This window comes from Bos indicus x Bos taurus, chromosome 11, assembly GCF_003369695.1.
Source record: "Bos indicus x Bos taurus breed Angus x Brahman F1 hybrid chromosome 11, Bos_hybrid_MaternalHap_v2.0, whole genome shotgun sequence".
NCBI classification, from domain to species: Eukaryota; Metazoa; Chordata; class Mammalia; order Artiodactyla; family Bovidae; genus Bos; species Bos indicus x Bos taurus.
The window spans coordinates 98,607,515-98,668,462 of record NC_040086.1 but is presented as its reverse complement, the minus strand read 5'-3'; the positions used below and the strand labels follow the sequence as shown (position 1 = coordinate 98,668,462).

Sequence of the window (60,948 nt, the reverse complement as noted above, 5' to 3'; positions counted from 1 at the left end):
AAAAGCCAGGCTTAGTGAGAGCAGAGCCAGCCAGGACGACACAGGGAGGTAGACAGGGGTGCTGAAAAATTCGCGACGGCAGGGAGCTGACCTCAGATCCTGGTGTGAAGTGTCGCAGAGGCCATTGCAATCCTGGCTTTGGGGGCTGGAGGGGATTAGATGTCTCGGAGATCCCTAGGATTTTTTGGTCTTCGCCACACACCTTTGCCCTTCAGGGTCATGTCCCCACAGCTGTGTCCCAGCCCCCTCCCATCAGCTCAGTAAACGTGCTCAAGCTGCCAGAGTTCAAGATTTTATTTTAAAACAGTAAACAATTTCATTGATTTTTCTTAAGTCAAACCACCTCACACTTGGCTTGTCTCAGGCAAAAAAAGTAAAAAAAATAAGGGAAAGAAAGGAAAATGTGGGGACCGATCAACCTTCTCCAAAATTAGGCCCCTGGTCCTGGTGTCTGGAATGGCTTTGGACACTGTCTTGAACAAATGAGAAAAGAAAGCACCAAAATATTGTGCTTCAGCAGCAGGTTAATAACCTCCATAAAGAAAAGGTGGCGGGGATGGGGGGGAGGAGGGGGATCGGAACGCAGATCCTGAGCAGCCTGGTTCAGCTCTAGAAGCTTCCGAGTTTGGAAGCATCTCCTCTCCACAACTCCATTTCAAAGAGACATCAAGATTGGGAGGAGCTGGCCTCTGAGCTGGGCCCTGGGGATCTGCGAATCACACCCCTGACACAGGCCAGGGCGACCCAAGCAGGTTCCAAGCCTCTCCGAGAGGGTGGGAAGGACAAGGAATGCTCAGAGCACACAGAGGGCAGGCTGGGGGGATGGTGGGGGGACAAGACAGCAGGCCACCGCCTCACTCCCCTCGCCAGTTCCCACTCCCTCTGCAGTTTGTTGGAGATGAAAATGAACCGCTTCCGGACAGCGGGACAGGAAAGAGCTGTAAACAGCTTGGGTTTGCTCACCCACATGTGCAGGCTCTTTTTGTCAGAGAGGGACCACTGTCTTGGGGACAGGGGACCAGAGAAAGCCCTTGTGATGCAGGGTCGATGCGGGCAGGACACAAGGACAGCAGCGCCAGACGCGCGCTCTCTCTGGGCCCGGCCCCACGCAGGAAACACTGACCGAGGTTCTGGAATGGCATTGGCGGCAGGAAGGGCGTGGGGATGCTCCCTCCAGGGCCCCCAGGCAGGCCACCTCTCAGGCCCAGGAAAAAGGGCCTGGGGAGCTGACCCGGGCCCCTCAGTACGCAAGGAGGCCCCCACAGAGCAGGCTCTGCTAGCCTCCTCTCCAAAATCCCATCTGCCTTTGACAAAACCCAAAAATAAATAGTGTGCATTTTTCACGCCACCTGGATTTCCTGGCTCTGTGACCAGAGGTGCGAGCCCTCCTTCTCTACCCCACACCCCGGTGCCCATGCCAAGGGCACTCTCTGCCCGACCGGGGACTGGCAGCAGCACTGCGAGGGTCTCTGGCCATGAGCCCCCTCCCCCGCCAGCAGCAGGCCCTCCAAGGTCCTGGCTGAGGGGCTGGCTCAGCCCTTTGGTCCACTGTGTTCATCAAAACTAAAATAAGCAAAAAAAAGGCTCCACTCGGTGACTTGGATCTGTAGAGGTCTCTGCTTCGTCCCTGCCTGTCATTCCATCCATCCTGCAAGGCATCATGCAGGCCAGATCTGGAGGCTGGAGCCAGCCACGCTCACCCGTCACTGCAGCTTCGTCCCCAGCTTGCGCTGTCTGTTCCTACAAAATGGGGGTGGGGGCTCAAATGAGGTGGCTCCTGGCGTTCAGTGAGCCGCCCCCTCAGCTGTCCCCTTCCTACCCCCAATCCCATCAAAATGAGTGAATGCCCGCTCCCAGGGGCCCCCGGGGTCAGCATGAGCCGGGCCAATAGGAGCTCGTGCTCAGGGACCTGGGACTTGGGGCAAAGGGAGGGTCAGTGTCTCTGCTGGACCTGCACCCCAGGTACTCAGCTCTGGAGTCCAAATGCAGAGCCAGGAGCCAGGGGCAGGGCTGAGGCCAGGATGAGAGAACAGAGGCATGAGGGACCTGGCTGGATTCCACAAAGTCTGGGGAGCTCCCACTCACAAGTGGGATTCTGTTATTATCAACCGAAACAGACAAGAAGATAGTTGAGTTCTCCTTCTGGGATGTATAGAAGCACAAAGAGGGGAACTGCTGACCCAGTGGATCTCAGTACCTGATTTGGGGGTCTGGCTGTGCCTACAATGGGCTCAGGAACCTGAGGGAAGCAGGGATAGTCCTGTTCCTGGCCTGGCTGAGGTTCAGATAGGAGGATGGGGCTCGTCAAGAGTCCCACCTGAAATGCAGAAACCCAACTGCACCCACGGGTCCTGGATGATGCAGTCCCAGCCTCACCCTCTGGCCAGCCTCCTTCTTCCCCTGGGCTCTGGCCACATCTGCCTCTATCTGCTGACTCAGAAGCTTTACACAAGCTGTTTCCTATGCTGACAGCATTCTCCCTGCCAAACCCCAACTCCAATGGTCCCGCTTTCTCCCACCATGCCCAGCCAACATGGCCAACCACCCCACCCCCGAATCACGTTCCTGCCGTGGGCTCTCAGGACCAAGGCACTGGTCACACAGGTAGGCGCCTGATTCCTTGTGACCACCCCCTGCCTGCCCCCAGCACACAGCCTGGCACAGAGCAGGGGCACGTGGAAGTTTCGGTGAACACAGGGAGGGGCGGGGTGGCTCCAGGAGCCAGGTGGAGAGCCTGGGCCAGCTGCAGCCTCCCACCAGTAATGGGATTGCCTGTTCTAACCCCCTCAAATCCCCTTTCCTCGCGGAGACGGGGCTTTACCTCTAAGTTCATTAGGATAATATGGACCATGATGTCCTGGACACATGTCCCGACTGGGGGGCCCCACCCTATAGCTCCTCTCACCAGGAACCCAGGGCTCCTCAGGAAACCTCCCAGGCTTGCATGGGAGCCCAACCTTGCCTCAGCTCCCCTCTGAACCTGGGAAGGAGCCAAGCCTTCCCCACCCCAGCTGGCACCCCACCCAGGATTTCAAGTGCATGGAAAGGAGAGCTGAGTCAGAAAGTAGCAAAGTCAGCTCCATCCTGACTCGCTGTGCAACCTCTGGTGCCCCTAACTCGCTGTGCCTCAGTTTACCCTTCCACAGGAAAGGGTCTGGACAGAACAGCCCCGAAGGACCCCCTGAGAGTCTTGGCCGCCCAGCTCTCTGGTTCTGGGCCACAGAGGTTAAAAGCATGGCTCTGGGCTCAACAGCCTGGGTTCCCAGTCTGGCTCCCACACCTGCAGTCTACATATCCTCAGTCAAGTGACTCCTCTCTGAGCCTCAGTTTTCTCATCTGTAAAATGGGGTCCAGGGGAGGACTCAGTGAGGCAGTATAAGAAAAGTGCTTAGACAAAGGTCTGCTTCTTGGGGTGCCTTCCAGAAACAGGACCAGTGCTGCCTGAGGGCTGTGCCCCACTGAGCCAGGACCTGGTGACTGCAGTCCCCTTGACTTACCTGGCTTCTGCTCGGGTTACTGTGTATTCAAACCAGAGGACATTGGGAATAAGGCTCGTGTCTCGGATTAGGAAGAACTCAGAGATAGGCCTGGAGAGACAGACACCCAGAAAGCCAGGACCACATCAAGGTCTGTCACTGAGCTGGACGTCCCCCCCACCACTGGGCCAGCAACACACCCTCCCCCTGCTGATCAGAATCTTTGCCTGGCCCGTGCTCCCAGGGCCACTGAGAGACTCAGATGGGCCACAGCTGTGACACTCGGGCAGGGACATGGCCCCAAGGTACATACAGCCCAGAAGGACACACGCTGCTTTCCAAGTCCCCGAGAGGCCAGGCAAGGACAGAGGCTGGCACCTCGGCTTCTGGACTGAGAAAACCCCTGGGGGAGATAGAAGCCAGGTGAACGGGCCCTGCTCCCTACGCCCACCAGAGGCCTGGGCACTGGGGCCCTCCCCGGGAGACTGAGGCTGGGGTCAGCACGTCTGGGTCCCCCCACTGATGGCCCCTTGGGAGGAGGGGGCCCAGGACATAGTGTCTGGGACGGTGGTGGGACAGGGGACAGCAACACAGGCGGGAGGCAGTTACCAGGCTGCTATCCTAGGGAACAGCGGGGTGAGGACCTCCTGGGTGAAGACGAACCAGGCGACGGCCATCAGGCCCCCAGCGACGGCCCCGTAGAGCACTTGCCCCCAGGTATGGTACAGCAGGTAGACCCTGGGCCAAGGGCAGAGGCAAGTTCACAGAGCTGGCCGCACATAAGCCTGCACGGCCTGCGCCCCACGCCCGAGTGCCAGCTCCCCTGGGGACCCCTGCACGCACACGGGAGACACCCCCAGAGAGGACAGAGTCCTGGGGCCACACGGACTCAGAGCTGCTTCCAGAATTAGGCAAGGGGCCACACCCCAACAGGGGCTCCCGATGCTATAGAGGTGAAGGGACAGCGTGGCGGGGACACGTCCAGCCCTCGAACTTGGGAGTTTGTCTGTGAGGGACTGCTTCAGGACATGGGAACAGATGGCTGACGCTGGGACCACGGGTCCCACCAACAGCAGAGAGCAAGGATTGGGAGGCAAGGGACAGCTGGAGCCCTGGCCTTTTAAACTAGAGGCTGGGGGCCCCCTTCCTGGTCCTGCCCATAGGCTCCAGGGCTCGGGTCCACCGTGAGGTCCCAGAATCCAGCCAGACCTCAATGGGCAGAGTCAGGGCGGGGATGGGGGGCCTCTACCTCCCGCTGTACCTGCTGTAGGAGACTAGAAAGGCCACGGTGAGGAGACCCAGCGAGACCACGTGCCTCCACAGCAAGTCCAGGAATCTGGCGTTGTTCGTTTGGTGCATTCTGGGAAAACAACCCTGTCAGGCGGCCTCAGCCCACAGCCTGGGGCCCTGGCCCCTGGCCCCTGCACACACAGCCCCTGGCCCCACATCTGCAGGCTCCCTGGGCGCCTCCTGCCTTCGCTGGAGCTCCTCCCACCCCCAGGAGAGGCCAAGCCCCAGCCAGCGGGCATCCCAAGTGCTCGCAGCACTTTGGGTCCCCGGCAGAGCCCGGGCGGGAAAGAAGCTCACCTTAAATACAGAAAAAGGAAGGAATAGATGGAGAAGAACCACATAAACTGGGAGTGACTGGAGGGCATCCCGTACTTGGTGCCCACTGCCGTGTGGGGACCTGGGGAGGAGAGAGAACAGGGCATGGTGAGGGGACGCAGGCCTCCCCGGGACACGCTCACCTGGGGGACTCCCGAGGCCCGGGCCCTACCTCCACAGGGCCGTGGCTCCTGGATGACGTGTTTGATCAGCCAGTTGACCCCCTCGTTGAGCGCCAGGCCCCCCAGGAACGAGATCTGCCGGGAAGACGTGTAGTCAGTGGGGCCTCTGGGTAACCTGCCGGCTTCTGACTGAGCCTCCCAGCCCCGGGGACAACCTGGAACCAGCCAGGAGGCTCCACACATTTCAAGAGAGGTGGCGGCGTGGAAGGGAAAGCTAAGCACCTGGGATGGGATGGGGAGGCCCCTCCTCCCCGGGGTGGGGCCGTGGCGCAGCGGGACTCACCGTGTGCAGCTCCCGCTTGAATATAATGAGGGTCACGAAACCAACAATGACAAATACGGGGCTGAGGCTCAGGTAGGCGAGGACGTGGCCAGAGAGGTCACCTGGGAAGACAGGGAGGACAAGGTGAGGACAGGATCGAAGGCGGCCTGGCCCCAAGCAAGTCAAGTCGGGCCTGGGGCAGAGAGGCGGTCCCAGCAGGGCCCCAGAGGGCAGGGCCAGGTGCCTGACTGGGGGCGCCTCTGGGTACTGGCTGACCACACCACCTCGGGCACAGACAGTGTGCCAGGGTGTTTACTGAGCCCTCAAATTCACAGATTGTGAGTGTGAAGCAGGTACGTCACTGGGCCCATTCCACAGATGAAGCCACTGAGTCCCAAAGGAGTCACATGACTGGTCCAAAGTCACACATGCAGGAAGGAGGCGGGATCTGACTAAAACCCAGAGGAGGAGATGGTTGGATAGCATCACCGACTCAGTGGACATATGAGCTTGAGTAAACTCCAGGAGTTGGAGTTGGACAGGGAGGCCTGGCGAGCTGCAGTCCATGGGGTTGCAGAGTCGGAGACGACTGAGCGACTGAACTGAACTAAACTTACCCATTATCTCGCCAAAGCAGGAATGTGAACCTGGCTTTGTCAGGCCCCAGAGGCTGGACTCTGGACCAGGAGACAGCCCAGCAGGCACATGGATGCCTCTGGAACACAGCACTGTGCTGAGATGGCCCCAGCCAAGCCCTGGGCCTCCAGGGGAACCTGGCACTCTCTGGACAGCACATGGACTTGGGTCTACACTGCAGACTCGGACAGGGAGCAAGGCCGGTCTGCTTTGCCCACTACAGCCGCCTGTTGCAGTAACGGCTACCCACTGCCTCTCTACTGGCAAAAAAAATGGCCGCCTATTGGCTGCTGCCTTCTACCCTCAGAAAGGCCTGGGAGAGGAGGCAGTGTGAGGATCCTGAAGCCAGCCAACAAGAGCCAGTGCCCCCTTGCTCGAGGGCAGGGCTGACACCGAGTCCAAAGGCTGCCCTCGCCCCTGGCGGCAGGGTGGCTACGTGGCCACTCTGGGGTCAGAGTGTGTGGCTCAGTGCCCATGCCAGCACTGGTGGCTACACGGACTCTGGCAAGGACTGTACCTCCCTGACCCGCAGCTCTTTCACCTGTGAACCAGGGATATCAGTACCCACCTCCCCCACCCATGGGAGCTTTCATGTGACCAGGCCTGTGTGATACCCGGCTTGGTCGCTGGCACCCAGGGCACTTGTAGGTTTGGAGAACACAGCATCGAGAAATGGCCCCACCACCAGCCTGGCCTCGCACAGGCAGCTGGGAGGTACCCACACAGGGCCGAGCCCCGCTTCCAGGCTGAAGAGGTGGGCACACACCTGGCCTTGCCCACACTTACCCAGGGTAGGGCAGGCTTGGAACTGGCCTTGGAGAACTGGTCAGATAGTGCTGCCCCAGGCCCGCTGAGTGACACCGAGGTGAGGCTCTTCCGTCTTCCGGGGCTCTGTCCCCTCATCCACTCAGTGGCCCAGCCCTGAGACTCTGGGTCTCTCAGCTATCCCCCTGGTGCCCAGGAACCCTGGGTCGTGCAGACAGGAAGTGGGTGGCACCCCCAAACCTTTGGCCACCTCCATGGCCTGTCCCACAGCAAGCACTACCTTTGGAACCTGCTGCAGATGCTCTCAGTGACTCTGGCCTCACCATTCTCCGATCGAAGCCCCCAGTGGCTCTCTCTGCCCTTGGGATAAGTCCCACCTCAGCCGAGCTCATCATGCCCTGCAATCTTGGCCCTGCTTGCCTCCCACCCTCTGCTCCACTTCCAGGGTCTACATTCTAGTTCCCCAAATACACCGGGCTCTGCCCTACTTCCGGACTCTGGCACACAGTTTCCCACGCCTGGGAGGCTGTCTGAGTTAACACAACATAAATTAAGCACCCACCACAGTGGCAAAAAAAAAAAAAGACACTTTCCTGCCATTGCAGAGCTCTCAGAATCTGTAACCAGGGCGTCATTTATGACACCACTCATTAGTGGAGACATCTGTCCAGTATCTGTCTCTCTCTCTAGAGAGCAGGCACCATGAGTGCAGGAGTGGGATCCCTACACCCCACTCGACCCCCAAACCCAGCACAGCACTCGACACTTAACCAGGCTCTAAAATGATGTTAGGGCTTCTGTGGTGGTTCAACAGTAAAGATTCTGCCTGCCAATGCAGGAGACATGGGTTCAATCTCTGGGTTGGAAGATCCCCTGGAGGAGGAAATGACAACCCACTCCAGTATTCTTGTCTGGAGAATTCCAAGGACAGAGGAGCCTGGCGGGCTACAGTCCATGGGGTGGCCAAGAGTCAGACACGACTTAGCAACTAAACAAAAACAAAATCATCTTAAATGAACGGAGGAAGGAAACAAGCGTCAGTGTAATGAGGGCTGTGAAGGAGAAGTTCAGGGGGGTCACAAAAGAATTAGCAGGGGACTGGAAGACCCCCAGAGAAGAGGCCCTCAGGCTCAGCCAGGTCCCTCCTCTGGTCCCTGAAAAGGGTCCTTCATCATAGCCTGAGTCATGCTGCTCACATCTGCCAGGTTCCTTCCTTTCACTGTGAGCACCCAGAAAAGCTACTCCCTGCCCAGGGAGAGGAAATCATGAAGATGCTGAGACCTTAAGATAAGACTCTTCCCTTTTCCAGGCCACAGTTTCCCTCCTGTATAGTGGGTTTTATTGTCGCCTCCCCCCTCACCAGTCCAGGAGTTCAGGTACATATCCATCTGTTCACCATCCAAAACACAGAGCAAGCCCAGTGCCTGACATTCAGGAGGTGCTCAGTGGACACCAGCTGAATGAATGACGGGTGAACGGTGGGCAGGCAGGCAGATGGCAAGCTAGAGCAATAGTAGGGCCGCCCCACACCCCACTAGAACCCAGAACACCTAGGGTCAAAGTTCCCTGGCATCCAGCCCTGGAGCCCTCAGCAGGGCTAGGTTCTCACGTCTCTGCACGAGCAAGCCCTTCCTGGGGCCACCAGGGCTCACTGAGAGGACGCCCCCCCTCCCCCTGCCAGCCTCACCCTACACCCAACCATCCTACACAGAGATGGAGGCGTGGGCTTGAGAGGGTCCTGGGAAGGCGGGATCACGTTCATTGCAGTTATTTCTTGAATGTTTACTCTATGCCAGGCACTGCACTCAGCATTTCTCATACCTCCTGTTTCTGATTCTCGCACCACCACTAGAAGGGAGGCACTGTGATCAGTTCCACTTTGAAAAGGCACAGAGGGGTGAAGTCACTTGCACGAGACCACGGCTTGAACTCTGACCCCAAGGCCCAAGCTCTAAACCGCCTCCGGAACAGGTCACTCCAAGACCTGCCAGGTAGAAAGCCCTGAGCTTCTACAGCTGGGTCCAATGGGAAGCTCCAGAGGTTGTCTGCCCCCACCCCCACCAGGTCCCCTGAGTTGTGGAGCAGTGCCCTGCCCAGGGCGTGGCATCAGAAGTACTCCAACAACGAAGAGCTGCCTGGCCTCGATTTGCACGCTCCCAGCAATGGAGAGCTCTTTCTTACGGCTGCCCAATAGCACTGTTTGCAGAAAGCAGGCACTCCCTACGCGCCGGGGAGAAAGTCCAGTCTCTCCGGCTCCGAGAAGGGCAGAGAAGAAAGGCCCTGGTCCAGGCCAGTTATCCTTTCCTACCTCACCCAGACCACCGCCCCATGACAGCCCACCGGCGCCCCAGGACCCAGGGGAGCTCCCCGGACGCGCAGCCGTAGAGTGCGCGAGAGACGCTCACAATTTTGCCCAGCTCATCGCCACACCACTGCGCCTGCGCGGCGCGCGCGCCGGCCGAACCCCTCCAAGGCTCACTATTTGACAGTTCCCACCCGGGTGCCCCGGCGCCCCCTCCGCGGGCTTGCGCCTGACAGAGCACCAGGCACTGATAGGCCGGCCTCGGGAAGTCGTCCTCGGAGCCGGGGTTGCCTTTTACCTGCAGGATATTCGACGTGGGTGAGGGTCACCGGCCGCCATGAAGCGGGGAGCGAGCACTGTCCGTCCGCTGCCATCTTACCCGGAGACCGGGCTTCGCCCAGTAGCCAATGGGGAGCCAGGGGGGCGGTGGTCCTGACCTATCACGCCGGAGAGGCTCCGCTCACCCAATCGGAGACCGATACAGGTAGCGGCGCAGCCATTCAGAGTGCAGGCCGTGGGGCTGGCCCGTACGGCGAATCAGAAGGCAGGGCCCCTAGGAGCCTTTTAGCCGTCCCAGCCAGCGCCCAATCCGGGGCGAGCGCAGGTAAGTGCCTGACCAATCAGAGAAGAGAAGGGTTTCGACGAACAACAGGGGGCAGAACAGCCAATCAGAAGGTGAGACCGGCTCGCCGTGTGGGCAGGGCGGGCCAATCAGCCTCTAGCTTGGGGGGCGTGTTGAATTTTTGGTGGGAGCTTTGGTTTTGGGGGACCTTCGCGGAGTGAAGTCTGCCTCAGTACTCTGATCCCGCCCGGGGTCTGCATGTGCCTGGGCTCCCGTCAGAGCGCGTGCTCGAAAAGGGGAGGCAACCTCGTCACGTTGGGGTCTGAATTCATCTACTCTTAGTTATAAGAGTAAACTGAGGCCAGAGACTCAAGGGAAATTTATTTTCCTTTGCCCTTTTTAATGACCGGCAACAGGACAGATCACAAAAGACGGACGACCTTTCTATTAAAGGTGGGAGGCAGGGTGGGGGAGGGAAATCCCTGGGCGGGATGCACAAATCAGCTCCCCAAGGTGCTTTATGGGACAGAAGCTTAACTAATGCTGAATCGATGCGTAATTGAAATTAAGAGACTCCGTTCCTCATTGCATTCGGTTAACACTGATTCAGTCACATTTATGCTGCTTAATGAGGCATCTTGGAAGCAAACACCTATACCTCAGTTTTCCCAAAATATTCCTCTCAGCGTCCAACATGGCGTTGCGTGAATTAACCAGGGCTTACCGCCCACCTCTCCCTCTCCTACCCTCACTATCTCTCCGACTAGATTGCAGTGCTTACAGTCCAGGTAAGGTGCCCGGCTCCTCTTGTCTACTATCCTTTGAACATGCTGTTCTGTCTGCCTGGAATGCATCACTTCTTCTGCCCTCCTCTGCCTGGCCAAGTCTGGCTCAAGTGTCTAATCTCACTTAGAGGTTTCCATGGCCAGGAAAGGGGCTTTCACTGGGCTCCCACCGTTGCATCTCCTCTCCTACCCCAGCACTGACCACCACTGGACTGTAACTGACTCCTTGTCTGTCTTTCCCAGTAAACAATGGTTCTCTGAATTCATGCAGCTGCCAAGATCAGCTTGTAGAAAATAGGGCCTGCTTGAGCAACTTCAGCTGCATGCAACAAATTCTGATCAATTTTCTTTTCAAAACTTTTATTCTGCTACAAATATTTTCTAATGTTCCTTGTTATGGCTTCTTAGATACACCCATCATTTAAAAGTGGACATTTAATTTCCAGATACACGGGGTTTAAGGTATCTTTGGTATTAATTTCTCATTTTGGTATTCAGATCAGTCGCTCAGTCGTGTCCGACTCTGCGACCCCATGAATCGCAGCACGCCAGGCCTCCCTTCCATCACCATCTCCCAGAGTTCACTCAGACTCACGTCCATCGAGTCAGTGATGCCATCCAGCCATCTCATCCTCTGTCGTCCTCTCTTCCTCCTGCCCCTAATCCCTCCCAGCATCAGAGTCTTTTCCAATGAGTCAACTCTTCCCATGAGCTGGCCAAAGTACTGGAGTTTCAGCTTTAGTATCACTCCTTCCAAAGAACACCAAGGACTGATCTCCTTTAGAATGGACTGGTTGGATCTCCTTGCAGTCCAAGGGACTCTCAAGAGTCTTCTCCAACACCACAGTTCAAAACCATCAATTCTTCGGCACTCAGCTTTCTTCACAGTCCAACTCTCACATGCATACATGACCACAGGAAAAACCATAGCCTTGACTAGACGGACCTTTGTTGGCAAAGTAATGTCTCTGCTTTTCAATATGCTATCTAGGTTGGACGTAACTTTTCTTCCAAGGAGTAAGCGTCTTTTAATTTCATGGCTGCAGTCACCATCTGCAGTGATTTTGGAGCCCCAAAAAATAAAGTCTGACACTGTTTCCCCATCTATTTCCCATGAAGTGATGGGACCAGATGCCATGATCTTCATTTTCTGAATGTTGAGCTTTAAGCCAACTTTTTCACTCTCCTCTTTCACTTTCATCAAGAGGCTTTTTAGTTCCTCTTCACTTTCAGCCATAAGGGTGGTGTCATCTGCATATCTGAGGTTATTGATATTTCTCCCAGCAATCTTGATTCCAGCTTGTGTTTCTTCTAGCCCAACATTTCTCATGATGTACTCTGCATATAAGTTAAATAAGCAGGGTGACAATATACAGCCTTGACGTACTCCTTTTCCTATTTGGAACCAGTCTGTTGTTCCATGTCCAGTTCTAACTGTTGCTTCCTGACCTGCATATAGGTTTCTCAAGAGGCAGGTCAGGTGGTCTGGTATTCCCATCTCTTTCAGAATTTTCCACAGTTGATTGTGATCCACACAGTCAAAGGCTTTGGCATAGTCAATAAAGCAGAAATATATATTTTTCTGGAACTTTCTTGCTTTTTCCATGATCCAGCGGATGTTGGCAATTTGATCTCTGGTTCCTCTGCCTTTTCTAAAACCAGCTTGAACATCTGTTAGTTCATGGTTCACGTATTGCTGAAGCCTGGCTTGGAGAATTTTGAGCATTACTTTACTAGCGTGTGAGATGAGTGCAATTGTGCAGTAGTTTGAGCATTCTTTGGCATTGCCTTTCTTTGGGATTGGAATGCAAACTGACCTTTTCCAGTCCTGTGGCCACTGCTGAGTTTTCCAAATGTGCTGGCATATTGAGTGCAGCACTTTCACAGCATCATCTTCCAGGATTTGGAATAGCTCAACTGGAATTCCATCACCTCCACTAGCTTTGTTCATAGTGATGCTTTCTAAGGCCCACTTTACTTCACATTCCAGGATGTCTGGCTCTAGGTAAGTGATCATACCATCATGATTATATTGGTCGTGAAGATCTTTTTTGTACAATTCTTCTGTGTATTCCTGCCACCTCTTCTTAATATCTTCTGCTTCTGTTGGGTCCATACCATTTCTGTCCTTTATCGAGCCCATCTTTGCATGAAATATTCCCTTGGTATCTCTAATTTTCTTGAAGAGATCTCTGGTCTTTCCCATTCTGTTGTTTTCCTCTATTTCTTTGCATTGATCGCTGAGGAAGGCTTTCTTATCTCTTTTTGCTATTCTTGGAACTCTGCATTCAGATGCTTATATCTTTCCTTTTCCCCTTTGCTTTTCGCTTCTCTTCTTTTCACAGCTATTTGTAAGGCCTCCCCAGACAGCCATTTTACTGTTTTGCATTTCTTTTCCATGGGGATGGTCTTGATCCCTGTCTCCTATACAATGTCATGAACCTCAGTCCATAGTTCATCAGGCACTCTATCTATCAGATCTAGTCACTTAAATATAATTCTCACTTCCACTGTATAATAAGGGATTTGATTCAGGTCATACCTGAATGGTCTAGTGGTTTTCCCTACTTTCTTCAATTTAAGTCTGAATTTGGCAATAAGAAGCTCAAGATCTGAGCCACAGTCAGCTCCCAGTCTTATTTTTGCTGCCTGTATAGAGCTTCTCCATCTTTGGCTGAAAAGAATATAATCAATCTGATTTCAGTGTTGACCATCTGGTGATGTCCATGTGTAGAGTCTTCTCTTGTGTTGTTGGAAGAGGGTGTTTGCTATGACCAGTGTGTTCTCTTGGCAAAAACTCTATCAGTCTTTGCCCTGTTTCATTCCGTATTCCAAGGCCAAATTTGCCTGTTATTCCAGGTGTTTCTTGTCTTGCTACTTTTGCATTCCAGTCCCCTGTAATGAAAAGGACATCTTTTTTGGGTGTTAGTTCTAAAAGGTCTTGTAGGTCTTCATAGAATCGTTCAACTTCAGCTTCTTCAGCATTACTGGTTGGGGCATAGACTTGGATTACTGTGATATTGAATGGTTTGCCTTGGAAACGAACAGAGATCATTCTGTCGTTTTTGAGATTGCATCCAAGTACTGCATTTCGGACTCTTGTTGACCATGATGGCTACTCCATTTCTTCTGAGGGATTCCTGCCCGCAGTAGTAGATATAATGGTCATCAGAGTTAAATTCACCCATTCCAGTCCATTTTAGTTCGCTGATTCCTGGAATGTCAACATTCACTCTTGCCATCTCCTGTTTGACCACTTCCAATTTGCCTTGATTCATGGACCTAACATTCCAGGTTCCTATGCAATATTGCTTTTTAGAGCATCAGACCTTGCTTCTATCACCAGTCACATCCACAACTGGGTATTGTTTTTGCTTTGGCTCCATCCCTTCCTTCTTTCTGGAGTTATTTCTCCACTGATCTCCAGTAGCATATTGGGCCCCTACTGACCTGGGGAGTTCCTCTTTCAGTATCCTATCATTTTGCCTTTTCATACTGTTCATGGGGTTCTCAAGACAAGGATACTGAAGTGGTTTGCCATTCCCTTCTCCAGTGGACCACATTCTGTCAGACCTCTCCACCATGACCCACCCGTCTTGGGTGGCCCCACAGGGCATGGCTTAGTTTCATTGAATTAGACAAGGCTGTGGTCCTTGTGATCAGATTGACTAGTTTTCTGTGATTATGGTTTCAGTGTGTCTGCCCTCTGATGCCCTCTTGCAACACCTACCATCTTACTTGGGTTTCTCTTACCTTGGACGTGGGGTATCTCTTCACGGCTGCTCCAGCAAAGTGCAGCTGCTGCTCCTTACCTTGGACAAGGGGTATCTCCTCATGGCCACCCCTCCTGACCTTGAACGTAGAGCAGCTACTCTAGGCCCTCCTGCGCCCGCGCAGCCACCGCTTCTTGGACATGGGGTAGCTCCTCCTGGCCGCCACCCCTGACCTCAGACACGGGGTAGCTCCTCCCGGCTGCCGCCCCTGACCTCGGACGTGGGGTAGCTCCTCCTGGCCGACACCCCCTGACCTCGGACGTGGGGTAGCTCCTCTCGGCCACGCTTGTGCGCCATCGCAGCCGCCTGCACTATGGGCTCCTCAAGCCAGGAATACTGGAATGGGTGGTCATGCCCTCCTCTAGGGGATCTTTCCCACCCAGGGATCAAACCCATGTCTCCTGTGTCTCCTGTATTAAAGACAGATTCTTTACCCACTGAGCCACCTGGGAAGCCCATCATTTTGGTATTAATTTCTCATTTAAATGCTTTCTTCTCTGCAGTCACCCTCTATGTTTTTTCAGTCCTTTAACTTTATTGAGGCTTTAAGTGGGTAAGTCAAAGATCTCGGTAAATGTCCCATTGCACTTGAAAATATGAGTTATTTTCAAATATCTTTCGATATTGATTTCTAACATAATTCCACAGTAATGTTAGACTCTGTATGATTTCAATACCTTTACACCATGAAATTTTTGCACCTTGTTTTATGTCCCTGTGTCTCCTGATGTATAGTCATGGGAACTTGAATAGAACTTGTATCCTGCTGGTGTGTGAAAATAGTATAACTCTTAATTATGTTGATTTGGTTGATAGTGCTTTTCAGGCTTACTGTAGCCTTCTACTTTTCTGTCTATTCATTCTATTATTTTTTGACAGTGTGATACTGAAACTCCAACTAAAAATCTTAATCTACTTAAAAATAATTGTAATATATAGTGGAACTATATGTAACTTTGTTGTGTATTTCCCAAGTCTCCTGTAAATTTGTTATCATACTTTGATAATTTAAAAACAAGAAAGAAAAAATATATATATAAGATATATGAAGCAGGAAACTGTGACTACATAACTTAAAGAAAAACTGACCAATAAAACTGATCTGGGGGGAAAAAAAAGAAAATGGCGCCTGGATTGAGCCACTAGATCTGGGTTACAACCTAGGAGTCTACATTCTTGTTCCCCGGGATTCTGATGTAACTGGTTGCACCCGTAGTTGGCAAAGACCTGGGCAACGTGAAGTCAGGGCTTGTTATGTATTGGAGCCTGGCCCAGGCCGATGCTAGAAGACGTGCCTGATAGACAGCCTTATTGCTTGTCAGGAGAGGTGAGAATACAGCAGAGTGGCTCCCTGACCAGAGTGGCTTGCTCTGAGAACCAGCCAGACAGCTCGAGTCCACACCATGGACGGGGCTGGAAAGACTAGGGGGATGATGGTGACTCCGGAACCCACCAGCGAGCCAGGAGGTCCCCCGGGACTCCTCAGCTGGACTCAGCGCCCCATCTGGCCCAGCCTGGGCTTGTCTGGGTCAGCGGGCCCCACTTCCCTGCCACCTGCCCTCAGCTGCCTCAGGCACTGCCTCTGTTAGCTTCTGAGAGGCAGGAGGTGTGAGCTGTGAGTTTCCCAGAACAGTTCCCTGGGACTGGGCTGCCCCGTCTGGCTGCTTTGCCCCTCCCTGGTTAGAAGGCATTTCAGTGGGGAGAAGCCAAGTCCCTTAAAGCCAGGATCTTCTCACCTCAGAGAGAGTGTTGAGGAGGAAGTGGCCAGGGTGAGGAACTATATAATGAGAGGCAGTTAGCTGGGGTGAGGCTTTCCTGGTGGAGGGAACAGCACAATGAAATGGGCAAGGGAGAGGTGAGGGGCAGGCAGAGAGGGACCTGGCAGGGGCCTGGCCTCCCAAAATGTTGAGGACCACTCTTGGTGACCACAGAGGGGTCCTTGAAAGATGACTGTTGTTTGGTTTGGTTTTGCCTTAGGAGAAAAAAAAGCAAAAAGCATACCTTTCATACAGGAAAACCCAGAAATTGAATGTGTGTAGCTTGATGACGTTTCACAAACTATGTACACCTGTGTTACCAGAGCTCCAGGAGCTCTTGACACTCCATCTAGTCACCCCAGGGTGACCACCAACCCCACTGCCAGCCCCATACATTAGGTCGGTCTGCTTTGGGTACTTTCTGTAAGCTGACTCCTACAGTGTGTGTTTTGGGGGCGTGGCTCCTTTCACCAGCATTGTTTATGAGATCCGTGATGAAACCTCTGGCTGTAGTTCACTCACACTCGCTGTGTAGAGCTCCACGTTGTGAATGCACCATGGTTGACTTTCCATTCGAGTCTTGCTGGACTTTGGGGTGTTTCCAGATCTAGGAGGTTAGGAACGGTGTTTCTAGGAACAGCTTCCTGCAGATCTTTGGTGTACCAAGGGATGCTTTTCCAATGGAGATGTGCCTAGGAGCCAGGGCAGGGTCCCATGAGATGGCAGAGATGACAGGTCAGACCCGCTGTGTGGACGAGGAGCTGGATGGTACAGGCATGAATGCTGTGAGGGGAGCCCTGGGAGGCTGCAGGAGCCACCCGCCTCCTCCCTGAGCTGAGAGGTGGACCACTGATGCCCCTGGTATCTCTGAGAATCCTGGGAGGTTCTCCGTCCTTAGTCACTGGTGTTACCTCCACTGCAGCCTGCGAGGCAACTCTTCATTATGCTCAGTTTATAGCTGAGGACAGTAAGGCTCTGAGTGTCCCACCACTTGCCAGGTCACTTGGCTAATGTGTCACAGAGCCAGGATTTCAATCCTGTTCCGATGGATGGGCAGGCCCAGGTTTTGAACCACCTTGCATCCTGTCAACCGAACTGCAGACTGCCTCCTCCCACGGCCCACAGGAATCCTCAGACCAGCCCCAGCAATCCCGAGCAGAGCTGGGCTTTCACTTTGGCCTCTCCTCTAGAAGGGAGTTTACCGACAGGACAGCCCCCGGATTAGAGGCGCAAAGTCTAACCCTGTGCACCACACCCTAGCCACCCTGGCATGCGCTCAAAGTCCCTAAGAAAAAACTCTTACCCTCTCCAGGCCTGTTTCTCTGAAATGTGTCAGCTGCCATCCTCTAGATTAGAAGTTCATTCATGCATTTAAAGGACTGTTTGAGCTCCTAGGTGGTTGCCAGACCATGTCTCAGCATCAGGGGTGAAGAGAGAAGGATAAAGCATAAGAATGGCGATGCCTTGGAGAAACTGTTATTCCTGTGGAGGCTGTGAGACTCCTCAATCCTTAAGATGCAAAGAAGAAAGACAAATGGACTCAAAGTAGAAGTGACAGTTTTGGCTTCAAAACCTTTGAGAGGAGCCACTCATTGTGCATTAGAGGCTTCTACAAGTCAGAGCCTGGCATTCCAGACACCATGGAGGCAAGTCCTCAAGACACATTGTCTGGGACTTCCCCTGATGGTCCAGTGGCTAAGACGGTGCACTCCCAATGCAAGGATCCCTGGTTAGGGAACTAGATCGCACATGCAGCAACCAAGAGTCACTCATGCCACAACTAAAGATCCTGCATGCTGCAACTAAGACCTGGCACAGCTGTATAAATAAATAAATATTTTTAAAAAATAAGTAAAACTGTCAATTCAAACATGTTTTTCAAAAAAGTTAAAGTCGCTCAGTTGTGTCTGACTCTCTGTGACCCCATGGACTATACAGTCCAGGGATTCTCCAGGCCAGAATACTGGAGGGGGCAGCCATTCCCTTCTCCAGGGGATCTTCCCAACTCAGGGATTGAACTTGGGTCTCCTGTATTGCAGGCAGATTCTTTACTACTGAGCCACCAAGGAAACCCACAAGCTCCCCTGGTTTGCAGCATGTGCTGATTTCCATGTAAACACTCTCTCCTGTGGCCACTGCTGTGATGGCACCAGACCAGGAGTTGGGACAAGATGAGCAGTCAGCTCTCGCTAGCAGATGGGGTGCAAGCCGGCTCCAGTGCCTCCACCGCTGCCCAGGTGACACCTAGAGCTGTGCTTGGCACACAGTAGGCACCCAGTGAATACTTTTCGAACAAATACTGCTGCTGCTGCTGCTAAGTCGCGTCAGTCATATCCAACTCTGTGCAACCCCATGATGGGAGCCCACCAGGCTCCCCCGTCCCTGGGATTCTCCAGTCAAGAACAACTGGAGTGGGTTGCCATTTCCTTCTCCAATGAATGAAAGTGAAAAGTGAAAGTGAAGTCGCTCAGTCGTGTCCGACTCTTAGTGACCCCATGGACTGTACCCTACCGGGCTCCTCCATCCGTGGGATTTTCCAGGCAAGAGTACTGGAGTGGGGTGCCACTGCCTTCTCCGGCGAACAAGTGAGCCTTCTTCAACTGTCCTGTCCCATTTGTGTGCCTGCCCTGAGAGCCATTTATATTGTAATTGAACCCGCTTTTACCGAGCAGTCGATGTGAACCATAAGTTGGGCCCAGACAATGCTACAAGATTTTATCTTCCACATCCCGCTCACACTGCACGGGAATCAATCTCATGGGTGATGCAGCAGAAGCCTAACGGGTTCAGGAGACATGGGTGTCCGTCCTGGGCTGCTGCCATCTTGCCTGTATGCAGGGGGGCAGTCGTCCTCCCCTCTCAATTTCCCCTTTCATCAGTCGGGGGATGGGGACTTCCCTGCAGGTCCAGCAGCTAAGACTGTGCTCCCAATGCAGGTGGCCCAGATTCCATCCCTGGTCAGGGAACTGGATCCCACATGCCGCAACTAAGAGTTCACATGCCGCAACTAAAGATCTCGCCTGCCACAACTAAGACCCGGTGCAGCCAAATAAACAAATATTAAACAAACAAACAAACAGGGAGACAAACAGAGGGGCTGGAATCTGTTACCTACTGTTGTGTAACAAGCCAGCCTCAAACCCAGTGCCTTAGGACCAGCAGCATTTTGGTAATAGTTTGACACCTCTGTAAAGTTATTCAAGTTACTAAAAACAACCATTTAAAGCCAGTGCATTCTATGGTATACAAATCATACCTTAATAAAGCTGTTTAAACACTTATTTGCCAGCATTGAGGGTATTAATAATTACATCTGCTTGAGTATGGAATCAGTAGAGGGGAACAATCAAATACTTACCCTCTTTTTAGGTTGAACTGGGGTCTGTCTCCAGTTAATCAGGAAAAGCTTTTCAGAATCCTAACAGGTATTAGAGAGCTAGTGCTCATTTTTAAGGTGTGATGTTTGTATTGTGATTATGCCAGAGAACTACCTTATTTTAAGATAAATCTTTTCAAGTAGTTTAGGGAGGAAGCACAAGCCTAAAACTTACTCCAAAATATTTTCTAAAAGGACTGTATGCACGAAACAACTCTGGAAAGATGTTAATTACTGACTCGAAGTGTGGATTTATGGGTGTGCTTTATATGTTTTTTAATTTCTGTACACTTAAAATTTTCAAAAAATACAGAAAAGCTTTCAAGTACAGTGGTCCCAGCTTATCCAGTTTTGCTTTCCAAGACTGCACTTACCCTCAGTCAACCACAGTCTGAAAATATTACATGGAAAATTCCAGAAATAAATAATTCATAAGTTTTAAAATGCACACCGTTCCGTGCAGTGTGATAAAATCTCGTGCTATCTCGAGCCATCCTGCTCCGTTGCCATCTGGATGCGAATCATCCTTCCGTCTGGCGCACCCATGCTGTCTACCCTACCTGCCTTTTAGTCACTTAACAGCCCTCTGCATTATCAGAATGGCTGTCACAGCATCACAGTGCTTGTGTTTGAGCCACTCTGTTTTACTAAATAGTGGTCCCCAAGCACAAAAGTTGGAGGGGGAAATGGCCACCCACTCTAGTATTCTTGCCTGGAGAAGCCCATGGACAGAGGAGCCTCCCAGGCTACAGTCTATGGGTCGCAAAGGGTTGGACACGACTGAGTTAATGACATAACAGATAATATAGGTACGTACATAGGAAGAAACAGTATATATGGGATTCAGTTTTATCCATGGTTTCAGACATCCACCGCGGTCTTAGAATGTGTCCCCTGCCCAAAAGAGGGGACTACTGTACTTTTGAAATAATCAATGCGAATGTCCGGCTACCCGAGAACTTCAGATTTACAGTGACCGAGGGGCTGGGTCTGCAGTCCCTGCCAGGTCCAACGGCCGTAACTTAGAGACAGGGCCTCCGAGGCTGAGACCAGCGGTCTTACCTAGATGCTGCCAGAGCGGGACTCACACCCAGGCTGCCCACCCACATCTGTGGCATTGCACTGGCCCCTCCCTGCCAAGGGCCAAATGGCCTTGCCAGGCCTCCTCTGCCCTCCTGGAGCCTCCCCGGACCCGCATCCCAAAGAGCAGGCCCCCCAGGAAGCAATGGCCACACATGCACGGCGACGCTGGAAGGAAATCATTTAAATCATTTATTTGACTCGAGTCGATGTGCACAGGCCCTACCGTACAAAAGTGGGAAGCTGCAACAAATCAAGTGCCAGAGGCAGTGCATGGACATGTAAACACAGACAAGGTGAAAATGCCACTTCTGGGTGACCGGGGAGCAAATCAGAGCAGCCAGGGCCTAGGCCCAACACATTCACAGCGCGGGCGGGGGAAGTGCAAATGAGCGGAATGTTAGCATGGAGGGGCCTCCCCGTCCTTCCCACCCAGAGGGAGGCAGCTAAGACCTCAGACACGTGGGTTTGGAGCCAGAAGCATAGTTAGTGCACAGTGGTCCCTGCAGTCTCGGGGGCGGGAGTAGGCTCACAGAAGATGGGTCCTCTCCTGCCCTGCCTCCCATCCCACCCCGGGGACCCCTTTGCCATTCAAAGGAGGGCGCCCCCGGGACTAAGGAGCCAGTCCCAACTCCAGAGTGTGGAAAAACAGGAGTCTGTGTCTCTTGGAGGCATCCCCCTGCCCTCCAACCCTGCCTGGAAAGGAGCGGACCTCAAAATAAAGTGTTAAGGCAATAAATGAAACACCTGTTTCCTCAGGTGCAAACAGCACAAGGGGAACGAGTCTGCGGGCAGACAGAAACCCGGCGACGTGGGGACTGATGCCCACAGCCTTTGGCAGCGGGCTTTGCACTGCTCCTCGGTTTGTGCGTCAAGTTGAAGGCTGAGGGCCCGGTGAGTTTCCTGTCCTGATGCCGGTCCAGCCTCCTGCATCCTCTGACCATCCCCTGCCCCACGGCCCCTCAGCCCCTCACTCTCAGGGACCGAAATAACCCCGGTCAGAGCCTCCAGCCCAGCGCCTAGCACCAGCCAGAGTCCCGGGCTCACAGAGGGCAGGGCGGAGGGCGACCAGCCCCACCTCCTCCATCTTTGGTGGTGGCAGAGGTGGGAGGAGAAACAACAGTCTTCGGGAGGGCCAGGGAAGGGCAGAGGACAGCGTCCTGCTCCAGTGCTTGGGTTTCTCAAGGGCCTGATCCCCGTCCAGACGTGAGCCCAAGCGGGCCCACCTCGGGATGGCCCAGGCCTGATGCCCACCAAGGTGCCCCCAGCCGCAGCCTTCACCCCTGGAGCTGTTCTTTCGGGTGGCGGCAGGCCGTGAGCACTGGCCAGGTCCATGCCTGGACCTGACACTGGCCGGCCCGGGCTCCTTCACCACAGAGCCCTGCCACCCTCTCTTCCATCTCCACCCTCCGAGCCCCGCTGGGAGGCGGGAGGTGTTGGGGACCCACACCCTGGGCATCCCATGTCCGCCTGATTCTTCCTCTCTGGCCCCCTGGCCACCAGTCCAGCCTCTGCTTCCCCAGGCACAACTGAGGGCGGGTCAGGTGGACCCCTCGGGGCTCCCTCCATCTCCAAGGAAGTCTGCCCTCCACCTCCGGGCCCTGGGGATTCCCAGATGATGGAGGCAAGGTCAGGGGCAAGTAAGTGCCCTTGGCCACCACGGCCTGGGCTATGCCACTGCTGATGGCCAGACACCCGGGCCTCCCACGCCAACCCAAAGGCCTCTCTCTGGCGTCCCCCACGTGAAGGCAGCCCAGGCAGCCACCATCCTGGGCCCATAGCAGCCACTACTGCAGTGCCTCTGGGGGCCCGTTCTCCCGGGGCAGCACGCCGTTGAGGCCAATGCTGCTGGCCGCTGGCACCCCCAGGTAGCCGAGCAGGATCTCGCTGCGGCGCCGGGACAGCTGGAGGATGTCCTCAGCCAGCGCCGGCACGGATGTGTAGCGCACGTTGTCCAGGTCGAACATGTCGGTCAGGTACTGCACAATCTGGTGCTGGGGGACATGGCTGGCATCAGGCTGGGCCAGGGCCCCTGCCCCCCACCAAGCTGGGGTTCTCCAGACCACCCAAAGCCGCTCCCCTGACCCCCCGCCCCAGGGGGACCCCAACTCAGCCCCTTCTGTCCCCAGTTCCTGCCCTCCTGGGGCTTCCTGTGGACCCACCCAGAGCCAGGTCCCCAGTGGAAGGGGCAGGCACCCCGCCCAGACCCTTCTCCAGACACAGGGCCAGGCAGGCAGCTGCAGACGCCAAGTTCCCTGTTTACCTTAAAGAAAGCACAGACTTCAGAGAGCTGAGGCTTGGGTCCAAGGAAGCCAAAGGCTAGGACAGGGCTAACGTGCTCCGATACGGAGTAGAAATGGGAGATGAAGCCATCAGGCACCTGTTGGGGGGGCGGGCGTGGGGCAGCAAGGCTAAGGGCTGGGACCCGGGCAGGGAGAGGCAGCCAGGCCCTGGGGTCATATTAAGAGCTGGGGCTTCAGAGGCATGTCCGGCTCATTCATGTCCTTGCTGGGTGATGTTGGGTGAGTGACTGGGGCTTTCTTTTGTAATTAAAAAAAATTTTTTATTTTAAATTTAGCAGCACTACACAGCTTGCAGGATCTTAGTTCCCTGACCAAGGATGGAACCCAGACCCAGCAGTGAAAGCATCAAGTCCTAATCACTGGACTGCCAGGGAAGTGCCCCCAAAACCGGGGCTTTCAGAGCCCTGGTTTTTGCCTCCGCAGCATAGGGGCCACCTCAGGGTGGTGGGGAGGGCTGCCGGAGGAGGGGCCCGGGGTAGGCTCAGTGCAGGAAGTGCCCAGGGCACGTGGCAGTGGCAGCTGGTATCAGCTGGGCGGCAGAGCTGGGCTGGCGGGGGGGAACAGTGGGTGGCAGCCCAGATAGGCGGCTGGTCGCCACCTGGGAGCGCAGATAACGCGGCCCTTGGGGTGGGAGGGGGGCTCAGCCTGCTCCAGGGTGCCCTGCCCCGACCCTGACGCCAGCAGCACCTCGCGGGCCCTGCCTCCCTCCAAAGAGGCCCTCTCCTCGCTTCTGATTCCCCCTCATCACCTCCCGACCGCCTGCTCTGTGCTGGGCCCTGGGTGGGAAGACAAAGCAGATCTCTGTGGGCCTTTGAGGCCCTTCCGGTCAAGGGGGAGGTCACGGCAGGATGGGTGACCCGTGCTGTGACAAAGGCCAAAAGCTGCAGCCCACCCTACCCTGTCCCACCCCCAGACCCGGGTCTAGCACACACCAAAGGGAGGGTCACCTGAGCCATGCTCCACACCCAAGGCCCACCAGCCCCTGCGTAGCTGCTCTCAAGAGGCCCCTCACCATCAGCTCACTCACCATCAGCAGCCTCCTCTTGGCTTTCAGGACCGACCAGCAGGCAGTGGCCAGGGCCTAAATTAAAGTGGGCACCCCCCCGGGGGGTGGGGTCAGACCAACAGGCCAGGCCTGCAGCTGCTACTCACCCCCAGCTGGGACCAAGCCTTTGCCCTAGCTCACCCACCCTAAGCAGGGAGATGGGGACAGCTGTCTGAGGTCTGCCTTTTCCCTGCCCTCAATTAGGAGTCAGGCACACCTAAAGCTGAATCTTGACTCCAACCCTTACAGGGTGAGAAGCCAGCAATCTTCTGGGCCTCAGATTCCTCTGTAAGATGGCCCTAACCGAGTATCCCTGCCTCGCTCAGTCATTGTGGCGATCCACGGTTACTGCCTATCAATGCCCAGCCCCACCCCTCTCCAGATCACCCCATGCCACCAGCACATCTTGCCCGCCAGGGGCCCTGTGCTCAAGGCTTTCTTGCTGTTCCTCCTTTATTTTTTGGATATTTTAACTTGACTGAATGCATTCGAATGGAATAGAATTAATGGCAGCCGAGAATGAGTAGAATTGTTGGAGCGAAACTACAAGGCAGGAGGAAAACGCAGGCCCAGCCGCTCTACGAGGGTGAAACGAGAGCAAGGGGGGCTCCCCTGGAAAGTTCTCCAGGGCGGGCTCTGGGGTGCCCAGCGGCTAGCAGCCTGCCCCAGGGCGGGCTGCTCCGTGATGAGTAGGGAGCCAGCCCAGGGGCCCAACGCCAGGGATGGAGGGACGTGGGGTCCAGGCAACACACGTGGGGTCATGTGTGCGCGTGCCTGGGGGTGGGGGGCGGCCACCCACCGTCTCCTTGAAGCTGTCTGACAGCCAGCGGTTCCTCAGGACGGCGAGCACCGAGGACGGGGGGTTCTCCAGGTCCTCGAAGGCGTCCATGAGGATAAAATCCAGCACGATGTCAAAGAAGCTCATGCACACCACCTGCAGGGCCAGGCGGTGCTCTGAGGCTGGAGTGGGTGCGGTGTGCAGAGGCCACCCTCCTGGCAGCCCAGGCCTGGGGCAGGGCGGGAACGGGGGCTTCCAGCAGCAGTAGAGCCATCTCAGAGCCTCGGAATCAAGGCTGAGCTCCAGGGGGCACCTCCACCCCGCTCAAGGAGCTCAGGTGGGGAGACCCCCGAGACCCCAGGACACCAAGGCTCAGCACAACAGCGACTCACCCCTCGGCCCTCCAGCTCCAGCCGCGTGGTGGCCCAGGTCTCCGGCCGCAGGGCATAGCTCAGCATCTCCTCGTAGCTCTCCAGGAAGCCTTTGGGGCTCTACGGGGAGAAGCAGAGCCTGTTTTGGCCATGGCCCCAAGACCCTGTTGGACTTGATCCACAGGGGCGGGTTGGCCTGTGGATGGGGGACACTCCAAGGCCAGACCAAGGCCAATGCCTGAGCAGCCGTCACAGAGAGAGTGAGGCTCTGCAGGGCCCAGGGTGTGTCCGGGAGAGAGGCAACGCCAGGCCGCCCAGCAGCGTCTCACACCAGCTTGTTACCGGGAACCGACCACCTTTCAGAAGGTGCGCACCGGCTACGGAAGGAACTCACTTTAGAGAGGATGCGTGAGGATGTGAGGTCGGGCCCGCCGCCAAAGGGGCCAATCTCCATGACCATCGGCCTCCCTGTGAAACGGAGAAGCTGCAGCTTTTCTCGGGGAGTCGGTGAGCTGGTTCATGTGATGCCACCAGGCAGTAAATAGTGTATAGGACTCCGGCTGCTGCCAGGCGCACAGACGGTCAGCACCCAGGAGGAAGTCTTCACTCTCTGGGACTGGGAGGCCTAGCGGGGGCTGACGATGCAGTTTGTGGACACGGGTGTCATTTACGGACTTAGAAAGTGAGCATGTGCCAGGGCTGACCTAATACGGATCAACTAATTTAATTCACACAGCCCTGTAAGAGACTGGCCAACATTGTGTCCACTTTACAGATATGAATCCTGAGGCTTCAGATCAGGGATGTGCCCAAGAGCTAGGCAGGACAAGCTGACACACGCCAGCACAAGCAGGGTGACGGCACTTATAAGAACCGCAGGCAGAGGGGTCATTGGAGGGATGTTCACCAAAATGTGAACAGGGTGGGGCTGGAGACAATTTTTTCCCTTCTTTTTGCATCGTCTTAGTTTTGTCTTCAATGAGTGTGTGAATCGTTTTTACACTTTTTTTTTTGCCATGCCTCAAGACTTGTGGGATCTTAATTCCCTGACCGGGGACTGAACCCAGGCCACATCAGTGAAAGAAAGGCTGGAATTCTAACCACAGAAGGAAATGGCAGCCCACTCCAGTGTTCTTGCCTGGAGAATCCCAGGGACGGGGGAGCCTGGTGGGCCGCCATCTATGGGGTCACACAGAGTCAGACACGACTGAAGTGACGTAGCATAGCATAGGCAACCAGGGAACTCCCATTTTTATCATCTTTTTTTAAACTACTTTGGTGAAGCTGTTTTTATTTTTTAAGATGTATTTATTTTTGGCTGTGCTGGGCCTTGTTGCTGCACACGGGCTTTCTCTAGTTGTAGCAAGTGGCAGGCTCCAGGCACGTGGGCTTCAGGAGTTGTGGCTCGCAAGTTCTAGAGTGCTGGCTCAGTACGTATATGGCTCATAGGCCTAGCTGCTCCACAGCATGGGGGGATCTTCCCAGACCAGGTATCCAACCTGTGTCCCCAGCACTGGCAGGCAGATTCTTAACCACTAGACCACCAGTGAAGCCCAATTTCCATTACGTTTTAAAGATCTGCTAGAAAGTATACAGGCTATGGCTTCACTTTCCCAATCCTCAGTTTCCTTGCATGTAAAAGTTAACCACGAAGATGAAGATGAGGGCTGGCCCTCGCTGACATTTTCTATGGTCACTGACCTCAGCCAGTGACATCCCCAAGACACGCCCATTTAGACACAAGGGGACTCAGGCTTGGAGAGGCTTCATGTGTGGCCACAGGCACAGTAAGGAGGCAGGCTGATTCCACAACTTCAGAGCCTGGGTGTGCGCAGGGCCAGTGTCTTCCCAAATGGAGGCCAGCCCATCTCTGCTGCCTGGAAAAACGTGGCAGGGCTGTCAGTTACCTCTCAGTTCAGAGCTGGGCACAGGCCCTGGCGCTCAGGAGCTCGGCAAGATTTCTTAATCAAAATTAAGCCAAGTGGGACTTCCCTGGTGGTCCTGTGGCTAAGACTCTGCGCTTCCAATGCAGGAGGTGCAGGTTCGATTCCTGGTCAGGGAACTGAGGATCCCACATGCCACTACTAAGACTCAGTGCCGTCAAATAAATACATTTGAAAAAAAAAGCAATACCCGTATTTTTCAAAATTAGCATGGGGAAAAAAAAACTTTCCCTGCTCTCCCATGGCTTGCAGGATGAAGTCAGAGCTTATCAGCTTGATTTTAGATTGAGTTCTTTTTTTTTTTTTGAACAGGACTAAATAAAAGTTTAGAAGAAGAAGGCAATGGCACCCCACTCCAGTACTCTTGCCTGGAAAATCCCATGGATGGAGGAGCCTGGTGGGCTGCAGTCCATGGGGTCGCTAAGAGTCGAACACGACTGAGCGACTTCCTTTCACTTTTCACTTTCATGCATTGGAGAAGGAAATGGCAACCCACTCCAGTGTTCTTGCCTGGAGAATCCCAGGGACAGGGGAGCCTGGCATGCTGCCATCTATGGGGTTGCACAGAGTTGGACACGACTTAAGCGACTTAGCAGCAGCAGCAGCAAATAAAACTTAGAAAGATAAAATAAGGGACGGGGGAATAAAAGCTGAAAAGAGAGCCCTGTCCCCCCCACTACCTTCTCAGCCTTGGTCATCAGGCCGGTCACCATCTGCCGGCCGACCTCCCCGAAGAAAAGCTGGTGACTCTTGTCTTCCAGGAGGCCCTAAGGAGTGAGGAGGAAGGGGGTGAGCTACCCAGCTGGCGGTCCCCCAGAGCCACAGAGAGAGCAGTACCATGGGCTGGGCAGATGGTCCACCTGCTCAGAGGAGCCTGACCCCAGCCCCAGCCTCCCCAGGCTCCCGTGGACCACACCCACCTCGAAAGCCTGCCGCACACAATGCAGCTTGGCTAGAAAGTCCTGGTCGCTGTAGCAGCCCAGCAGCTCTGTCCTAAGGGGAAGCACAGAGTTGCACCACCTGGGACCCCGCCAGCGACACCCTTGTGGGGTCAGGGTGGAGCCCCGGGTGGCCTTGCCTGGGCCTGGCAGTGTGACCTCGGGCAGGGGGCAGGTCCCCTCTGGGCCTCAGTTTCCCCAGAACCAGAGGAAGAGGCTGGTAGGATGCTCTCTGAGGATGGGCTTCCTCAACGGCACTCGGCGCCACTGGACAGTGTGGTCACTGGGGGTCAGGCTGACCTTGGCCTTCTTTAGGCTCCAACCAGCAAAGGACCCTCTCGAGCAAAGGACCAAAATGGCCCAATCTCCCCCAAGGCCAGGGCAGGGCTTTCTGGGGCAGCCAGAGGCATCCTGGTCTGAGCCCTTTATCCGAATCCTCAGGCCTTCAACTCGGGTCTTCTGGCCATTTTCAGGGAACTTTAAACACAGACATGTAAATCTAGGAGTCATGACCATCATACAGAATAATGAGCTTAAGACGGATAAGAGCCTTCAGATAAACCACAGAGGAGACTGAGGCTAAGAGGGTCAGGAGACTTGTCCAGGGCCACATGCTACGAAGTGGCAAGGCTGGAGAGAGCCCAGATCTGTCTGTCCTCCAAGCCTGGCTTCTGGACCGCTCCCTAAGGGAGTCTATCAGAACGCAGGGCTTAGAGGGCACTTCCCTGGTGGTCCAGGGGTTAAGAATCCACCTTCTAGTGCAGGAGATGCAGGTTCGATCCCTGGTCAGGGAACTAAGATCCCACGTGCTGCAGGACAACGAAGCCTGCGTGCCACAACTACTGAAGCCCGTGCTTCACAACAAAAGCTCCTGAGCCACAGAGAACATAGGGCTTCCGTGTGAGACACACGGGGCAGTGCTCACCGTGCTTCTGTGACTGGACACATCTGAGAACTTGGACCTAGTATGAATGACTGTTATTTTAATTACTTGTATTAATTAGTTATTGTGATCGCTAACTCCACACCCGCCTGTCTTGTACCAGGGCCATCCAAGGGCCTTCCAAGACTGGGCAGGAGCCCTGGCAAGCCCTTAGCCTGGCTCAGCTGGGCCCTCACCAAGCACTCACTGCTGGATTCCCCAGCCTCCTCTAGGAGAACAGTGTCCCCCGCCCACCCCCCACCTGCCTCCTTCCTCCTGTGCTCACCTGAGGGTCCGGCAGGGGACTTTGCCCTCCTTTACCAGCTGCAGGGCCTCCTCGTAGGCGGCAGCGGGCCTGGAGAGTGGGATTGGGTAATCTCCGACCTGCAGGGACTCAAAGAGCTGGGGGGGCGGGGCACGTGGAAGCCTGTGTCAGCCGCATGAGTGTAGGGGAGGGTGCCTGCCTGGGGAACTTCCGGCAGGGGATGCCCTAGGGTCCAAGCTCTCTGAGGGGATGTCAGCAGGAACCCTGGCCAAGGGCAGAGGCCGGATCGCAGTCCCCTCCTGCTCAGCGTCCCCACCACCAGGTGCCTTTCCCACCAGCTCAGTGCAGCCGCGCAGTTGTGTCCAGCTTTCTGCAACCCCATGGACTGCAGCACACCAGGCCTCCCTGTCCATCACCAACTCCCGGAGTTTACTGAGACTCATGTCCATCAAGTCAGTGATGCCATCCACCCATTTCATCCTCTGTCATCCCCTTCTCCTCCTTTCCCATGGGGACCTTTCCCATAGGGACCATCTCTTGGACACAGGCCCATGTCCTCCCATCCCAGGGAAGGACAGCCACCTGGTACACGTGGCCATGGCAGGAAACTAACGCCAAGCCACGAGCACGAGGCCTGGAGAAGGGAGAGGCCGGCATGGCTGCAGCCGCTGGGGTCAGGGACCCCTGCCCTCACTCACGGGACCTACAGCTCCTGCTTTCCCAGGCTTCCCTGTCCCAGCTGAAGAGTCCCCGGGGAGGAACACTTGGCGACTGCCAGATTCTGCTCCCACCAGAGGAAATGCCTTCACTTTCCCACGACCCATCGCTGGCCCCCAGCAGAGCCGACAGGGGCCCCCTGGCCTTCACCCCCTCCCCGAAGCCATCCCCCCGCCTGCATCACCTCGGTGGCGGAGAAGAAGGAATCTTCCGAGGTCAGGCTGTCCCCATCGTCCGCCCGCAGACGCAGCGATCCCTCTGTCAGGGGCAGCATGAGGGTCCGCTCTGGGCAGGGCAGGAAGAGGGGGACTGATCTGAGATCCTGAGCTCCCCGGGCCGGGATGTACACGGACACCAAGCCTCCCAACACCCGATCCCAGGAAGACGATGTTGCTGGTTGCCAAGCTTCCGGTTTTCTCAGTATGCCAGGGGCCCTGCCGCAGCCGCACTGCCGGACCCTGAGGCCTGTGGGTCCTGAGCTCTGAGTGCAGGCTGTGCTACATGGCCCCGAACAAGTAACCTCCCCCTGCCAAGCTGACACTTAGCCTCCGATACCAAAGGGCCACTCATTCTGCACTGCCGTTCCCACCTGCTCGAGGGCAAGGGGGTCTGGACCCTCAAGGGGGCTTATGAACGATCTGTTGAACAAATAAGCAGAGGCTTCAGCCTTGAGGCCCCACCAGCCTTTTCTGCCATGAGAGGAGGCCAGGGGAAGCAAGACTGCTGCTCTGACGGGGACGGGCAATGGCGAACGTGTCACCCTAGCCTGCCCTTGCTGGGCCCGTGTCGCCCCTGGTAGAGCTGGATACCCCGACACTCAGGAGTCCTGTAAGCCCCCTGCAGGCTGATGGCACCCAAGGCAGGGCCACGGTGGGGCACAGTCACCGTACAGGCTCTGGCACGCAGCAGGCACTAGAATGCTATGGCTGCCCGGCTGAGTAACTTCACTCCCTCTCGGCGATGTCACACCTCCTGACCTCAATGGTGCGGGCACGTGTGCTCTCCGCCATGTGGCCTGCTATGGGCTTATCTCACGGGAGCCACCCCTCCACCCACCCAACAGCCCAGGAGAGGGCTTGAACCAAGGCCCGGAACGGCCGCTGGGGTGGGCGGGGGGAGATGTGGACACAGCAGTGCCAAAGCCTGTTCCCAAGGGGATGGGGGCAAAGCACACCGGCCAGAGACTCCCAAGGCCTCGTCCCAGCTCTGTTCCCACCTGTGTGGCCTTGGTCTCCCCATCCCTGCAGTGGGCCCCTGATGGGATGAGGTCCTGGGCCCCAGGGACCCTGCACCCAACCCCTGCTCACCCAGGTCCAGCAGCATGCTGTCGGCCGGGAAGGTGGACCCGAACTCCTCCTGCAGGTGGTAGGCCCGGTGCAGCAGCGACTCCAGCTTCTCCGCAAACTCCTTCCGCTGGGACTCCGGCTGCAGGTAAAGCAAGAAAGGTCAACCCGGGCCCTCGAAGCTCCCCCACACCAACGGCCCCTTTTTTCACCATGATGGGGCCCCAGCCCCTAGGGAAAGCAGTGGAGGCGGGGAGGGGGGCATTTCTGAGGCCCAGCAGTGAGTGCAGGTCTGGACTGAGCAGCCCTATGCAGGAGCCACTGGCCAGACACGGCCAGTGCACTGACACGGGTGATAAGGTAAATGCACACCGATTTCACACACTTCGCATCCGCCCCCAAAAATCCCCCAAGAATACAAGAATGTTAAATACCTCTGTGATTTTTCATCTTGATTATGGGTGGAGATGATAATATTTGGGGTGTACTAGATTATAGAAAATGTATTATTAAAAGTCATTTGATTCATTTCCTTTTGCTTTTTAACGTGGTCTCTGGGAAGTTTTAAATGAGATACGTGGCTTCCGATTGAACAGCACCGCTCTAGACCCGATCAGACCTGGTCCAGACCCCAACACCATCAGTTCTGAGCTGTGTGACCTTGAGTAAATAACTCCCCCTCTTGAGCCTCGGTTTCCGTTATCTGTCAACTGAGGTAAGAGAACCTACTTCTTTGGATGTCAGGGAAAACATGCATAAGGCATATAAGTATTCCCCGAAAGATGGGCCCATGGCGAAGGCCAGTCAGTGTTGGCCATTATAACCAGAGAGTAGCTAGGAGCCCAGAAAAAGCTGGCTTCCACCCCACTGCTGCTGTGACCTGTGTGCACCTGGGGGCTTCGCACCCCTGGCACCACAGCCTATGCCTCCTCGCTGCCCCTGGCCTCCAGGCCGGGTTGTGGGAGGAAGTGCTTGCTTGACCCCTGGAGCTTCTGGGCTGAGGGGCCAGACACAGGCAGGCCTGAGTCTGTTTTCCACAGAGGCTGCCAGATCTGCAAGTGCATGTAACCAGACCCTGGGGAGGGGACGGGGCCAACTAGGGCCTCAGGCCACTGGGGACAAAGAGCCGGAAGTACTCAGAGGCGGGCAGTAACATGGAAACCACTGCCTTTCCCTGAGCGCTAGGCATGGACCGGCACCCCGCTGGTCAGCCTCAGGGCCTCCTTCAGGCAGGGGTTACCATGACCCCATTTCACCAGGAAAACTCAAGGAGGTTCCGGGGCAGGCTCACCCAGCTGGAACCTGGCAGAGCCCATGGGGCCCCAGACCCTCTGGCCGTCTTGCTCAGTAACTCCACTCAGCGTGGCCAGCAGGGCCTCGTAGCTTCAGCATAGATCTCTCTTTGGGAAGTCGCCATGGCTTAGCGAATGGTGTCTCATATATGACACAGACGACCAAAGAACACAACAGATACACTGGACTACATCCAGATTCAAAACCTCTGTGCTTCAGAGGACACCATCAAGAAAGTGAAAACACAGGAGGTTTCCTGGGGGTCCGGTGGTCAGGAGTTGGTGCTTCCCACTGCCAGGCCCGGGGTTCAACCCCCAACCCGTGAGGGAACGAAGATCCTGCGAACGACGAGGCGCCGCCAGGTTTAGAAAAAGAAAAGAGGGTGAAAAACAACAACCCAAAGAACGAGAGAAAATATCGACAAATCACACATCTGACAAGGGATCTGCATCCAGAAAGTGTAAAAGAACACTTAGAATGCAATAATAAAAGGACGAGCAACCGAAGTCAAAATAAGGCGTAGGATCTGAGCAGACATCGCTTCAAATAAGGTATACATAAGGCCGATAAGCACATGAAAAGCAGCTCAACATCGTTAGCATCAGGGAAACAAATCAAAACCGGGTCAGAGTCAGATAACAACAAGTGCTGGTGAGGGCGTGGAGGCGCGGGAACTCTCAGGCACTGCCGCTGGGCATGTAACACAATACAGCTGCATTGGGAATCCCAGGTGGCACGGCGGTGAGGAGGCCGCCTGCCAAGGCAGGAGACGCAAAAGATGCAGGTTCCATCCCAGGGTCGGGAAGATCCCCTGGAGAAGGAAATGGCAACCCACTCCAGCTTTCTGGCCTGGGAAATCCCAAGGACACAGGAGCCTGGCGGGTTATAATCCATGGGGTTGAAAAGAGCTGGACACGACTGAGCGCAGTCACACACAGCTGCTTTGGAAAACTGCTTGGCAGTTCCTCAAGATGTTAAACACAGAGTTATATTGTGACCCAGCAATTCCAGTCTGAAGTATATACCCAAGCATTTACTTAGCACGTGCCGCCAGGCTCCTTCCCTCAGAACTACACACAGCATCTCAGCATTGAGTCACTGTAACTTTGAACTGTGTCTGTAAAGACGCTTTTTAATAACACATATATATATATGTATATGAAGTGAAAGTAAAAGTCACTCGGTCGTGTCCAACTCTTTGCGACCACATGGATTACACAGTCCATAGAATTCTCCAGGCCAGAATACTAGAGTGGGTAGCCTTTCCCTTCTCCGGGGGATCTTCCCAACCCAGGGATCGAACCCAGGTCTCCCACAATGCAGGCGGAGTCTTTACCAGCTGAGCTACCAGGGAAGCCCGATACATATAAATATTGGGCTACACTGGGTCTTAGCTGTGGCACACGGGATCTTTCAGTCGCAGCATGTTAAGTCTCAGTGGCGGCATGTGGGATCTAGTTCCCTGACCAGGGATAGAACCCAGGCCCCCTGCACTGGGAGTGCAGAGTCTTAGCCACTGGCCCACCAGGGAAGTTCCTGTAAGCACCTGGGCTTTATCTCCATCAATTCTGTACATCTCTTAGGAAGATGCGTCTAAAGGGGACTCATCACTTCTTTGCTTGACATCATTTTAGCTTAACAAAGGTTTCCTAGGAAGGCTCTATTTTCAGATAATGGGGGAAACATACATGAAAGCCACTGTACGGTCGAATTCAGTGAACGGTATGGTATGTGAACTCTATTTCAATAGTTATTTACAAAACATCGTAGCCTAGTGAAATGCTTAGAAGGATACCAAGTAGTTATGTCTGGATGAAAGATAACAGGCGTCAATGACACTGATGACAGAGGTGATTTGTTGGGCACCGGCTACGGGCCAGGATCCTGGGGCTGGTCCACTGAGGGCCTCTGCCCGCGGCACACAGCTGGGAGCTGTCTGGTCAGAGACTGGGCTCCTTTTTATCCTCTTTTTTCTCTTTCTGTAGTTTTTTTACTACTCTATTAGAGAACATTTCATTGCTTTCACAGTGAGAAAAATAGGAAAAGGTCTATAAATTTCAGATGTAGTATTAGCAAGGAGAAGGTAATAGCAGCCCACTCCAGTACTCTTGCCTGGAAAATCCCATGGATGGAGGAGCCTGGTGGGCTGCAGTCCATGGGGTCGCTAAGAGTTGGACACGGCTGAGCGACTTCACTCTCACTTTTCACTTTCAAGCATTGGAGAAGGAAATGGCAACCCACTCCAGTGTTCTTGCTTGGAGAATCCCAGGGATGGGGGAGCCTGGTGGGCTGCTGTCTATGGGGTCACACAGAGTCGGACACGACTGAAGCAACTTAGCAGCAGCAGCAGTTATTAGCAACAAGGACAATTTTGGAAACAAAGCTGCCTCCCTTCTCCTGCCCTCACTCACCGGCAGGCACCACTGTCCTCCCACAAGCAGAGGGGACCTGCAGTCGTGCCGCGGGCTCTGAAGCCTTGTCACCTACGACCCAGGCATCCAGAGCCCACAACTACAGCCATCAGGTCTGTGTGACAGGCCTCGGAGAGTGAAAGTCCCAGCTGGGGTGGAGGGCACGCACACCTCCAACTTGGTACCCTCTGTCCAAGAAGGTTCTCACCCTGTACTGCAAACTCTGTTCCCCAGGCTCGCCTGCCAACTGCCTGTCATCCTATGAAGGCACAGGTGGAGGAAGCGAGGAGAAACCGGGGGGTGGAATGGGGGTGGGTGAGAAGCTCTCTCCTCCTCTTCATGCCTCACATCACATCCCTGCACCCCACTCCCTGCTAGCCAGCCCTCTCTGTGGTGTGAGCCCCCTCGAGTCCCAGGGTCCCTCAGTCATGCAAGCAATTCCCTGGGTTAAGCCCCCTTCTTCTTCAACACGTGAAGTTGTTCCCACATCCTGGCTGGACCCCTCCCCAAAGGGGAGGCCTCCACTTTGACCTCACTCCAGTAGGGGCGAACACTGATGTTTTGTTTTGTTCTTTAATACAGAAAAGTACAGAGACTTCCCTGGCGGTCAGGTAGGTGGTTAGGACTCCAAGCTTCCCCTGCGGGAGCCGCAGGTTCAATCCCTGGTCCGGGAACTAGGATCCCACATGCCATAAATAAATTAAAAAATTAAATACAGGAAAGTATCAAGACTAAAACAGCAACAACCCAGCATGCTAACACCTGTACAAACACGCCCTTAGGCTTGTGCTTGAAATAAGGAAAATCAAAATAGTAGAGAAAGGTACAGAAAAGTCCAAGGAAAGTCTTTTCCTCCTTTCCCTGCAGACCCTCATGAAAGATCTCTGTGAACAGGCTTCCTGTGCATCTGTTCAAAAGGTAATAAAAGTGCACAGATACAGCAGTAGCTACCAACAGGCATACACAGGCATGGATGTACGCCTTTATCTAAAATATACACACAAGCAGAAATCAGCACGATGTTTTAAGTCAACTATACATCAATTTAAAAAACACAGAATATTAAAAAGAAATAAATGTACACACGGGTCATGAATCACTCTTACACACCTGTAACTTACGTGATATTGCACAGCAACTACATCTCAGTAGAAAAAAATGTGTGCACGGGTCACTATGCACATTCTATATCTTGGGTTTTTTTTTTCCACTTAATAAAATACAGTGGACAGAGCAACCTATCAGCCCACAGAGCTTTTTTTCTACCCTTTAATGAAGGCTGGCTAGTATTTCAGATTCCTCCTGGTGGGCATTTAGTTTCCACTTTTTCATGTGTTTTAACTATTACAAAACAATGCCTCTTCAGTGAACATTCATCTGAAGACATGTATTTGTCGTGCTTTTCACACACAAAAATTTGTTTTGGCCACACTGCGTGGGCTTATGGGATCACAGTTCCCTGATCAGGGATCAAACCCGCACCCCCTGCAATGAAGGGCAGAGGCTTAACCACTGGACCACCAGGGAAGTCCCTCACAAACTTTTTTTATTTTAGGTTTTTTAACTTTATTTCTCTTTTCTGATATTGAGATAGTCACTTAGAGAACACCTGTTGTTGTTATTGCTTAGTCGCTAAGTCATGTCTGACCCTTTTAGGACCCCCTGGACTGTAGCCCACCAGGCTCCTCTGTCCATGGGATTCTCCAGGCAAGAATAGTGGAGTGGGTTGCCATTTCCTTCTGCAGGGGATCTGTCCGACCCAGGGATCAAACCTGCGTCTCCTGTATTGGCAGGCGGGTTCTTCACCACTGAGCTACCAGGGAAGCCCGACAGAAAATTTGATCAAACTGTGATAAAAAAATGTATGAAGAAAAGATAAGACAAAGCTGTGTGACCCACTCACCTATGAACACAGCTAGTTCCTTCCGGCCCGTCAAGAGCACGTATGTTTCCTATACGGTCAGGATCAGGTTGTAATCACGGCGTGGTTTACCGACTAACTATCAAGTGGCAGGGTGCGCTAATGCACATGACCTGAGTGTTCTTACTTGGCTCATCAACACTCTGGTCAAGGGGAGCACTCCCATCCAGGAGGACGTGACAGGCTGGCAGAAGGCGGGGCTGCTAGACGCCTCCCGAGTGCAGCCGGCCCGCAAGCTACGCTACCAGCCGTCTCTGAGGTTGGGGGGTGGAAAAGACCCAGGGAAGGACCACCTACCTCGGACAGCGCCTCTGAAGCTGTCTCAGGGTTCCGGAGGCCGTCCCCTGGGGTGGGGGTGCTGCCGCTGTCCCCCCTCTGCCCCACACTCAGCGCCTGCTCCCATTTCTGCAGGGCCTCCTCGAACAGCTCCATGCCTGAGCGTGAGTCGGGGAGATGGGGAAAAGGAGTCAGGTCCCCAGTGGGGAGAGCGGCCAGGCCCCTCATCATGTCGTTCCAGAGCAGGGGTCAGAAGAGCCAGGTGGCAGGAGGGCCCTGAAGGAGGGGAAAGGGCAGGACCATGTAGACTGGTCCTGATCCCTTTTTTTTAGGCTGTCCCGCTTGTGGGGCTTCATGCAGACCAGACTTGCTCCTGGAGATGCTCTTTGGTCCAGAAACCATAGAAGTGGGAGGTCTGGGATGGGGTGAGGGTTGCAGTTAGCACCTGGAGAACCCAGACTCCTGGGAGGGAGCCGCTCCCCCACTACCCTACCCTGGCAGCCGAGGGGAGCCGAGGCTGGCCCCCTGGCCCGCACCTTGCATGTAGAGGCTCTCAGCGTTGCCGTCGGCGGTGGTCACAGACTCCTCTATCCCTCTGGTCTCCCACGGTCCCGAGCACGCAGCCGTGGGGCTGGATGAGTTCACCACCACCATCTGGGAGCCAAGCAAGGCAAAAACTCCAGAATAAAGGGTGAGGCCTTCCCAGACCCCAAGCAGGACCCCTGAGCCTCCCCACCAACCCCCTTGCCTGACCACACACCCTCTCCCATACCATCCCTGAAACCAGCCCCCCACCACAGAGGCCGAGCGCGCAGCACAGCACTTCCACCGACTTCAAGAGCCTGAGGACAGGTCATAGATATGGCCAAAGCAGGAAAAATACAGAGGCCAACACCCAGCCCAGGAACCTGCCGCCTCCTCCGAAAGCCGCCCCGAGCCCTGCTCCCGAGCAGCAGGACCACTCCCCGTTCCAGGGCTCCACCATGAAGGGGACCGGGAGGACTCAAGGAGCACCTGTTACCCATGGGCCAGCAGGACCGGGCTCTCACCCACGCCTCTGTCCCTCACCAGCAGCCATCTGCCTGCCAGGCTGTGACGAGAGCCAGCTCTTGTTGGCACCTGGGTCCCCAGGGTCGTGGCCTGCTCAGAGGTGGGGCCCAGTACTCGCTGGATGATATTAATAACTAGATGAGTGAATGAGCCAAAAGCTGTTCCCCAAGAGAAAATAAACTCCTCTTTGTCTTATTTATCTCTATATCCTCAGTGCCTGGTAGTCCCTGGCAAAAAAACCAGTGTTGCTCAATGTCTGATGAATGAATGAGTGAACTTTCGTGGGGAATTATCACACCGCCTCTCTTCCACACTTGTCCACCTGTCCCTCACCAATGCCCGGCACACACTGGTCACTAATGATCTCAGAAAGCCTTCACGGATGGATGAGTGAGTGAACAAATGAATAAACGGATGGAACCTCTTCTCCCATCTTCCTACCAGCCCATAAGCCCCCTGAGGGCAGAGACAGGAGCTCCAGGGCTGTTGACAGGCACCCTGGTACCCTCACCGAGGCCAGGCTGTGGGAGGAGCCTGAGTGCTTGCTGGGCTCAATGGAGGAGATGCCGCTCAGGGTGTCGTTGCTCTTGCTACTGGGGCTCTGGACCCTCCGGTTGGAGTAGCCTGTGAGGAACAGGAGGGCAGAGGTCACGCTGGCTTCCCACCCAGCCTCTTTGCATGGGCCACTCACGGCTCTGCACCCCTCTTCCCTTCCTTGTCGTCTGGGAGTCTGTCCTGACCTTCTGTGTCAGACAGCAGAGCACCCCCAGGGCATGCCCCTAGCAGCAGAGGGCCGGGCCCTGGCCCACTCTCCTGCTCACATCCGTATCCTGGGCACTGGGCATGGGACCTGGCCCAGAGTGGGGCCTGGATTTGCTGGGTTAAGCTTGAGAAAGAGGCTCAGCCACCGCCCCCCTCCTGACTCAGTTTTCCCCGTATTGTTGATTGACTCATCTGGAATTCTCCTTCCAAAAAGATTTGAGGCACCAGCTTTTTAAAATACACAGGGTTTTTTATTTTTAGGTGAGAAAAACAGGCAAAGCAAACTAAGGTGGAACCAGAGACGGTAGGCAAGCGAGATGAAAAGATGAAACTTTCCTTTTGCCAAGATAATTCACGATGAAAAGTCTTTGTCTTGCAAGGAGGTTTTGCTTCTGAAAACAGGTTTCTCCCAAGACAAGAGAGCCTGTGAGGCCTCCTTGCCTTGGAAAGCAACCTGTATGTGGCAAACGCTGGGTTGCTGGGTTACAAGATTAACCGGACCATAAGAGGCTTTTAGAGCCACACCAGCAAATGCAGAACAGACCAGTGGCTGCCAGGAGCTGGGGGAAGGGGAGACAGGCTACCTACCGAGGGCCCTGGGGGTTTGTAGAGCAGCAGCTCTTGACTGTGGCTGGACTGTATGACTATAAGCGTTTGTCAAAACTCATAGAACTGTTTGCTAAAAAAGGTGAATCTTACTACATGGCAAGTAAAAAAGCGGGAGATGGTGAGATGACCATATGGCTCAGGGACCACAGGGCCGTTCCTGTTTCTGAGGCAGGGGACTTCCCTCGCTGGACGGAAGAGATGCGCCCCACCAGCCCACTCTGGACCGACACTCCCAGAGGGTCCTCAGATAAGGAGAACCATCGCTTCCAATAACACGTGCATCCGGCCACATGACCCAGCAAATCCTCAGAATGACCTGCTTCACAGATGAGGGGACTCGGCTTGGAGACAGCATGTCACTGGCCCAAGATCTCAGCTAACAGGAGCCCGGCTGAGACTCGACTTCAGGTTCACCCTTCCTCATCACCTCACACCTACCTTTCTTCACCGACGGGACCTTCCTGGCCATGAGGATGGGGAGGGGCACTGTGCCCAGATGCTCGCCTCCCATCTCGGGCCCGACCTGCTTCTTCTTCCGCCGTCGCCTCTTCAGCTGGTGGGCGGCCAGGGCCAAGGCCACAGTCCCCAGGGCCGTGGCAAAGAGGACCTTCCGCAGGCCTGGTGTCAACCGCAGCTGGGAGAAGGCAGACTGTGGGAGAAGAGGGGGGCTGCCGGTTACATCTCCTTGGGAGAGCTGCCCTGGGGAGCCCAGCGAAGACTTCAGGCCCCCGGGGGATATTTCTTGACCAGGCATGTTGGAGAGGCAGCCACCCCCTGCGGGGGGGACCTGGCCTCTGAAACCCAGATCACAGAGATGTAAATGAGGGGGGTTGGGAAGGGCAAAATACAAGGCCAAGGAGATGGTGTCCCCAACACCATCGGTCAGGATTCTACCAGCTGCGGTGACAGCACCTCTGCAGGTGCCACGTCAGGACTGCACCTGTGTTACCTGTCCGAATGCCCGTCATTTTCCAGGTGAGGTATCCGAGGCTCACACACCTTAGGACACGGGCTTAAGGTGACAGAGAGGCAGAAACCGAACCCAGGTCTGCCGACCCCACTTCTCAACTCCTCAAGGACAATGATATTCAATTCAGTCGGTGGTCCATCAGTACGCTCCCCTGCCCCACCCCTCACTCTGCCTGCTGGACAGGGAGCCCCTCATAAGGCTGCACCCCACAGGGCAGAGCTTTAGGGAGGGTCAGGAGGCCTGGTTAGCCACAGACTTTTAAAGCTGGCAGGGAGGGCCTGATCGACCCCTGGTATAGACAGAGAAACTGAGATTAAAAGTCCACAGAGACCCGGGGTGGAGACTGGGCTTGGGACTCCAGACTCCTAACTCAGTCCTTCTTACTCTGCTCAAAGAGGATGGCCTGGGACAGCAATTACGAGGGCCCAGTCTTTCTGGATGCTGAAGGACCCTGGGATGAGTGGCTCAGTGTTTCAGGGACCAGTGGGGTAAAGGGCGGGACCACAACTGCCCCGATCTTTACCTGCCCGAACGTCGTGTAAAGGAACACAGGGATCTCAGCCACTGTCATGGCCAGGGCCTGTATCATGGACATGCCCTCGGTCCGCCGGAACGCCATGGCAGGATCAGCGGCCCGGGTGAGAGCCCTCGGGGGTGAAAGCTTCCAAGAACGTCTTCAACGGGTTGCTGGCTGGGTCCTGGGTACCATCCACGCCCCAAAAGAACAGAGACGCACAGACCAGAAGGTCCCTGCACAGAGCTGAGAGACAGATGACCAAGTCAGCCACAGGGTGTGCCATGTGAGAAAGAGAAACGCACACAAGAGTGCTCTGGGGGGACGAGGTGGCAGCAAAGCCCACATGTGGAATGTGAGGCTGGAACCAGGCCCCAGCCTTTTGCATTGGCTAGCAGGAAGACACCCAAGCGCCCCACAGACCCTCTGCCCACCTTGAGCCCTGGGACCAGGAGGCAGTGTCTGGCGCCCTGGCCCCAGTGCGGACCCAGAGCTTGGAGGATTGAGAGGTCGCTCTCAAACCTGAGGCTTTAAACCACACTGACTCAAACTTTTTAAACCCATGGCCAGTGGGCTAAACAGAAATCTTAGGCCTCCAAGGGTCAAGTCCCTGACTGAGAATCATTACATCTTTTCTACCTCCCACAAAACCAAGAATGTTGAACTTCCTATGGACTGTATTATGAAAACAGTAGGGTTTTTCCTCAAATAATAATAGCTACTATGCATTATGTGGGTATTTTGTGCTGCATTCCTCACATCAGTTCAGTTCAGTTCAGTCGCTCAGTCGTGTCCGACTCTTCGCGACCTCATGAATCGCAGCACGCCAGGCCTCCCTGTCCATCACCAACTCCTGGAGTTCACTCAGATTCACGTCCATCGAGTCAGTGATGCCATCCAGCCATCTCATACTCTGTCGTCCCCTTCTCCTCCTGCCCCCAATCCCTCCCAGCATCAGAGTCTTTTCCAGTGAGTCAACTCTTTGCATGAGGTGGCCAAAGTACTGGAGTTTCAGCTTCAGCATCATTCTCTGCAAAGAAATCCCAGGGCTGATCTCCTTCAGAAAGGACTGGTTGGATCTCCTTGCAGTCCAAGGGACTCTCAAGAGTCTTCTCCAACACCACACTTCAAAAGCATCAATTCTTCGGTGCTCAGCCTTCTTCACAGTCCAACTCTCACATCCATACATGACCACAGGAAAAACCATAGCCTTGACTAGACGGACCTTTGTTGGCAAAGGAATGTCTCTGCTTTTGAATATGCTATCTAGGTTGGTCATAACTTTCCTTCCAAGGAGTAAGCGTCTTTTAATTTCATGGCTGCAGTCACCATCTGCAGTGATTTTGGAGCCCAAAAAAATAAAGTCTGACACCGTTTCCACGTTTCCCCATCTATTTCCCATGAAGTGATGGGACCAGAGGCCGTGATCTTTGTTTTCTGAATGTTGAGCTTTAAGCCAACTTTTTCACTCTCCACTTTCACCTTCATCAAGAGGCTTTTGAGTTCTTCTTCACTTTCAGCCATAAGGGTGGTGTCATCTGCATATCTGAGGTTATTGATATTTCTCCCGGCAATCTTGATTCCAGCTTGTGTTTCTTCCAGTCCAGCGTTTCTCATGATGTACTCTGCATATAAGTTAAATAAGCAGGGTGATAATATACAACCTTGATGTACTCCTTTTCCTATTTGGAACCAGTCTGTTGTTCCATGTCCAGTTCTAACTGTTGCTTCCTGACCTGCATACAGATTTCTCAAGAGGAAGGTCAGGTGGTCTGGTATTCCCAACTCTTTCAGAATTTTCCACAGTCTATTGTGATCCACACAGTCAAAGGCTTTGGCATAATCAATAAAGCACAAATAGATGTTTTTCTGGAACTCTCTTGCTTTTTCCATGATCCAGCGGATGTTGGCAATTTGATCTCTGGTTCCTCTGTCTTTTCTAAAACCAGCTTGAACATCAGGAAGTTCACAGTTCATATATTGCTGAAGCCTGGCTTGGAGAATTTTGAGCATTACTTTACTAGCGTGTGAGATGAGTGCAATTGTGTGGTAGTTTGAGCATTCTTTGGCATTGCCTTTCTTTGGGATTGGAATGAAAACTGACCTTTTCCAGTCCTGTGGCCACTGCTGAGTTTTCCAAATTTGCTTGCATATTGAGTGCAGCACTTTCACAGCATCATCTTTCAGAATTTGAAATAGCTCAACTGGAATTCCATCACCTCCACTAGCTTTGTTTGTAGTGATGCTTTCTAAGGCCCACTTGACTTCACATTCCAGGATATCTGGCTCTAGGTAAGTGATCATACCATCATGATTATATTGGTCGTGAAGATCTTTTTTGTACAATTCTTCTGTGTATTCTTGCCACCTCTTCTTAATATCTTCTGCTTCTGTTGGGTCCATACCATTTCTGTCCTTTATCGAGCCCATCTTTGCATGAAATGTCCCCTTGGTATCTCTAATTTGCTTGAAGAGATCTCTAGTCTTTCCCATTCTGTTGCATTCCTTACATACATCAATCATTTCACTGAATCATTATAAATCTGCGAAGTAGACGGGCTCTTTTTCCCATCAGTTCAGTTCAGTTCAGTCACTCAGTCATGTCCGACTCTTTGTGACCACATGGACTGCAGCACGCCAGGCCTCCCTGTCCATCACCAACTTCTGGAGTTTACTCAAACTCATGTCCATTGAGTTGGTGATGCCATCCAACTATTTCCCATACCCTCTGCCAATTTCCAACAAGGAAACTGAGGCTCAGACAGGCCAAGTCAGGAGTCCAAAGTCACTGGTACCAGATGGCTGGTACCAGACGGAGTCGGGACGTGGGTCAAGATCTCTTGGACTTTAGACCCCACGCTCAACACAACCCTTTTGCCAAATCTGACATGGAGCAGGAAGTGGAAGTCCTGGAAGAACCACAGACCAGAAGGGCAACTTTCCCCTGGGGCCTTCTGAGATAACTCACGGCCCCATTCCAAGGCCAGCAAATAAGTGGCTTGAACACATATAAGCCAGTCCCCAAGATCCTGCAGAGAACTCCCCAACCCAGCACCACCAAGGCCAAGTGTGCCTTCAAGGTCTCCTGGGACTTCAAACAGAAGGAATACAACAGCCAGACAGACCCTGTCTACTTGGGATGGCTGCCAAAGTCACTGGACCAGCACAAGAAACAGTTTATCCCCAGTGAGTGGGAAGGATGAATGATCCTATCAGTTAGCTCCGGGTGTGTGTGTGTGTGTGTGTGTAAGGGGGGCAGCTCCGGGGGTGTGTGTGTGTGTGTAAGGGGGGCAGGCAGGCCTGAGGAAACTCACATCGTCAAGGGTAGGGGACATCCTGCCAGGAGGCTACAAACTGAGCTACATGACCTCCAGTGGTCAGGGCCCAGGTTAATATCACAAGCCACCTCTCTCACCCCTCAAACTTGCCCCAAGCCTCAGAACGAGGGGAGATAAGAACATCAGAGGATCAGCAGCTACTATTTCCCAGGCACTTACTTTAACAGGTTAGGCTTGGAACAGTCTCTCCATACGTGGTTTTGAGTCTAGTCACTCAGAACCCTCAAAGCTGTGCTGTTTATCTCAGTGATGGTGAAACTGTGGCCCCAGAAAATAATCAACCCGACCGAGGTCACTGAGTAAAATGGCGAAGCTGGGATATGACCACAGCTTTGGGGGATCCCAAGGCCTAGCATTTACCTGCAGGAAAGTCAAGAACAGCCTCTGCTGCCCCGTCTGAGGAAGAGTGTCAGGTAAGGACACCGGTCCCAAGACAGCTTCTCTTTCAGGGATGGATTCAGATCCAGCCCAACCATACTCCATCTATCCATCCCCCTGGCATAACCCAGGGCCGAAGGAGAGAAGCCTCCACCTCATCTCTGTGATGACAAGACCACAGCAATGTCTCCACCACGTGGATACTCCTAATGCCTTCCCCACCTGGGCAAGTCACCTCTCCTTCCTTGTAACCTTGGGCTGGAGTCTCCTCATTCCCATTCCACCCCCATGCCGGCACTTACAACCTCTCAGCGTGGATGCCCAGGCTTTCAATCTCAGGCACCTCCTTCCCTGCCCTGAACCACCCCGTAAATGACTCTAGCCTGAGCACCCTTTATTCCGCCTTGACCCCAGCAATGTTCCCGGCCCAAGTGCTCCTCTGAGCGACCCCCCTGCCCAGTCTTCGTTCATTCCACCCTGGCAGGATCCGACCAGCACTGAGCACTCCTTACAATATCCCCTTCCTTAGAATCCGTCCATCCCGGACAATTCCTTCCGCATCCCCTGGTCAAGGCCCCTCCTCTCTTGCCCCGACCCCCGGAATATCCTCTAGGGTTGTCCAGGTGCCCCATTGCCGCCGCCCCCGGTCCGCGCACCGGCTCCTTCTATCCCAGTACTTGCCTTGTTCGGGTCCAGGACCTGCGCCCCTGCTCCAATCTCTGCAGTGTTCCAGGCCCGGGCATCTTTCCACGGACCGAGTACCTTCTTCTGTTCCACCTCTTGCGCCGCTCACGGCCCGAGCACCTGCTCTTTCCCAACCTGGGCCCTTCTAGTCTGGCTGAGCCGGGACACCTGCGACCCCTACTCAGTTCCCCGCGTAGGCACGGCTCCCGCCCGCTGCAAGCCTCAGTCCCGAACCCTGCCGCGCCGCCCGCCAACCCCGCGGATTCAGCCCGGACCGCCACCACTCACCCAAGATCCCATAGCTGCGGAAGGGCAGCGTCTCCTTCCCCGGTGCCCGCGCAACCAACCTCGGGGCCGCCGGGGGCGTGGTCTCACGCTGGGCAAACCTTCTTTTGGCCAATGAGCGCCGCCGATCTCCTCTGCACCGCCCCGGCCTCTGGGCAATTGGGCGGGTCACGTGACAACATTACCTCCACCTCTCCTCTCCCTCTGTTCCGCCCCCTAAGTGTGGTTGAGGCGCGGAAGTAATTTTTTTTTCTATCCTGTGATTGGCCATCGGAATTAGATTGACCCGGGTGGCTAAGTGGGGGCGGGGCCACCCTTAAAGGGATAAGGGGGAACAATCAAGTTTCGAAAGGGTTTTAAAGAAAGAACCGGCGGCGGTCTGAGCCCTTTATATTTAGTTCCTCTGCCGCCTCGGTCCCTACCCAGACAAGTCCTTCCCGCTCTTCGAGCGCCCTCTTTCTAATGCAACTGCCTCTGAAACTTCCTACAGCATCCTTCTGAGCACTTGCCATTCTCCTTTTTTGGGAGCTGTTTGCAAAAGTGCCACGCCTCCCTTACCAGACAGAAGTCGTTTCCCTGAGAGTTGGTTCGGTTCTGAGCTCCCAGCTGTGCTTTGTGCTGAGCACTGGTTTGGTATCATGCCGATCTGAGTTGGAATCAAGTTCTGTCACATCAGCTCTCTGGATTTATTCAGTTTCAGGGCGTTAGTCGCTCAGTCGTGTCCGGTTCTTTGCGACCCCATGCATGGACTGTAGCCCGCCAGCCTCCTCCATCTATGGAATTTTCCAGGCAACAATATAAGAATGACTCAGTTTCAGTTCAGTTCATTTCAGTCGCTCAGTCGTGTCCGACTCTTTGCGACCCCATGAATCGCAGCTCGCCAGGCCTCCCTGTCTATCACCAACCCCTGGAGTTTACTCAAACTCACGTCCATCCGTCGAGTTGGTGATGCCATCCAGCCATCTCATCCTCTGTCGTCCCCTTCTCCTCCCGCCCCCAATCCCTCCCAGCATCAGGGTCTTTTCCAGTGAGTCAGCTCTTCGCATGAGGTGGCCAAAGTACTGGAGCTTCCGCTTTGGTTTACTCCGTTTACTCCTCTCTAAAATGGGAGTGGAACTCCTGCTTTGCCTGAGTAACAGGGCTTTGGTGCCGATAGTAAGGAAACTGGCAGTCCTTTCATAACCAGAGAACCGGACAGGTCTAAGTTTTTAAAATGTAATTATCAGTAAGGTTACATTCTTGCCTTCACTCAACAATGAATACTTCTGTGTGACAGCCCTTTGGCTGGCCTTGATAGTTGTAGACAAGATACATATAGTTAAGATAATTACAATCTTTTGTGGTTTTGTTCCAATGGTGGAAACGCAGGAATCCAGGTGAAAGACTCCAGGAAGAAAGTGACATCCAAACAGAAACCTAAGGATGACTAGGAATTAGCTGGGCAGAGAGAAGAGGGAGGAATATTCAGGAACAGCTTGGACTGTGATCCAGAGGCAAGAGCAAACCTGGCATCTCTGACTAAGGGTGGCAGAGAGAGGGCAGAGTGGCAGCTGATGAGCCAAGGAAGTGGTAGCCAGAGCAAAGGAGAGCAGGCTCCACCACTGGACTGCCTGCATCTGGGGCCAAATCCACTGCTTACTCCCCCGTGTCCTCGGGCAAATCATAACTTCTCTAAACCTTAGTTCCCTTTAATAAGGAAGAGGATACTTTCTGAGTTGTTATGAGGATCTCAGGTGATTATTCACTTTAAAGTGCTCAGTGTTCAGCCTGGCAAGGGCTTAGGAAATTTCGGCCATTGCTATTAGACAAACTGCAATAGCTGAGTGGAAAGCTAGATAAACAGATGAAACATACAGACTGGGCAGAAACAAGAGCAGGAATAACTAACACTTACTGTCTCTCTCGTTCTCCTTTACCCTGTTGTTTTCCTTCCCAGGATCTGACTTGGTTATATATCTGTTTGTCCAAGAAGGGAGGGGCCTTGTTCTCTTCACTGCTGTGTCCCTGGCACCTAGAACACTGCCTGGCACAGAATTAGTGCTGATAAAGTCTTTCTCCTTGACCTGACCTAAGTCCGGTTCCTCCAAGCCCTCTATTCAACTAGGTTCAACCTGAAGCTTCCGTCTTGTAGAGTGCAGTTTTAGCAAGAATTCTGCAGGGCCAATTTAGCAAAATCTCCAACCCTGGATTTCTGATCACCCTCCGCATCTGATTAAATTCTTCATCCTCCATCCTGAATATCTTATCACCTGGGCCTGCCTTCAGCAAGGCTCTCACTAGCCTCAATGTTCCTGCTTAGTCATTTTCCATCCACTGACCCCTAGTCTGTTCATGGGCTATAAATCTCCACTTGACATTATTGTATTTGGAGTTGAGCCTAATCTGTCTCCCCTACTGCAAAACTCCCACTGCACTGGTCTCTCTTGAGTAGTCTTCCTTGCTGTCCTTAACAAGTATCCTGATTTTTTTTTTTCTTTAACCACGCTCAGTGTAGTTACCAAATGAATGAACATGTTACTATATTGATTTATATCTGTTGAAAGGCGAAATGGCTGGATGCTGGCTAAATGAATGATACAGTCAGCTACAGATACTGGTAAATAAGTCAATGATCAGTACAAGTAGAAATACGTAGTGAACACATAGACACACACAAAGAAACAGAGATGAACTACAGATGTGTGAGTGACATGAACACTGATGATGACTTCATGCAGATAATAATAAAGATCAGTGGTTCTGAACCTGGGGTGCACATTTAAATCACCTGGAAGCTTTTCTAGACTCTACCTGCCAGGCTACACCTGTATGGAGAGAACCAGGACTGGGAGTGGGGCCAAGGATTTTTAAATAATCCCCGAGGTGACTTGAAGCTCACTCTGGACAGACAGGCTGGGGTAGAGGATGGAGAACTGGTGTGAGTGCAGGGATGTAAACAAAGCTAGGAATCCAGGAGACAGAGCCGGAGAGGAAAGGGTACAGGCTCAGGAACAGAGCTCTCCACTGTGTAAGAAAATGAAGTCTAGAGATAGAGGCAAGCAGTGAAAACAGGTAATAAACCCGTTCCAAGCCCCTTGGGAGCAGGGAATATATGTGCAGGCCATCCTTCTGCCTGTCTTGGTCTGTGAGAAACTGGTTCAAGGTCAGCACCGTGTCCATGGCTGGAGGGCTCCTCCACCCAGGCTGAACAGAAGCCTCCCTTTCTCTCCACCTTCTTCCCCGTTAACTCCTTGTACACACTTTGAGGAACCAGAGGGTTTCCTGAGGCCAAACAGCCATTCCCCAGCGGTGGTCCTCAGTGTCACTAAAGTTGGAGCAGAAGAGGAGGGGCGCTAGAGAGGTCAAGCTGATGGTGGTGGTGGTGGTGGCACAGAAAGATCCAGGCCTAAAGAGGCCGAGAAATAGGGAGCCAGAGGGGCCAGCCGGCGAGGAGGGTGCGAATGAACAACAGGAGAGTCAGTTCAGTTCAGTTCAGTCGCTCAAGTAGCGTCTGACTCTTTGCGACCCCATGGACTGCAGCATACCAGGCTTCCCTGTCCATCACCAACTCCCGGAGTTTACTCAAACTCATGTCCATCGACTCGGTGATGCCATCCAACCATCTCATCCTCTGTCGTCCCCGTCTCCTCCCGCCTTCAACTTTTCCCAGCAGCAGGGTCTTTAAAAAAATAAAAAAGAAAAAAAGTAGAGTAAGAGGCACCGATGGCCCGGGAGCCACAGGACAGGTAAACCAGAGAGGCTGGCCGGCCGGCGGCCGCAGCGGGGCAGCCGCGAGCACCCTCCAGCCCTGCCGCCCCGGCCCGCCCCGCCCCACCCATCCTGAGGCTCCGCCCCCGCGGCCGGCGCCCCGCCCTGCGCGCTCGGGCAGGCACGGGCGGAGGCAGCGGCTGCGGCGGCGGCAGGGACGGGCTGGCGCGCTAAGGGCCGGAGCCCCGGCAGCAGGTGGGCGCGGTGAGGGCCGGCGGCGGCGGGCCGGGGGCTGCCGGGCGGCGCTCGGGCCGGACGCGCCGGCCGTGAGGAGCGCCATGGACTTCAACATGAAGAAACTGGCGTCGGACGCCGGCATCTTCTTCACCCGGGCCGTGCAGGTGAGGAGGCCGTGCGCCCTGGGCCCCGCGCGGCCGGCGGGCACCCCTGCAACGGAGCCTGGGGCCGCGGGACAAGGCCCTCGCGGCCGCCGCTCCTTTCCGGGTCGCCCTAGCCCCGCACCAGCCTTCTCTTTTGCGCTGCCCAGTCGAGAGAAGGAGCTCCGGGGCGGCCGGCTGCACTGTCCTGTACTACCCTCTGCGTGGCCCGGGGGCCGGGGAGTGAGCTGGGCCTGCCTCAGCCTCGCTGCCTGGGCGGGAGGTGTCAGCCTCCCCCTTTGCGACCTGCCGGGGCCGAGTTATCCCACTGCCCTGGCGCCCGCCCCGCCCTGGTGGGGGCTCTGATGGGGAGAGCAAATGGCATCAGGCGACTCCTGCCACCCTGCCATTGGCCAGCAGTAACCCTGACTCCTGCCCGGCGTTTGGAGGCCTGAGTTCCAGGCCCAAGGACTCATGCCCCCGGGCCCCTGAGCCCTTCTCTGAGCCTCAGTCTCCACACCTGTGCAATGGGCTGTCGGAACTGATTCCCTCGGGTCCCTTTTACACGCTTGGATAGTCCGGAAGCCAGGAGGGCTGGGGTTATTATTTCCTTTCTGCTCCATGGCAGGCCTGTTTCCTCTTATTTCCCCAGCCCTAGGGGAATGAGGAGGGCTGGGGTCTGGCTGCGTGCCCTCCTTGGGGAGCTGTACGCTGGGTGACGCTAGGATTAGAACAAGTCCTATCCATTTGGGGGCAAGGAGAGAAACTGAAGCAGCTTATTGGTGAAGACGGGGAGTCAGCTGTGGGCGTGGATGCCCCCTCTTGCGACTTTGAGAAGGGCGGGGGCTTCACTTCTCTGGGCCTCAGTTTTTCAGTCTTTTGAAAATGGCCTTAGCAACCCCTCCCTCCCAGCATGGATGTGAGTGTCCCCGGCACTCCGCGTGCACGCTCTCACTAAAGGCAAGTCACTCTTGCTTAGTATGGCATGCGTGCAGCCTGTGACCTTGGCCCAGTCACTTCTCTGGGAGCCTCCATGTGCCCTTCTGTCCATCATGAGTGGCACCAAGTCTGCCTCCAAGGGTGGCCGCAGGCTTCGGGCTTGGCCCAGTCACAGGGCCCTGGGAACGGATCCTGTCGTTTGTCCTTGCTGTGGCAGTTGGTTCTCTGGAGGAGCGCAGCCCCAGACCGTCTCTTGGAAGCCCACGTGCCCGTGTTTACTAGAAAGCACAGCATCCCGCTGAGGATGGGTACCCCAGAAGGGTTTGCTGCCCTGGGTTCCCAGCCCTGCCAGTGACCCCAGCCTTAGTGGGGATGCCTGCAGCCTGGAGCTCATTGGCCAGCCCCAATCCATCCAGAAGGTGGGGAGTTCGCCCCCCGTGTTGGTATGGCAACCACTTTATCTCCAACATCTGGGAAGAACCTGATCTGCCAGTTTCCGGCTACTGTGGGGCCCTAGCACCTGATCCTGCCAGGTCTGCAGAGCCTGGGGCATGGGGAGGCTTGGGCCCCGTGGCCTGGTGAGGGCAGGCCCACTGGGTCGCCCATACTGGCGTGGGAGCCAGCGCCCAGGTCCCCCGCCTCCAGGGTGGAGGAGGGAGCTGGGAGCTTTATAAATAGAGGCTTTCTCTGGCTCCAGCCGCCCACCCCCTGCTGCTGCCATCTTGCAGGGAGCAGCCTCGGACTCTGCAGTCATGAGCCTCTGAAGCCTGGGCCCTTTCTCTTGGCAGGAATGGGGTCAGGTGGCAGCCCGAAGAGAGAGGGGCTTGAAATGTGATCTGGGCAGGAGAGCCCACTTGGGGGACCACCCCTCTGAGGCCATTCGGCCCTGGGATAGGAGTCAGCCAGGAGGGACGAAGGGTGGTTTGTTATCAATGTGTGGGCAGCTCCTCTGCGTGGGTGCCACCTGGCCAGGTAGAAGGACATGCTGGGCAAGCGCTCAGCCCCTCCAGGTACCGGGGACACTTTGAAAGAGCTTCACCTCATCCCCACCCCGTAAGGAACAGAACCTGGGAGAATAAGCTGGAGGCCGGATCCCTTTTGCACGTGTGATCCTAGGGTGGCCTCTCAGTCCCCGAACTGTGCCTTGAACGCCAGGAGGGGTTTGCAGAGTTGATCCCGGTGATGGGAACAGCTCAGCGGAGGGCACCCAGGCAGGAAAAGCTAAAGCATATTTGGGTAAGATGCCAGTGGTGGTGGAGTGGGCAGTGGAAGTGCTAGTACCAATGCTGTCAGTAGTACTGACTGTATTACTAGGAGCGGAGGTAGGAGTGGTGATGATAAAAGCCAGGAGGCTGTGGCATTGTTTTCATCCAAGCCGGGCAGGCAACAGTGGACGTGGGAGGGATGCCCAGGACGTTGGAAAACCTGGTTGGACTTTGAACGTGGGTGGATGTGTAGTGTGAGGGACAGGTGGCCAGGCGGGAAGTGCTGCCCATAACCGTGGCAAGAAGGGGAGGAGATACTGAGCGTGACACCATCACTGGAGTCAGAGCGGCTGGTCCCATCGGGGTAAGGACGTCCCTAGGTGGCTCCTGGGAACCGAGGAGGGACCTGCAGGAGGTCTTTTATTGCTGATGATAACGACGACGCCAGTTGACATTTATCAGGCCTGTGCTGTGTGCTGACCAGAGAACTAAGCTCCTCCCGAATATTCTATGAGATGGTTCCTGGTATCCCCATCCCCCTGGTGGAAACTGAGGGCCAGAGAGGTGACGTTGCCTCTGAGCCTCAGTTTTCTCATCTGGAAAATGGGGCTAGCGCCACCCCCACCCTCAAAGAGGCTGGGTGAGGGCAGGCCTGTTCAGGGCCCGGCTCTGGGAGGCCCCGGTTTGTGGAAAGTGAGGAAGAAGAGTCAGGAGAGCAAGAGTAGCTGGCTCCCAGGCGGGGAGCCGCAGGCTCTGACCCCTGCCCACCTGGCCCTGCAGAGAGAAACCCAAGCCCCCATGCATAATTGATGGCTGCTGAGCCGGAGCGGCCTGAAGCCAGTGGGGCCTCCTGCTCCATGGAGCTGGAGCTGTCCTTTGCCTCTGGATGACTCAGGGCTGCCAGGTCATCTGAGAAGGGCCTCCAGACCCCCAGCCCATGAGACCCTGACTCCGGTGCAGCCTGCCTCTTGCCTGGTCTCAGTGGCACCTTCTGTGAAATGGGAAACTTGCCCATGCTGAGCGCCGGGTCGGCACTGTCTGTTGTTGTCAGAGCTGATCTTGCTCCTGTGTGGTTTGTCTCTGACCACCACCCACCACGGCTGAACAGGGCCTTTGAGATCAGAAGGGCCAGGACCTGGGCAGGTTTCTGGCTGTTCCTACGTGGCTCCCATGGCTTTGGCCAGCTCGGAAGGAGGACCCTGTAACATCCCGGTCCCTCCCTGGCCTCGGGGCGGGGCTGTGGAGCTTCCTGCGCCTGGGTGTGCCCAGCAGTTGGCTCGGATGAGTTGGCACTGCTCCCCATGTACCATACCAGGCAGCAGAGGCCATCCTCCCACCCCACCCCTCTCCATTCCCATCAGATCTTTACAGCATCAGCCCTTACACTGGGCACCGAACTCCCCGCCGGATCCTGGCCTTCATATCTTACCCACATCTTTTTTATTTCCTTCTCACAACCTACAAGGGAGATGCTATTCCTTATTATTCCCATTTTCAGCTTCAGAAACTGATGCTCAGAGAGGCAAAGCCACTTGCCCCAGGTCACACTGCTCATCAGAACTGAGACTTGAATCATGTTCCTCTGGTTCTGGAACCTGGGTTCTTCCCACTTCCTCCCCCGGGACCCCTTCCTTGGGGCTCCCAGCTGCCCTGGCACCTGCTGATCACTCCAGACCTTGCTCTGTGCTCCTTGTGTCCCTGAGCGCTCATTACCAAGCGCTTTCCTCCAGAGTCAGGCTGGGAGGACCCTCAGTGATGGCCTACCAGCAGCTCCTTAAGTTGTGTCTGATTTTGTACAGATGTGCATTTGGGGGGCAGGGGGTGTCTGTATCTTTCGTTGGATTTCCGAAACAAACTGGGATCCGCCGGCTCTGGCCCACCCATCCCATGTCACAGAGGAGCAAGCTGAGCCCCAGGGCAGGGTTGCAGTTTGATCGGGGTCCCAGAGCGGATGGGGTAGACGGGTTCCTGGACCTTAGGGCCTGAGTTCCAGCCAGGCGGGAGGGGTAGATGGGTGGGGCAGGGCTGGTCCTCCCCTCCCCTCTGCTGAGTCTTCCACCCCTGGGTGCTCCCCCCAACCCTCCACCCACAGTTCACAGAGGAGAAATTCGGCCAGGCCGAGAAGACCGAGCTCGACGCCCACTTTGAGAGCCTCCTGGCGCGGGCGGACAGCACCAAGAACTGGACCGAGAAGATCTTGAGGCAGACAGAGGTGCTGCTGCAGCCCAACCCCAGTGAGTAGACACGGGCCGGCCCTGGGCGAGGGGCGGGGCACCGCGGGCACGGGCCCAGCTGCAGAGGCCGTGCAGGTGGCCTGGGCGGCAGGCGGGACTTGAGTTAGACTCTTGAGGCTTCAGGCTGCTGTCGGTGGCACGGGAAGGGGGGGGTGGTCCCTATTAAAAACAGCAGTCTGGGTGTCGGGCTCCACAGGGCACTCAGTCTCTGGGACATGGAAATGCAAGTTTTGCATAGAGGAGTTGAAGCCTGGAAACTAAAACATCACTGGGAGAAGAGGCGGGAGAAATGGGAGACCAATCACTGGGGAGCAGGCAGCGAGGGTCAGGAACAAAGAAGGCCCGTCCAGGGTCGCACGAGAGCACCGGGCAGGCCCCCACAGCTGCAGGGGAACCTGCCCTGGGGTCCGGAGACGTGTCTGCCTGTATATCTGCTCTTAGCTAAGGCGGTGTGCTCAGAGCTTTCTGGGTCTGGCCAGAGTGCTGTTCACACGTGTGGTGTGTGCACGCATGCTAAGTTGCTCAGTCATGTCTGACTCTTTGCAACCCCGTGGACTGTAGCCCACCAGGCTCCTCTGTCCAGGCGAATTCTCCAGGCAAGAATCCTGGAGTGGATTGCCATGCCCTCCTCCAGAGGATCTTCCCCACCCAGGGATCGAACCCATGGTTCTTAGGTCTCCTGCATTGGCAGGCAGGTTCTTCATCCCTAGCGCCCCCTGTGTGTCATGCTCTGAGTCCATATTCTAAGGAGGGGGAAGCGGAAGGCCCGTCTCCGTAGCTGGGTGACCTCAGGCAGGTACTTGACGTCTCTGGGCCGTGGCTTCTCCCTCCCTGTGAGGGGTTTCACAGGGTCAAGAGCCCATCTCACAAGGTGGAGAATCAGCATGAGAATGTCCTGGAAGTCACCAGGCTGGGCGCCCCTGTGGGCCGGTCCTGGACTGGCCTTGGGCTCCTCTGGAAAGGCCGCGTGGCTTTGGCTGCTGTCTCCCACAGGCGCCCGAGTGGAGGAGTTCCTGTACGAGAAGCTGGACAGGAAGGTGCCCTCACGGGTCACCAACGGGGAGCTGCTGGCGCAGTACATGGCTGAGGCGGCCAGTGAGCTGGGGCCCACCACCCCCTACGGTGAGCCGGTCCCCACGGCCGGGTGGGGCCCGGTCTCTGGCCCTGACCTCCCTCCCTCCCTTCTTTCCTTCCTTTGTCTGGTCTTGTATTTACACATGTGATGCCTGGATTCATTCTCCTTGCAAATACCTCAACCAACAGAGGTGAAAACAGTGAAAAATAGAAGCCTCCTGGGACCTCCCTGGTGGTCCAGTGGCTAAGACTCCACATGTCCAGTGCAGTGGGCCTGGGCTCCATCCCTGGTCAGGGAACTAAGGTCCCGCATACCCCATGGCAGGGCCCCAAAAAGAGAAAAAGAGCCTCCTTTACCCACTTTTGGTTTGTGTGCATTTTTTAATGGGATCACATTATCTTATGTGTGCGATTCCACAACCTGATTTTTAAACTTGGTGTTGCTTTACAGATTATCTGTTCACAGTAGCACTTAAAGAGCCACTTCAGTCTTTGCTTTTTATTTAAGTTTTATTGAGGTACAATTTATGTACTGTAAAGTGTACTTGTTTTAAGTGTGTAATTTGGTGATTTTTAGTAATTGTACAAACATCCCTCAATCCAGTTTATTTTTAAATTTTTAGTTAATTCTGAATTAGAATGTGGTTGATTTACAATATTGTGTTAGTTTCAGGTATACAGTGCAGTGATTCTGTTATATACATGTATATATGCTCCTTTTCAAATTCTTTTCACTTTGGGTTATTCCAAAATATTGAGTATAGTTCCCTGTGCTCTACAGTAGGCCTTGTTGGTTACCTGTTTTATAAATGGTAGTGTGTATATGTTAATCCCAACCCGATTTATCCCTCATTCCCGCCACCCCCGCTTCCCAGCCTCCCCTTTGGTCACCATAAGTCTGTTTTCTATGTCTGCGAAGTCTGTTTCCGTTTTAGAAGTTCACGTGTATCATTTTTTAAGATTCCACATATGTGTGGAATCATGATACTAGTCTTTCTCTGCCCAGTATGACAGTCTCTGGATCCATCCATGTTGCAACAAATGGCATTATTTCATTCTTTTTTTTTTATGGCTGAGTAATGTTCCATTGTATATGTTTTTCACATCTTTTTTATCCATTCGTCTGTTGACAGACATTTAGGTTGCTTCCATGTCTTGGCTATTGTAAATAGTGCCACGATGAACATTGGGATGCATGTAGCTTTTCCAATTACTATTTCCTCCAAGTATATACATGCCCAGGAATGGGATTGCAGGGTCGTGTGGTAGCTCTGTTTTTACTTTCTGAGGGCGCCTCCATACTGTCCTCCAGAGTGGCTGTATCAGTTTACATTCCCAGCGGCAGTGTAGGAGGGTCCCTTTTTCTCCACACCCTCTCCAGCATTTATTATTTGTAGATTTTTGATGATGGCCATTCTGGCTGCTGTGAAGTCATACCTCACTGTAGTTTTGATTTGCATTTCTCTAATAGTTAGCAATGTTGAGCATCTTTTCATGTGCCTTTTGGCCATCTGTATGTCTTAATCGATATGTCTGTGTAGATCTGCCCATTTTTCTCTGGGTTGTTTGTTTTGATGATGTTAAGCCTCATGAGCTGTTTGTACATTTGGATTGCTGTTTTGTTACTGTTCTCCCTGTATCTCAGGTCTTTTTTGTTTGATCCTCTTCTACTGACTTCTTTTGAGTTAAAAAGATATTTTCTAGTGTAACATTGTAATTTCTTTGCTCCTTTTTTTCTTTAACTTAAAGCGTTTTTCTTAGTGGTTTTAAAATGTGAATCACAACACGCACTTTAACTTGACACAGTCCACTTCAGAGTAATGCTAACGGAATTCCAGTAAAATATAGAAACTTGGCTCCAGGATAACTCCCTTCCCTCCCTCTTCCTTGGTGCTCACATTGTCATACATACTATTTCTCAACAATACAGTTTTATAATTATTGTGTTATGCAATTGTCTTTTAAGTCAGTTAAGAAAAGAGAAAAGAAACGTACCGTCTTTTCCGCGTGTCTTAGAGTCACCTTTACTGCTGCTCTGCTTCCTTACGTGGACTCATGTTACCCCCTAGTGTCGTGTCACTCGCACGTGAAGTGTCTCTTCTGTGGCAGGTCTGCCAGCAGTGAATCCTTGTCGCCTGTGTCTCACTGGGAGTGTCTTTATGCTCACTTTTGGAGGGCAGCTTGGCGGTGTATGAATCCTTGGATGAGAGTTGTTTCCTTTCCTCACTTTGAGTATATTCTCTCACCGTCTGACCTCCCTGGTGTCTGATAAGAAGTCAGTTCAAATCTGCCGTTGAGCCCTTCTAGTGAGTTTTTTTTCACATCAGTTGTTAAACTTTTCAACTCTAGAATTTTCACTTCTTTTTTTTTAAATTTTAATCTCTTTATTGACATTTCTTATTTGAGAAGTCATTGTCATCATACTTTCCTTAAATCTTTTTAAAAAAATTTTAATTGGAGGATAATTGCTTTACAATGTTGTATTAATCTTAAATCCTTAAACATGGTTCTGTTTTTTTATTTTTTAATTGAAGTGTAGTTGGTTTTAATATGTGTTTGTTTCTGGTATATGCCATAGTGATTCAGTATTTCTGCAGATTATATTCCATTATAGGTTATTACAAAGTAAGGGCTATGATTCCCTGTGCTATATGGTATATGCTGTTGCTTATCTGTTTCATTGATAGCAGTTTTATCCTCTACCAGAATTTGTCCCTCCCTACCATTATGGTTTTGGTTGTTTTTGTTTTTCCTTTTCCACTTCTTGGTAATAGCTGCTTAGAAGCCTTTGTCTGCTAAATCTAATATCTGGGCCTCCTCAGAGATGGTGTCTGTTGATTGCTTTTCTCTCCCTGTGTATTGACTGTACTTTCCTATTTCTTTGCGTGTCTTATAATTCTTCTTGGGTTATTAGTGCTGTTTGTTTCTTTAGAGACTTACCTGAGCTAATTGTTTAGAGTTTGTGTTCTTTGCTGTATGCAGCTGCTGATGTCTCTGCTTATTTTTCTACTTATTCTTTTTACTTTTAAGCCTAGCTTCCTAAGGGTTGCTTCCAGGTCAGCATATGTTGGCAGTCAGCTAATGATTAATCAGAAATTGTGTGTAGACACCTTGCACCATTAAGGCTTTGCTGATGAATTTATGAGTGGGCTGGGGAACACGCTCAAGCTCATGCAGTTTATATGTGTGCCTAGCTTTTACGTCATGAATGTGCAGAGCCTCCCACTAGCCAAGAATGATTTGGTAGCTGGGGCTCTCTCCTGTGCCTCCCATGCATGCTACACACAGGCGCAGCCTTCTAGAGCACCAGAGCTGTCTGGAGTTTATCAAGGCTCACTGTGACTGTCTCATTTCCCAGATCGCCTATTAAATTTCTGGCAGGTCTGCTGCTTATTCCAGCCAGTCCTCCAGCTTCATGTTAGCTGTGATGTTGGCCTTTCCTGATTATTTGCCATTGAGATCATTACTGCTTGTGAGCATGTCTTGTGGGTTTTTCTGTGTTCCAGCCAAAATCAAGTCCTCCCCCTCCAGCAGCTTCAAGGCTTACCCCACCCTGATAGAGGGGCACACCACAGAGCTTGGAGAGAGGGGAGCACGTCCAGGCTAAAAAGCCACCATCTCCATGGTTCTTACCAAGGTCCTGTAGTTCTGGAGTAAATGCTTCTCAATTTGTTACTTGCCTTTGGTCAATTTCCAGAGTCCAGAAATGATTGTTTTTGACAACTGTGTCCAGTTTTGTTTTGTTTTTGAAGGAGATAGATAAATAGGTAAGTTTTTGTTTTTTGCCATACTGCATAGCATACCAGATCTTAGTTCCCCAACCAGGGATCGAACCTATGCCCCCTGCAATGGAAGTGGAGTCTTAGCCATTGGACCCCCAGGGAAGTCCCTGTGTCCTTTCTGGGAGGAGGATTTGCTGAGTTCCTCCCTCTGTTATTCTGAAAGTCCCACCCTCCTTCTTTCTAATGGCTGTGACGTGTTCTGGTTTTGGGGTGTCCCAGTATTTATTGGCCAATGGATATGTGGATATACAGATTTTCTCCCATTTTCCCAGGCCAGTCATTTCTGCTCTTGCCTCTCAGAACATCTCTCTCAGCGCTCTCTCCTCCCTCCTGGGAGCCAGAGCAGAGTTCAGCCTGCCTCCTCACCCCCGACTCTGCTTCTCAGGGAAGACGCTGATCAAGGTGGCGGAAGCAGAAAAGCACCTGGGAGCGGCCGAGAGAGATTTCATCCACACGGCCTCCATCAACTTCCTCACGCCCCTGCGCAACTTCCTGGAAGGGGACTGGAAGACGATTTCGGTGAGGAGCCTGGAGCTGCCTGCCTCCTGGTAACCCTGGCTGCCCTCTCCTCAGAGCCGCGGAACCCAGCTCAGGACCCCGCAGCCCTCAGGGCCTCCCCAGACGTGGCTCTTGGGGCCCGAGTGGCCTGAAGTGTTTGACCTTGCCCGTCTGGGCCTCAGTTTCCCTGTCTTGGCCAGATGGTCCTATGGGCTGGTCTCGCTGGGGCCGGGGGTCTCCCATGGCAGCTGTGGGGCTCATGTCCCTAATTCCCCCCAACCCCGCCCCACAACAGAAGGAGAGGCGGCTCCTGCAGAACCGGCGTCTAGACCTGGATGCCTCCAAAGCGCGGCTCAAGAAGGCCAAGGCTGCCGAAGCCAAAGCCACGGTAGGTGTCCTGCTGGACCAGAGCGGGTGGAGGCTCGTGATGTTTGGCATGACCTCCCTCCCCGTCAAAGCCTGGCTGGGGGGCACTGCTCGGGGCAGACCACGTCAGGTCACGCCCGTCTGCTCCCACCCCCAATGGAACCCTGCTGACCCAGAGCTCTGGGTTCCCAGGGCAGACACTGGGTCTGGGGGCGGGTGGTGGGTAGACCCACAGCGCCCTCACCTGAGCTCAGGGCAGCCTGCAGCCTCCCCAGATAGACAGCCGGTTGGCTTCTCGCATGCCCCCCGTGCTGCCCTCCCCGGACGCTCAGCTCTGTTCCCGGCTCTGCCCGGGCATGGCTCCGCTACTAACTGCGCCCCCCTTCCCCGCCGCTCCAGTGCTGTTCCCCGGGCGCCCCGTCCTGTCCTCAGGCTCCATTGCGCTGGTGTGGAGGTCCCAGAGCTGGGCTGCTCACCTGCCCAGGGGCAGGTCTCGGGGCCCTTCAGGGAGCCCCACGTCGCTGAATGGAGCCAGGGCTATCTTGGCTCCCCTTCTGCTCAGCCAGGCCGATGGGATGCAGCGTGGCACATGGTGACCAGGGCGAGGCCAGGGTTTGGGAGAGCTGGGCCCCAGGGGCCTGGGCTGCTTGGGGTGCAGGGGCTGCAAGGCCGCCTCACACCCCGGGGTGGGAACTCCCCTAGTCAGGTCCGGGACACACCAGGGACACTGGCACCTGCGCCCGGCGGGGCCCTCGGCCAGGGAAGGCCAGGTGCCCCCGCTGCCCGAGAGTTAGTTACAGCCCCCAACCCTCCTCGCATTGCCCTCCCTTTGTGTGGCCCCTGGGGGCCACGGAGTCTGGGCGGTGCCCCTGGCAAGAGCCGTGGCACCTCGTCCAGGTGTGTGGAGTCCAGACCAGAGGCAGGGCCTCAGCCAGCGGCGTCGGGTTGGGCTTGGGTAGGCTGCCTGAGCCCCCCTGGACTGGACAGGCTCCCCGCCCTCAGGGCCGGGCAGCTCTCTGGAGTCCCTTGGCCAGGACAGGCCTTCCTCTGTCCGCCAGGCCGGGGAGCGCTTCCTTCGTCACCAGGGCGGCACAACCTCCCATCCGGCTGGTTGGCCCAGACCAGCCCCGAGTGTGTGGCTTTTAGCAGGATATCCCCTCCCAAGCGGG

At 54.3% G+C, this 60,948-nt stretch overlaps 3 protein-coding genes across 16 annotated transcripts in view; 1 reads left to right on the top strand and 2 right to left on the bottom strand.

The window, feature by feature from the left end:
- Nucleotides 1–279: 279 nt before the first annotated feature.
- On the bottom strand, nucleotides 280–9,633 carry DOLPP1 (dolichyldiphosphatase 1). Its single transcript, XM_027556526.1, has 8 exons — nucleotides 9,527–9,633; nucleotides 5,547–5,647; nucleotides 5,254–5,338; nucleotides 5,064–5,163; nucleotides 4,738–4,836; nucleotides 4,086–4,214; nucleotides 3,498–3,587; nucleotides 280–1,740 (listed from the first exon to the last, which is right to left on the bottom strand). Exons 1-8 carry the CDS (start codon nucleotides 9,600–9,602, stop codon nucleotides 1,704–1,706), a joined length of 717 nt encoding a protein of 238 aa, XP_027412327.1. The 5' UTR covers nucleotides 9,603–9,633; the 3' UTR covers nucleotides 280–1,703.
- Nucleotides 9,634–20,730: 11,097 nt separating this feature from the next.
- On the bottom strand, nucleotides 20,731–45,695 carry MIGA2 (mitoguardin 2). Of its 2 annotated transcripts, none has more exons than XM_027556523.1 (16): nucleotides 45,330–45,657; nucleotides 40,942–41,178; nucleotides 39,887–40,097; nucleotides 38,589–38,701; nucleotides 37,564–37,681; nucleotides 37,049–37,185; nucleotides 31,151–31,268; nucleotides 30,028–30,128; nucleotides 29,148–29,263; nucleotides 27,922–27,994; nucleotides 27,682–27,768; nucleotides 25,080–25,178; nucleotides 24,709–24,843; nucleotides 23,892–23,945; nucleotides 22,825–22,941; nucleotides 20,731–22,555 (listed from the first exon to the last, which is right to left on the bottom strand). In XM_027556523.1, the coding sequence occupies exons 2-16, from the start codon at nucleotides 41,035–41,037 to the stop codon at nucleotides 22,349–22,351; spliced, it is 1,782 nt and encodes a 593-aa protein (XP_027412324.1). In that variant the 5' UTR covers nucleotides 41,038–41,178; nucleotides 45,330–45,657; the 3' UTR covers nucleotides 20,731–22,348. The 2 variants fall into 2 exon arrangements, with proteins under 2 accessions (XP_027412324.1, XP_027412325.1); XM_027556524.1 differs by having other exon boundaries at nucleotides 20,739–22,555; nucleotides 45,621–45,695.
- Nucleotides 45,696–49,478: 3,783 nt separating this feature from the next.
- SH3GLB2 (SH3 domain containing GRB2 like, endophilin B2) overlaps nucleotides 49,479–60,948 on the top strand; it is a 17,004-nt gene continuing 5,534 nt past the window's right edge. For 12 of the 13 annotated variants that reach the window (XM_027556522.1, XM_027556521.1, XM_027556519.1 and 9 more), the window contains exons 1-5: nucleotides 49,484–49,705; nucleotides 53,918–54,059; nucleotides 55,053–55,181; nucleotides 59,301–59,434; nucleotides 59,709–59,801. In XM_027556522.1, the coding sequence (XP_027412323.1) occupies nucleotides 49,643–49,705; nucleotides 53,918–54,059; nucleotides 55,053–55,181; nucleotides 59,301–59,434; nucleotides 59,709–59,801 (561 nt within the window). In that variant the 5' untranslated portion in view covers nucleotides 49,484–49,642. Of the gene's footprint in view, nucleotides 49,706–53,917; nucleotides 54,060–55,052; nucleotides 55,182–59,300; nucleotides 59,435–59,708; nucleotides 59,802–60,948 lie in introns of all 13 variants that reach the window. The other variant, XM_027556516.1, reaches the window with a different exon arrangement.

What these genes read in the sequence shown, in the direction of transcription:
- MIGA2 (XM_027556524.1), bottom strand. Translation starts at nt 41,037, where the DNA reads ATGGCGTTCCGGCGGACCGAGGGCATGTCCATGATACAGGCCCTGGCC. An exon ending in CCTCCCACAGCCTGGCCTCG is followed by an intron (nt 37,682 to 38,588) that starts GTGAGGGTACCA and finishes CTTGGCTCCCAG; the next exon opens with ATGGTGGTGGTGAACTCATC. An exon ending in TGGAGCTGGAGGGCCGAGGG is followed by an intron (nt 24,844 to 25,079) that starts GTGAGTCGCTGT and finishes CTGGCCCTGCAG; the next exon opens with GTGGTGTGCATGAGCTTCTT.
- DOLPP1 (XM_027556526.1), bottom strand. Translation starts at nt 9,602, where the DNA reads ATGGCAGCGGACGGACAGTGCTCGCTCCCCGCTTCATGGCGGCCGGTG. An exon ending in TTCCCTAGGATAGCAGCCTG is followed by an intron (nt 3,588 to 4,085) that starts GTAACTGCCTCC and finishes CTGTCTCTCCAG; the next exon opens with GCCTATCTCTGAGTTCTTCC. An exon ending in GTAACCCGAGCAGAAGCCAG is followed by an intron (nt 1,741 to 3,497) that starts GTAAGTCAAGGG and finishes CCCATTTTGTAG; the next exon opens with GAACAGACAGCGCAAGCTGG.